The sequence below is a fragment of the Copadichromis virginalis genome, linkage group LG22 (assembly GCF_057382275.1).
Source record: "Copadichromis virginalis isolate Kocher_CV1m ecotype Utaka linkage group LG22, C_Virginalis_male_GT1.1, whole genome shotgun sequence".
Taxonomy (NCBI): Eukaryota; Metazoa; Chordata; class Actinopteri; order Cichliformes; family Cichlidae; genus Copadichromis; species Copadichromis virginalis.
In genome coordinates, this window is record NC_140638.1 from 16,113,099 (window position 1) to 16,174,320 (window position 61,222).

The window sequence follows — 61,222 nt, forward strand, 5'->3', positions numbered from 1 at the left end:
TTCAAAAACTGTGGGCAAAACACAAAACGTGACAAAGTTCAACGCTTTAATAGCTGATTGGTAAACATACCAAAGAGGAAATGGTGGAAAACACACAGAAAATACAGAACAAATCACACATCAAAGCATTTTCTGATCTGATGACAGCCCTTTTCCTTTGGCAGTGCAGTAGCTGAGGTTTGGTTTACAGTTTGTACACAAAAACAACCTGGAATTCGGGGTTTGGGTTAAAACAAAACAAAAAGAGCATGTAGTGAAACGGGAAAAGCGCTGTTTTGGATTAGCATGACTACTTCAGTAAGCATTCACAGACATTGTTATTTTAATCAGAAACACAAATGCTAATGGTAGCAAGCAAAGCCTTTGATTGTATTTGCAGTTTTTACAGTTTTAGGAAAAGATGGTGAAACGGATTGCCGCACACCTTTTCTGTAACATAAACCAGGTTTATGCTTTGCTCAGAAAAGGAATATATTATTATATAATATATTAATGTATATATTTAATAAAGTTTGGGCCCATGCCAACATCACAGGATCCTGCTATTTGTCTTGGGAGACCTGCATACTGCATGCATGAAGTGCCAGGGCCAGCACCTACGACGTCACACCACACGAGCACATGTGAAACCAGTATACAGTATGCTCCAGCACACAATGAGTCAAAGCACCAGCCAATCAAGATCTTAGAACAGTGGTCCGCAACCCCCGGGCCACGGACAGGTACTGATCTGTGATTCGTTTGGTACCGGGCCGCGAGAGTTGAGGCTCGGGTGTGAAATTTATGGTTTTTGGGATTTTTATCAGTTTTTATCTTTATTTATTTATTATTTTTATCATTAACTCAGTTTCCCTGGATCTTTTCCCGTTTTCTGAATAAATCTTTTTTTTTTTTTGGTACCGGTACTGGTTTTATTTTTTTGTATTTATCCGCAACACCTTAAATGCTTAAATGACATAAACCAGTCCGTGGCGCAAAACAGATTGGGGACCGCTGTCTTAGAAATCTCAAATTTGACCAAAAAAAGGTATTTGTAAATGAAAACAAAGCTTGTTATATATTAATTTCTCAAAATGTTTGTTTTAAGTGAAAAAAATACCACCATGGCATCTAGAGCAGGGCAATATGACCAAAAATATTTATCACGATATACATTTGAAAATTTGCGATAACGATATAACTGATGATATAATTGACACTAGACAAAATACTTTACAACTCCTCAACTTTATTAGTGCAAAAAAACCCATCAATGTATTTTCACTTAAACAAGCAGCTGTTTTTATGTGGATTAAAGTTATATAAAAATTTAACAGTGCAAATGCAAATTTCTCGCTGACAGTTTAACCAAAAGGCATTTCCGGTGGAAATCGGCCGACATATCCTCAGCATAACCATGTATAATATCCACAAAACTTAAAAAGAGGTTATACACACACAATACAGTAATATTATGTTGACGCACAGTACGTATCACTCCGCGAGACTCCTGCCTACGATAGCTGTAATGCTCCGACAATCCATCAAGCGGTGCGGGTTCGTAGCTTAGCAAAGTCGTACTGAAACATTTGACAGATTTTTGAGCGCCGTGTACCACATAAAATCGTTTCGAGGTCAGTAAACACAACCAGAATTCATACATAAACAACACGGGATTATAAGCAGGGCTGCACATAAGTGGTCCGCAGGTGCGCATTCGCTGTCAAAATAAAAGACGCGCACCAGATAAGAAGTTGCAATGCGCGTTTCCGTACATATAAAAGGCACTGTTGTTGTCCGCTAGAGTGGGATTTTCACAGCATATTCTGCACCACATCTCTGTGCGTTCATCATTTGTTTGAAGCCAGCTCACATGCTGCAACCACTTTTCCGAGAATACGCACTTCTTTCGCGGTTCGGACTCCTTCTGACATTTCTTTGGAGGTGGAGGAACACCAAAGTAATTGCTTAAAGGAGCTTGCTTCGACATCTTTAAGAGTTCTAAACAAATGTCTGTCCTCCTCCAGAAAATCTTATGTACGCAAACGCGCATTGTACCTTCTTATCTGGTGCGCGTCTTTTTTTTTTTGACAGCGACCACTTATGTGCACCCCTGATTATAAGGGGCATTGTTGATTTTCAGAAAAATCAAAAGATTGATTTTAAGTGTGCCGTATTTTCCAAAAAACACGGTAATAATGACGGCCTGCTAGCATGCTCTACCAAAAATATTGCTTTATTGTGTATCATACGGACGATAGCTAAACCAGCTCCACACCACTGAACTTGCAGCATTTTTACAAACCAATTCTGGTTCATCCAACGATCCGCTTTCGCCCTTCTCATTCTCTGTCACCGCCATGCTTTTTCCGCCATGTGCGTATGAAAACAAAGGCACTGCGCATGCGTGTTTTACCCATATTCTATTGCGATATTTCATTTTCTTACCATTGCCCAACATTATACCGGTATTACCGTGAATGGTATGATATGGCCCAGCCCTAATGGCATGTTTGGGGCTTTCTGCTTGAGTGGAAGACGCATGAACTGCATGGACATGAACAGCATTAAGGTTTTGCATGCAGAAAAATTGTATTCAATCATTTAATTGTATAAAAGACACATTGTATTTGTCATGGTCCTGGGTCATTTTGGCCCAGCGTTTTGTGTTTCCTTGAAGTTCATTTTTGTGCTTTGTGTTTATTCTGATTTTGTATTGGTTTAGGGTTGAACCTGTAGTTTGGTGTGTGTGTGTGTGTGTATTCAGCCCTACCTGTGTCTGTCCTTGGTGCTCTGTTCATGTCCCCGTGTTGTGTTGTAAATCAGTCTGTGTGTTCCTGCTTTACTTTGAAGGCTCATGTTCTGGATTTCCTGTTCTATTCTGAAGGTCTGTGTCTGTTGTCATTGTGTTCAGCTTGTGTCCTCCGGTCCTCATGTGTATTAGGTTCAGCTGTTCTTCCCTCCTGTGTGTGATTACCTGATTACCTTGTGTGTGTGTATATTTAGTGGGTGTCGGTCTGTGTTCATTGTCGGCTCGTCTGCGTTCTATGGTGTTCCTGTCTCTGCGTCTCTCTGCCCCGCACCCCTTTTGTATGGTCTCAGGTTTGTCATTTAGTTCTCCCAGTTTAGGTTTCTTCAGTTGTTTTGTCATGCCTCACTGCCTGTTTCTGCCATTGTCACTTTGTAAATAAACATCACTCGTATCATCAGTCACTGCTGCATTTTGGGTCCTCCCTTTCCTCCACACCACACGGCTCACTCCGCCAGCCGTGACAGTATTTGTTTTCTTGGTGTGCATTTGTGGCATTTCCTTTCTTTTAGGGTTAAATGCACATTAAAGAGCTGGGTGTGCTTAATGGTACCCACCTGGTTGTGCCTACAGTAGCTGCAGTTTTAAACAAGCAGTATATTTACACATATATCAGTGACTAATGCACGGCCACTGTACGTCTCTGCAGAACAATATGGCTAGTCTGTGAATTGTCAGATTGCTAAGCTCAAGAAGCAAAATGTTGGCTCTTTCCTCAAGAATCCTTGCATCGCTTTAAACAAACTGCTTTCCTTGGCTTAATAAAGACTTAAACTGACATGAGTGATGGAAGAGACTGACATGCAATCGAGCTCTCTTAATTGAGTTTGATGCTCCCTGATTATGACTTTAATTCATATAATTAAAAAAAGTTCACATGGTAGTTGTAGTAATTTGTGTTGCTTTACTCTGGTCTTAATTACATTATCGAAGTGAGTGTAAACAAACTGTCTGTGGTCTGGCCTCTTGCGGTGCTCCAGTGTCACAAAATTATTAGAAAATTTCTCCGCCACCTCGCTGAATTAGCGCTCGCAACTCACCGAAACCGATGAGCCAGAAGCGACGCCATCGCTCAGGAGCCACACATCACCGGCTGACGACTGCAATCACTGATGGGAGAAGACGGGCTTGGATTTAACCAGGCTGCCGCCAGGATGTAGTGTCAGTGAGGGATTGGCCATGAAGGAGTGTTGATAGCTAAAACATTTACCGTGAATCCAGCTATAGTCATTTTTCACACGGGCGAGGCATCATTGATCAGGACGATATCTCGCGCAGGGGAAAGTGTAGTTAAAGGCACATGTTTAACAAGCTTCACCGGCATTTTCCAAAAACGGTCACAGAAAGACTTACCATTAATATTCTGAGCAAAGACAGAGCCCCTTTCCATTTCTCAGATCTGTCTTTTGTCAGAGCGCTTTTCTTATAAAACACCTTCCTCGTATCGGACGACGTTATCATGCGAGATTCTGCTCTTTGATGTAGAAATTAGCTCCGCTTTGAGTCCTAATGATTCTTATCTTTTACTATCATCCTGCCCGTGTCCCTTTAAGACAATGCCACTGTGCAATAAGAAGGAAAGCCCAAGCCTCCAATAACACTACCACTAATGGAATTGCAATATGCAAAGCTATGCTAATTTTATGCATACTGTCAACCTACATAGTGGCCGTTCTTCATCCGTTTCAAAAGATGCGACTGCAATTAGACGACAGCTGATTGAAATCATTTGCCTTTTTATGATTCCGTTACTTTTGAGAGCTGACAGTGTGTTGTACAATTCACTGACAGTATGTTTTCACCGCACGCACAGATTAACTGCTAATATTGACCCTGACGCAAACCAACGGGTTGTACATTTCAAACGAGATGCTCGCTATCATGCCGGTTTGCGTGCGGTGTGTCATTTACCGTAGTCCCTGATTACCTGGTGATTTATGCTTTATATAAGGCTCGGGGAGCTTTCAAAGACACACGTGTACCATACCTTTACAGTGACTTAACATGTCTGAGACAGAGGAATTGAAATGATAGTTTAAGGGCTGCAGGGAAAAGAGAAGACTTATCAGTTAAGACTTGCTTTGTATGTAGGATATTTTTTCCCCTTCTCTCCTTGGAAGGCAGGGTGCAGTTGATGAATTCTTAAGCAGATCTTGCTGATAATTGTATTTCATAACTGTCATGCGGAGAGGGACTGTCCGCTGAGAAGCTATTTGTGTCACTGCATCTCTCTCTCGCTCTGTCTCTCCCCCTCTCTCTCTCTGCAGCCTCTTCAATAAAACTCAAATCACGACAGAGATTGTTAAGTCTACCTCCAAGATTATTAAATCCAAATGGAGAATTTATGGGTGACACTTCATAACAATTAATCTGAGATGCTTGATTAATAAAGTTTGCCCACCCCAGCCCCCCCTCTCATTCTCTTCTTCTTCTACTTCTTCTTTCTCGCCCTCCCCATTACTAAAGTTGTCCTGTTTGAGTGGGATGGAGGAGGAGGGGAAGAGACGTACGGGTGGCAGGATGGTTGTCACGGACGACATGAGTGTCATTCTTTTTGATTAATGGAGCATTGTGACCCCGCCCCTAACCCCCCACCACCACCAACACACACACACTCACACACGCCTCTTTCCCGAGCATGCCCACTCTCACCTCTGCTAGGGCCCCCCACACATCCACCTTCAATAACAGGTAAAAATAGATGTGGGCCAAGTTATGCTCTCCCATTTACTCCTTTACTAGACATGATTTGATGGTGAGGGGGGGCAGAGATAGGAAGGACAGAAAGAGACAAAAACTACACAAAGGGCAGGAAGATGGAAAGAAGGATAGAAGTGAAAAGGACAAAAAAATTTAAAAAGATGGACCTGTTTAAAAAAATCTGAGAGAAGGGGTGAAATGGTTAATAAATAAGGGTAAAAAGGAAAAAAGCAACAGAGGAGACAGAAAGACAGGATTTTTTGGAGAATGTCACCTACCTAACCTTGTCACCATGTTAAGTCAGCTGTGATTAATTAGTTGAATGAGACTGAGCAATTAGGTCAGGAGTTTGGGTGTGTATGAGTATGCGTGTGTGTGTGTGTTCATGCATAACTTTTATTTATTTATTTATATCAAGACCATTTTATTGCCAAACGACAGAATCTGGGAACAGAAACACTTTTTCTCCTTTATTTGCCTCCCTGACAGCCTGTTTCCACTGCTCACACGCTCCGCTTGAATCGCAGACACGTTTAAGTAGCGAAAGCCCATGTACAATTTCAGGCACTTTCAAAAACACAACGTAGATGTTTTTGCATTAATCATCTTTGAGATTTGTACGTCTCCACGTGCAGGTTTGCTGAGATTTCAGGTTTTGCTGTAGATTTATTTACAGCTGGTGCTTTGTTTGCGATACATAAAACCGAGGCAAACATCTCGATGCGCGAAGGTTCTGTGACGTATTACGGCTAAACTGTGGCCCTAGATTCGTTTAAACGAATGTGAGGATAAGAAAACCCTGGGACAAATCCTTGAACCAGTAAAGGCTTACAAAAGATCATATTTAACAATGATGGCTATATATTTTCCTTTTTGCAATTAAAGAGTCCCTCTGTGTAATTTAATGCTTCTTTTCAAGTGTCGGCTCCCCTGAGACTTGGCCTGTAGCTATGCCATCGCTCTTGGTGATTATCATTAATGAATGTCGGCGAGGACCATCCCTCAATGTGACTAGGGAGGAAACACAAGCCCTAATTAAAGGTTCCTATTCATAAATATATGCCTCAAACTACACAGATCGACCGGCGCTATGCACACAAGTCATGTTAATGTCAGAAAAGCACCTTTTTAAGAGCATTTTCTCCCTTAATGTACGACACACCAGCTGCGGTGACAGATTTTAGCAGCCGAAAGCCCCGCAGCGAGGGATGTGTGCAATATGAGATTTGCAGATTTAAATTCAAGAGTAAAAGGAAAAGATTAGGACGCCCTAATTTGACACACGAGAGGACCTGATGACAAAAATGCTCGATTTCTATCTATCTATCGTCTTACTGCCCGAGTTAGCATTAAGATGTAGTTCTTGCAGACTGCTTTACGTTTTACCGCACGCGGTTGAAAGGAGCTCATTGTGCTTAGAAGTCAAAATATAAAAAAATTCACAAAACGAAATGTTATACAGGTTTACATGACGTCACTGGAGATGAAAGTAATCCCGACTGCTTGTGTACTCTCGCTGAAAATCATTTTAAATTGCTCTAAATGTGGACTGACGACTGCTCTCGTAAACCCAATTGGTTGCGTTGTCACACCAGTTTCCCAGACAAAGCTACTGGTAATTGTTATGTGAAGAAGATAATGTTAACACTGAGGATAATATTCCACATTCTGTCTGAATGTTCTTTTTTCTCCCCCCTCCCTCACTGACATTCGAAAACTCTTGTCGGAAAAAGAGCTGGGAGAGACAAACATTTGGCTGCTTCTCTTTCCTCCTTAATGGCTGAAAAATGCTAATTGGCGCGCACGTGTCAAGGAAAACAAAAGGCAAGGGAGGAGGAGAGGGAAGGAATGTGCGTGTCAGAGAGGCTGGTATTTTGAAATGTGAAATATGTCACTTTATTCAGCCAAGTTGGGACGGATTTTTAGCAAGGTTGTTTGAGGAAGTGGGAAATCTCGTCGTTTACACCGTTTGCCTGAGTAACGTTTGACCCGTGGTGGTGTGTAGCGTTTAAATAGGGTTTTTTTTTTTTTCTTTTTTTTGGGGGGGGGGCATCCTGATGCTCTGCATTTACTTTGCTCATACTTTGTTTCCGCCACAGCTAATGTAAACAAGCTGAAGCGGCTCAGTTCAGGTTCTGCATGCTGTAAAATAACACCTCGAATCCCTCCGAGACTCCAATCCTTTAATAAACTTGCATCTGTCACCGCTGCACCGCACTTCATCACGTTCTTCGTCCAAACTGACAGAATCAAAAAAAAAAAAGCCCAGGTGGGGATTACAAACCTTTAATTGCATTGTCAAAACTACAGCAACACATTTTTTTAAACTCTTCACTTTAAACAAGTCATGGAAAAAGTAAATCTCTATATCAAAAATATAAAAAAAAAAAAAACCCTCTCCTTCACTCCATACTCACACTTGGCATTTTAATTATGCAGTCTTATCTGATAGATGTGGAGATATATCTCGTGTCAAAGTTAGAGCCTGTTCTTTATTAATTTTTTATTATATATTCTTATATTCGGGCTGTCAATGATTGTCGGGAATCTGATAGGACCCTTCATTGATTGAAGATTATTCAAGATTATGAGGAGAGGTATTATCATAAGCCGTGAGCTTTCAACATTCGAAATCTTAACTTATTTGAACGATTCTAAAAGCAAAGATTACACCCTATTTCAGTCCACTATAAATGCGTTTATGAGTCCAGCAGTGTGCCCTGCAGACAGTAACAACACCCCCAACAGCAAATCTGCAGTGCACTTATCATACTTGTATGCCAGCAGAGCCCAAACCTTTTGACATCAGAGGTCTTTGGCTGCAAAAAGCTTGAACGGTTAGCCACAGGCCAAAAATATGCAACGCCGCATTAATTATTTATAAATATTAAGAGGAAGGCATTAAATTCATGCTTTTTTCCAGCAGGATTTTTTTTTTCCAATAATCTTTGCCATTAGCATGATTACATAAAATAGATCCTTAAACTGAAATGATAAGCATAGATTTTTCAGAATAAAAGCACAAATGAATGCCTAAGGGTAACAGATATGTTTCTAAAATGTGAATAAAGCAATCCTGCAGATTATGTTAGTCTCAAAACCTTTTTAGTATTAATAATTTATCCGCTGATATACATTTATAGTTCTGGTGTGTTAACTATCATTTAGCTTATTATTAAACTAACGGTTGGTGTGGTCCATTGTGTAATTCATCAAATGGGAAAAAATTACAACAATTCCTTCTTGAAGTACTAAAGACATTTACAAAAAAAATTTTTATCTCTCAGATATATAAAAGTTATACTTTTTGTATAAAGTTTTTTTTTTTGTATAAAGTTTCCCATTTAAAACAAAAATCTAACAAACTGTAAACTAAAGTGGCAGAATTAACAGAACGTCACAGTTTGCGTAGCCTCAATACAAACTGACACTGCCCACCCTCCCCAAAGTAAAAGTAAACAAACCGTGTGTGGCCTAAACACATATTTTTATTTATTTATTTTATTTCGATTTTTTTCCCCCAACAATGCTCTCTAAGATGCTGACTACGATGACAAAGATGATAACAAATGGAGCACAAGAGTTGAAATAGTACTGAAGGAAAAGATAAAAGAGGAAGAAACTAAGAGGATAAGTGGAAGACAATGGATGGATGAATGGATGTTTACTGTGTTGTGTGTTTGAGTGCCAAGTACGAGGGTACTGTGCACAAATTTGATCAAAATGTGAAAGAACAAACCTCAAGGCATAAGTGGATTTATTCACTTTTTTAACAACTTTAGATTCTACAAAAATGTATTAGACGGCGTACAAAACTAGGTCTAAATAGTAACAGAGCCCTGCTGTTGAGCTCTCTTATCAATAGTATAAACTGAATTTAAAAATGACCATTACACTGCCTGGAAACAGTAAACAAATACACATATAATTTCCTACTTTTTCCTCAGTGTTCTTTATGTATACGCCAGTCCGGCATATAATTCACAGATTACTTTTGACTGCAGCTAGAGCAACAACACAGTCGTTATTAAAAGTAACAGCATTCGCTCGGCAAAATAATTGCGTTTGGCATTATTTGGTCATCTGAGACTATCGGTGTTTTCAAAGTGCCTCACCTGATTTGACAACCCGCAGGACTTGTTTGCATTGTGATCCGCTAGACTGTATAAACAGCTTTGCTTTGCATCATCATGTCAGACCTAGAAAGAGGAAAAGGAAGGAGACAAAAGGAAGCAAAAACTATAACGTATGTAGATATACACAGAGGCTGCATGGATGTTCTCACAGCTCTGAGAGGCTATCTCCATGCAGAAAACGCGTGACATGTCATCGTGCTGTCAGTGAGCTGTAGTTAAGTGGAGGAAGGTGCTTTGTGTGTACAAGTTGGGGGTGGGAGGCGGGAAACAACTGTTTCTGTGTTTGGCAATTCTCGTTCGCACACATGGACACGAGTGGCTGAATCACAGTTAGAGGATCTACTATAGCGAGCAGTTTGGATCACAATCTCCAAATCGCAAGACACCGACTTTCACTTGTACACCTAACACCCTATATGTTAGGTGAGAGGTTACACGGAGAGGGGCATTTATTAAAACGCGCGTGTGTGTGTTTCAACAGGCTGTTGAAATTCAGCTCCAAGGTCACTAACGTATACGCGTCCTCAAACAAGATGAGGGAATAAGAGAAAAAGATGGGAAAAGAAACAATACTGCAGCGTCTCAGTGCATGTGCAGGGATGTTTTAAGTGCTGAGATGGCTCTCTGCCCTTTTCCCTGAACCACACGTCCCCACCCCGGCCTCAGATCAGCTCTTGCACGGCCGTCTCCTCTCTAAGCCTTTTGCTGCCCCTCCGCAAAATTCTTACAGATGCAAAAGATCAAAAGTTAATGTCAATTAATCTATTAAAAAAAATTTTTAAACAACTATTACATTCTTTCTATTTCATATTTCATCATTATTGACTCAATTCAGATTAGATTTCCGTGACCTCTTTGTAGCATTTTAAAGTTCAGCATATATCTGAAAATGTCAAACTGATCAAACTTTTGTTTTTCATTATACTAGTATTGATGCTTATTACTGGTTTTTAGCAGTGGATTAGTTTGTGGCGGTGGCTATGCAGCCAAACTGGTTCTATATTACTGCATTAATAGCTTCATCACAAAACACAGCAATGCAGCATAAACATATATAAGAATAAGCAAAGGTAAGATGTTTACTAGTTAGTTAATGGCAACAATCAGAATTATTATAATGAGGATAACATATACTACAAAACAATAGATATTAAATCATTACATTTGTTTTCCAGTAAATGTGTGTTCACGTTCAAAAATGTAGGAAATGAAACCTACTAATCAGTCTAAATAAACAGAAATGTGTGTGTGTGTGTGTGTGTGTGTGTGTGTATTTATATTCCACAGCTGTGTTAGCTTTATATGAAAAGCACCATAAGATGGAGAAAAGCAGCTCTCCTGTCTGTCCGCAGACTCTGAGATGGAAATATTAGTGACGTAAGTCTGTTCCATCAATCAGCAGCCAGGCAGGGACAGACAGATGTTGGGGCGGTACTTGGTATTTCTTTTACCATATAATAAGCCACCTCAGACGTGTTCCCTGCGCAGATTAGGAGTTCTGCAGACAGATAGGAGGCTTGCTCCAAAATAAACTCGTCAGTCGAGAAGCAGAAAACTTCTCTGCTGTTCGTGATCCATACTTACTACCCGGTCACTGTGAAAACGCCAAATTACCTGAAGGATAAATTAGGAAACTCACCCGGAATTAGTCAAAGCGGGAGTGGAACGGCTGGGAGATTTGTTTTGGGGTTTTTTTTAAATCCAGTTTCTTCCTTGATCCGGTCCAAACCCTCTGCTTTACAGCCTGAACTGAAGCCGGTGTAGCTGGATGAATAATAAGTCCGACGCCTGGCTGCAGACGGAGCGCACACAGTCTGTGCCAGATTTCATGGCATCCAAGTTATGCTGTGATTATCACCGCACCCTCTATCGGGCTCAGTGTAAAGCAAATTTCAGACTTTTCCTCCTCTCCTTCACCGTGCTCCTCGGCGCTTGCCGCATCAGTCGGCTATACCATGATGCCTCATTAGAAATAACACTAGCCGAGATTGTGTGCTCTTTATAAACACTTTATGGTGGATAATAGTTAGGATGGAGTGTAGGCTATTAATGGTGCCTCTTGCGGATTCAGAGCCCCTCCCCTTCCCTCACCAGAAGCCCCACTTTAAAAAGGTGTAACGAATCGATCTTCAGCCTTCTTTGTCCCCCTAAAGAGGTCACCAAAAATATCCACATTTTTTTGGTTTTGTTTTTGCAAAACTTTGAGACCAAAAACTGACAAAGGAAATGCTGCAGCAGCATCTTATCTAGCTGAAAACTCAAGTGCAAACATTATTTTTTCCTGTTCTCCAAGTAAAACGTTGAAAGAAATTTATATTCTTATACATTATTAGAAAAAAACCCCTCCAGATTCCAAGCAGCTTGTAGTTGAATTATTGTGTGTTTGATGCTTGAAGTTGCAAATCTAACGGTTAGCCTGGCCTGGCAAATATCTTCTTTATTATGTAGGATCAATAACATCTGCCTGGTGCTTCAAAAATAATCAACAAATGTATTTTCTGTAGGTAAAAGATATGCCCCGAGTCCTCATTTCACTTAAAACTTTATTTGGCTGTAAGTTTGTGTAGCAGTGACTGTTACATCAAATATCTCTCTCACACAAACATACACACACACACACACACACACACACACACACACACGCACACACACACACACACACACACACTTTTCTTACTTTTCCAGGCACCTCTCATTTCTATTGTCTGGAAACGAGGTTGCACATCGCCTCCTCGTGTGTCCAGGAACAGGACGCACCTTTCTTGGGGACAGCAGGGCGTTGAAATGAAAGCCGTCCCAGTGAACAATTAACAGCCGCAGATTGACAGGTGGGCTCTGACTGTCAGGGTGACGCTTGTGGAGGGGTGGAGTAAAGGAGAGGCCGGAAAGGCAGCTGGATGTGTCTGTCTATCAGTGGGAGCTGTCGGAACGCACCACGCATCACCAATGTGCGCACATTTCACTGCGGAGAAATATCCGGGGACGCTCCTCCTTGCGCCTTTAAAATAAATAATAACAATAAATAAAAATCAGGGAATAATAACAGCTGAGACCCGGAATCTGCTCGCTTTTTTCCTCTTTCTATCTTTTTTTTTTTCTGTGATGACTTTGTGACAAATTCGTCAAGTGTCCGTGTTGACAGTCGGGCGGTAAGCGTATGTGAGTAGCCTGTTTCTTTATCCAGTGGGTGCTTTCAGGGAGATGGGATGTGAGTTGATTGCTCCGGGGTTTCCACACGCTCACACTTGACTGATTGACATACACCCAGCCCGCCTAACGTGTCACTCTTTCCTCTCCTTTTTTCTCCCCTCCTGATTTCCTCCTGTAGCTGGAGGAGACCGGAGCTGTGGCACCTGGACGAAGGGAGAGATCGCAGTTTTGGACTCATCTTCACCGCGGAGTGTGAGTTAATACGCACGAGCCGGATCTCCGTTTTCTTCACTCTTGTTGTTTACTGGGGGATGAAATTGTCCAGCCAGCGGGGCGAACGTATTTTTGATGGAAACGAGGCGACTGGCTTCAGGCAGCTCTCCCATATAATCCCTGCCCGACAGACTGAGATCCGCACGGAGCTTTCTGCTAGTTTTCAGCACGCCAGCCTGCGATGAGTTCTTCTGGCAGAAGTTAAAGGACGAGCCCCCATTTTTTCCTTTTGATTTTCTTTCTTTTTTCTTTTTTCTTCTCTAAACGATCCGCATCGTTTTCCTCGCCGGACAGCCCGATAATAACAACGATCAAAATAAATCTCAGAAACATTTCTTCAGCATCGTCCCCAGCCGAAGAGCCCAATGAACCGCTGCTGGCTCTGATTTCGTCGCCTTGCGCCGGTTTCCTCTCCAGCTCGTCCGCTATTTTGATCTCTGCATGAAAAGTCCAGCGGAAAGTCTCGCAGCAGCATGCCGAGGAGAAAGCAGCAAGCACCGCGGCGGTCAGCAGGTAAGCCCCGGCTCTGCAACCGAACACTCCCACCCCCCACATCAGAAAGGCTCCAGCACGCACACTTCGCTCCCTCCCCGGGTAGGATACAAAGCCAGGGATCGGCACAGATGTGTGTACCCCGGACAAGTTCACGCAGTAGCTCCAAAGGCCTGATGCAGGACACGATATAAGCGCTCAAAGACCTGACGTCCGTGGCTTATCGGTGAATTGTAGCTCAGAGTGAAGCAAAACAAATGTGAAGTTTAATCTGCGCAGTTTTCAACACTCAACCCAAAATAAAGTTTATTTAAATAACCTAGAGCGTAATCTCCGATCTCTATTGGGAACGGTAGCGTGTCCTTAGTTTAAGCAGCCATTATTCAGTGCCAACTTTTCCCGTTAGAAGCAAATGCGCTGAGCTGCACTTTAGTTTCAAGCTTTAAATCTGATCCTCCACTAGGTTGCCAGCATCCAAGTTCTCCAAACAAAAGCTCATCTTATCTCATTTTTACAGGCTTACGTGCTTGATGCGTTAGTGTCAGAAAAAAAAAACAAGAAAGAAAAGAAAAAGAAAGAAAGAGGGGGGAAAGGGAAAGTAGCGTATTTTCAGCTTGTGTTCCGCTCTGGGATTGCCATCCTTGATTTGATGCTTGATTGATCGCCTGTCATGCGACTGCCTTTGATCTATTCATTCCTGATAAACATCAGTAAATCATTCACCATAGAGACACGCATGCGCCCGGCAGCTGGACTCCCTCAAAGGATAACTTTTTGGCCCCCGCAGAGGAGCAAAGAAAAGACAAATTGAAAGAAAAGTTCTCAAGCGGGATAAATACTTTGCGTTTAATACCCCAAGGGGGAGGGAACAAGGGAGGAGGGGTGCTGGGGCGTAGCAAGATCACAGGGTGAACTCCTATGGTCACTTCAGACCTGACCTCGTGTTCATCCTGCAGAAACAGGAAATGCTGTTTAACTTGAGTGAATCTGATATTAAGCATGGATAGAAAAGTGAGGAGAAGTTGTTCTGGAAGTCATCAGAGGAATCTGATTGATTCAGTGTGGTATAAAAATGCAAGTTTAGTATAATCAAACTAACAATTGCTAATTAACTTTTCCAGTTTTGGCAGGCTGTGTATTAGCTTCCTAAATATGAGATGGAAAACTGTAATCGCACTCTATAAACATAGCTTAATGTGATTTAGAGGAAGGTGTACTGTGAAGTGCCAAAAGTCCTGTTTTCATTTGAGAAAAGGGAAAGATCAGTGAAGTAAATTCCACTTTAACAGCCTGACTTTTGACAGTCCGGCCTACGTGTTGTCATTAAGTTGACCAGACGTGAGCTGCTCTGCGAGAGAGTCGCATGTTTGCCTGATTCCATTTGATGTCCCTGCGAGAGACGGCTGTGATTGACATGCATTTCCAAATGACGGGGGAAAGAGGAGCCTTTGAAGTTCATGCAGTAATGACCAAAGCCGAATAAAACAGCTGTAGAATGTTAAGCAGGCAGTGGAAATGTGAGGTTAAGCAGACTTAATCAAGGTTGTGACGGGAAGACTTTGAACTCGGTGGGGCTGTAATTTCTAATTGACGCGAGGCTTTAGTGATGATAGAGAGAAATGTGTTTGAAGAACAAGCCTGCATGGTGAAAATGAATAGTGGCGGTTTATATACCTCTGCCACAGCTTTGCTAGCGAAAACCCCCCATAGGAGAGCAGAAAACATGGGGGGGGGGGGGTTATGTTTTGTCTTTTCCAGACTCTTCTGGTCATTTGGCTGAGCTCTGAAGTGGCCCCATTCCTGCTCAGCTTTTGAATATTGATTCGATTGTCTGCTTTTTCTGACAGACACATACATCACAGGCAGTAATGGTCAATCCTAACTTGGCAGGCTTTGTCTCGACATTATTTCCAGTACTTGACATATGGTCAATCCAAAAACTTTTAACACCTCCGCTGATGTGCGTGTGCCTGCGTGAGACTGTTTCCTCAGTAAAACGGTGTACACACCTATAAACACAGGCTATTTTTATAATGCATTACCAGATATTTCCACAACCCAGATTTGTCACTTTAGAGTTGCACTGAAACAAAATGTTGCATATGCTCCTCAGAGAGAGAGAGCGGGAGACAGGGTTTCAATAGCTCTTTGTATGCCATTTCAAATGGGCTCTGTTTCATCAGTCACAGTGATGATTTTAGACCCTGTAATGGCGCTGTACCCTATCTAGTTTATGACCAGTGACAATACATCAGTGTTCTTTCATTTGGAACCGCATTACTGCATCTGTTAGTTTTGGCAGTTGAGTTCAGTGCAGAGCAATTTGAGCAGTAGAGACTTTTGCTGCAGTCATTTGTCGTCATTTTCATTCTTTCTTTCTTTCTTTTTCCCTTTTCTTTTTTCCGTCTCCCTTCACCAAAGTGCAGCTATGTACATGCATTCCTCGAGTAATTAATGGAAGCTAAACAATGCAGCGATGTGAAGTAACAATAATCAAGGATGAGAATAAACAAGTGTGGTGAGAGATTGATTTGTAAAAATAAACCACACTAAAAGAGCAACCTGTGTGGTTTTTCTTTTTAAATCTTTATACGAACAGTTTGCTGACTTTGCCCATGCTAGCTTAAGGTAAAACAGCTGCAAAGAGTGCATGTGTTGCCATTGTGCCAGTGTTGCTTTAATTTAAGTGCAATTAAAGTCGGGCCTGAAACCATTACCCAACAATTTAAACGTCACCAGCGAGTTTAGTTGCTTATCAAACAAGAAAAATATCCAACACTGACCGGATCTTGACTCTTGTTTATCACAGGAAATCCAACATCTTTGGGTTTTGCCTCGTTTGGTCGCATTTTCCTTTGTATTTTTGGACATTTTGCAGATTAACCGATGAGTCGAGATGGTTAGCTAAACCATAAAAGGTTTAAAAGCACACAATCAATGCTACAGACTCTGACATTAACTTAAGCTCGTGCCACTCTTTAAAGAAAAGGACCTCTTAGACTGTTTAGTAGCAAGGTTGTCTTCAAAAATGACAGCTCGTTCTATATACTAGACCAAGATAACCAGCGTTTAGTTTAATTAGCAGATAGGCGATACTTTATATAACATTTACAGAGAAGCCATAACTCCAGATTTGCCTCGATGCAGAGGTCACAGGTTTGATTGCTGCTTGAAAATTAATGGTATTGCCGCATGTCTCATCCTGCTTCTAGTTTGCCAACCGCGATATCTTAAATCAAACACTGTCACTCTAAGTAATGAATCTGTCAACCAATCATTCAACACGTGAGCGTGATTACAGTGTGACACCGTGTTAGATGTATTCCTCGGGATTTAAAAAGGTCTAGCTTCAAGAAAAGAAAAAAATAAGGACGAAAGGATCGTCTTGATTACGTACCCCGCACCACGCTCACTTTTACTGGCTGAAGTAAAAGAGAAAGAGGAAGAGGGAGCACACTGTGAAGTGACCAATCCACTGTGAGCTGAGCAGGATGCAGCTCCATAAATGTCTATATACTCACGCGTGCCCTGTTTTCAGTTCCTGTTCGCAGTTAAAAGCCCAAGTTTCGAAAGATTTGATCCTGATCCTGATCCTCATCTCCTCTGACAGCCGAGCGATCAGTTCCTGTGCTGACAGAATTAGTGCAGGTCACGATGAGAGAGAAAGATGCTGCTACGCTGTTAAACATGGCTGCGTGGCCCTTTCAGAAGACAGTAATTGGTTTTCCTTTCTTGCTCTCCTGATAAATTTGTAAGGTAACTGAGTAGGTTTGACTGTGTAGCTAATTAGAAGTTTAGCACTCTAAACATAAATCACTCAGGTTATAATCACAGACTGTGGATGCTGTTCTTTTTTTTTTCTTTCCTTTTTTTAAATATGCATCATTCGACGTGCGCTGTAAACTAACTTCACTGCTACATTTTAATGATTTCTTTGTAGCTTAGCTCTACACGTTTAATTAAAGCACCGTGCAGCATTCAGCTACACCGAAGCCACAACAAGCCAAGATGCACACACATTGCCTAGCCCTGTGAGCGTCTTCACTGACATCAGCGGCTGCCTTCTTCTCTCCTAAATAGATTGCCCTATGCTGCCACTATCTCTGCCTCAAAAGGAGTCTCTTAATTATGACTCGGGGGGTGGGGGGTGGGGCTTCTCTTCTCCTTGACGGCATCGTTAGCTGTGGTCCCTAATTATCCAGGTAGCTGACAGATCAGTGACAGGTCCACCGATTACTGCTGACAAATTCAGCAAGGTGTCAAGTCTGCAAGCTGCCTTGATAAAAATCAACTCGGAATCACCCGCTTCTCATGTGCCCACCTCAGTTGTTCAAGTGTAAACTCAACAACAGCTGAGGTGGCTCCGAGTTTGCCTGGAGCATCACGTGACAATCAAAAACGCGCCGGTGACAAAGAAGCCGTTGCTCTGATCGTGGGTAACTCGACTCAAGTAGCCATGCGGTAGGCGTTAGAGGCCTTTTAATAGTTTAACGTGAATGCGGCTTTCCGCGAGTGTGAGAAGATTTTCTTAATGCTCTGCCTTTCCCTCTGATCTTTCTGCTAACAGCCTTTTGGTTTGTTTGACAGAGCAGGAACAAAGTTCCTAGCCGAGCAGCGTTAATACATTTTGTTGTTGCTACTTGGCATTGTATTCCTCTGCAGGAATTTAGCTCGTGGCGTCTGTCAGCTGAGAAACAAGCACAAAATGATGACGTTAGTTTTATCGGGATGCTTCTGATAATGGATTTAATGACATTTGTCAGGGTTTGAAGCAGTGCTGAGAGGGGGAAAAACATATGTGGAGTGAAAAGTGTGTTTCTTGCTGTGAATGTGTGTGTGAACCAATCTGCATCACTGGGCAAGATGAGGAGTTTGCTCAGCCCTGTGTGTGTGTGTGTGTGTGTGTGTGTGTGTGTGTGTGTGTGTGTGTGTGTGTGTGTGAAATATTCAGATCCTGTGATAATGCAGTGTAGGTAAAGTGTCATTAACAGGTGACATTGACTGAAGGAGTCGCTGGATATATTTGCTATCCCGCACTCTAGTTTCATTTGCATGTGGTGTCAGGAAATCAAAGACACACACTAATACGCACACTCACACAACTCCGCTCTCTGTCCTCATCTTCGTGGAGGTTAAGTGACAAATGAAGATCGATGACTGCTCTTATGGAAAAGAGGGTTGAATTGAAAATATGTGGGAATTAGCCTCGCCAACCGAGTGAAGACGTAAAGGCATTCAGAGCCGCGGGCGCGAGGTAAAACTATCCCCGAGCTTAATGAGGTTCAGAGGAAGCAGGAAAACCTGGGTTCTCGCTCAAGCGCAAACACGAGGAGCCGTGACAAAGAAATAAAAGGAAAACAAGGTCGTCGTTACAAGAATGAAACCCCCTCTGCCTCGCCGAAACACATCCTGCGCTTATTTGTTGTTTCGGCGCCTGTTTTGGATTCGTAAAGATACCTTGGCTACGATTCAAAACAGCTGCAAAACAAAAAGCCACAATTTACAGTGGGGATATAAAACATTAGGAAGAGGAATAATAAGAAGGAATCCGTTCACATGACTGGACCCGAGGGGGTTTTAGGGCACCGGTTGCTAATTATTGTGAAGCATACATATGAAGGAAGCGTTTTCCTGCTAACTGAGAAAAAGGGAAAAAAGCTGAGCGAGTGGACAAGCAGAGATAACGTCTGTGTATATCCTCAGAAGCAACCAGTGAATCCAAAAACAGCTGATGCAAGATGGGAGTCCTGGAGGCACAGATCAAACATATGACTTTCACACAAGAGAATAGGTGTGACTATTAATATTTTTCTTCCTTTGGTCGCTTGGTTTAGGAAATCAAACCTATCCGGATGAATCTAGCCTTTTACCAAGTTAACTCTTGTTTATCAGGGTGTCATTCCCATCCCGTCTATACATGATTGGCTGCTAAATATTACAGTGATGACACTGCCATCTTTCAGTTCAGAGACTTCACAGCCGCTTTTTCAAACCATCGCAAGAAATCTCCAGGCCGTTCATAACCTCTGCTTCACTGTGACAATCAGGATTTATGGACAGAGCTGCAACTTACTTGAATTGCTCTTATTGCCCACTATTTTCTTTCCCCTGTTACTAATTTTCTCTCAGAAAATAGTCAGTATAATTTCAAGATTACATCTTCTGGTACATTTATTCAATCAGCAATGCAGAACATTCAGTGAACTCTCGTGTATCAGAAAGAAAATCCACCACCAGCGACTGAAAACAACTTTTTTATTTTGCATTTGTTTGAAATTAAAATCATTCCCTAATTTATTCATTTGACACAATCGGTTCTTTTATTTGCACATTTACTTTAAGAAACTAGGAGATCCAGTTAGTAAATGTAACTGAGGCCAACTGAAAATAACCACAGCACAGCACTGAAGAACTGGTGGGTTGTCAAACCCCCAGAGAGAGGCCAGCTGCACTTACTTTGTTCTACACAAACACCAAACTCAGTTGTGCTCTGTCACTACCTCCGATAACGCTGATAATTAAAGAAGCAGGCAAAAAGAATTATTAGGCCGAGCGTAGACGACGCAAAATGGATGCGAAACAAAAAAACTGAAAGAAAAATGGCCAGTCGTGACTAAATACAGGACGATGGGAGGTCCAGGGTACACTCAGAGGTCAGTGTGGACTCTGGGGAGCACCTGTCTGCCTCCACTATAGTATACACATTGTGATTTGTGTGCTTTGTGTGTCTGTTTCTCTGTTTCCTCATATTTTCTAGCTCAAAGCAGAACTGCTTTAGCATGAACGCATGTTGCATCAGTGATTGATTGATAATGCTTGCTGGAACACTGGAGTGACGAGGCTTTATAGATCTGATTCGTCTTTTGCATTTTGCTACGGCGATCTTGGAAATTGCTTTGCAACAACGTTTTCCTTTCATCTCTCCTTAATATACTGGAAATTGCCACGATGGCGGTGCCTGTTGCTGTAATTAGGCGATCGCGCGAGAGATAAAACTGGAGATACATGCCCGCAGTGAAAACTATTCTTAGTACTCAGTCAGCTGTGGTAAGAGTGAAAAACTGATGTGATCCAGAGATCTTATAAGAGAATTTGACAATAGCACAGTACAAGATGTTTTGGGGGTGATTCTATGCAGGCAGTTTTATGTCTCTGTAACCACTAAAATGAAAGGTAATCAAAATAACTGTCCCGAAGAGTTTCAATATGGCTGCCAAGTAGGGCTGCACGATTAATCGTTAGAAAATCGCGATCTCGATTCATACTTATGTGCGATCTCATTTCCAAAAGACGACGACGATTGCACCGCATTTTGATCCGGGACGTAATCTGCATGAAAACAAGCGCTCACTCTTCCTGCTTGACAAATGACAAGGGCGGAGCCTTATACCACGTGATACAGAAGCTGTGCCGTGTGATGCTAACATTAGAAGGGAAAAAAACAACGGAGAGCACGTCAGGGATGACGAGAAAGTGACAGGAGAAAATCCGTCCCGGTCAACCACCCAAACATCAATAACGGGAACCTTATACAGCGCTTCCCTATACCCGTCGAACTCCCGCAGGCACAAAGAAATTACGGAGGCTATTACTTATCACCTGACCAAAGATATGGCTCCCATCAACACTGTGCAAAAAGAGGGATTTAGGGAAATGATCAACACCCTAGACAAACGTTACACAGTGCCGTCCTGCAACTATTTTCCTATTGTTGCACTACCTGCTCTATACACGCAGCGTCGAGCAATGGTGGAGACGGAATTTCAAGCAGTTTTCAAGCAGTACAACATTTTGCGGCAACCACAAAACGTGAGACATTTGTTGTTTTTATGTTTATTTATTGTTTTTATGTTCAGTCTCAACTGTTACGAAGTTGATGTGCAGTTAATAAGTGCAATAAATATTTATACTGGAAAAGAAAACCGTGAGAGAATCGTGATCTCAATTCTAAGCCAAAAAATCGTGATTCTCATTTTATGCAAAATCGTGCAGCCCTACTGCCAAGGCTAGCTTCTGTAAGGGCTTTGTCTGAGTCGCAACATTCAATAAAAACAACAGTGTTTAGGTGAGAGAGCGACCACCGGACGGCTGCGCTGTGTGGCCTTGAAGTAGAGTTGCTTCTGTTAAGCAGCCTTGAACATCTGGGTTTAAGAGGGGCGGGTGGGAGAGGGGAAGAAGACAACAGAGGGTCTGAAGAAAAGGTATTAAAAGTGACAGATGAACAAGACTTGGGGAGACGCTCTCCTGCAGCAGCAGCTGTGACTGCTGCCATCGCTCTGACAGGTGTCAATTAAGAATTACTGCAGAGGCCCTGTAGTCATTTTTTTCCTGCCCGGCTGTCCGTCTGTGCGCCTTTTTGAGAAATAGCGCTTTACCCTTGTCACTGCGTTAGCGCTTAGCCACAGTCGCCCCAGAAAATGAATGCATTGGCTGGCACTCTAATCAATACCCAGTGTATTAGCAATTATTTTGCACATTGATTTATGTTGGGGCAGCGACTCCCAATGTGTTGTTATTAGCTGCTGATTATATGTGCCTCCACTATACTGCAAGACATGCACGTCAGCGTTCTCTGCTGCTGTTAGGCAGATGCATTTTAACCTTAGAGGCAAGTACGCGTTTAAGAATAAAATAGACAAACGAATGCTTTTACTCCCTTCACGTATTTCAAGATAATTTAGCAGGTCAGTATAACTGTGCTTGCGTTGCCTTCTTATGGATGGGCAATGAGTATGGTTTTGGTTTATGGCTGATAGAGCGATGACACCATCGGCACTTTGGTTGGTTGCTCATCAGTCTCAATGTCTTTCACTGCATATGAAACAACTTGGGGGCTTGACTCTACAGCTAAAACGGGGAAAAAGAGTCTTTTTGGCAGGGAAGCGACGGAGGTGAAAAGGGACAGGGACAATAAGCAGAAGCTAAACACAGAAAAGACTGAACCTCAGACGGGCATTTACTAACTAAAGAGAGCTCTGGGACATGAGAAGGTTCAAAAGCAACATTCAGTTGGAAATAACAAAATATATCAATTTATTAGCGTAATGCAAGTGGCAGTCCTGCCTTTGCAATAGTTGCATGAAGTTGGCTGCATGGCTTTTCCATCATTCTAGCTCAATTTGGAAAGAAAGCACATGAATAAAACCTTACTGCAAACGTAATTCACTGTTCTTTTCATAAATGACCTTCTCTCTGGTGAAGCTGTTTTTAGTCTAAAAGTATTTCAAGAGTCCTAATATGAGAATGATAGAAAACTGCTTTGTTCTCAGATACCCCAGGGTGTAGTAAAAATACTAAACATATCCTGCTCCGGCACAGTGGGAGCACTTGTGCCTCCTCTCTTTGATATATAACTGTAAAGTAAATACATTGTGGTATTTACAGACATTTGAAGCCAACAAAATAATAATAGTGAGTTATATTTCCATCTTGCTGTTTAACTTTGCCACACAGCAGTGTGCTGCTGTTTCAGAGGGTGCTGTTAGCACCGGCTATATCAGTATGTTTCAAGGTGTTAGCCATTCCAGGAAAGGCAAAGAAAACTCCATGTGAGTCTGTAAAGCAAAAATGCAACCACAGCTGCAAAGCGTAGTGGAATCAGTTCTTCAAAGCGAACAATAAAGGCCGGCAGAAGATTGGTCAGGAGTGGGAGCATAATCAGACCCCCCTGTAAAAATCACTACATCAAATAAACATATGCGCACAAGCTTGTGGTTAGGTTTCTCGTTTCCTCTGTCAGGTAGAGTAAAGCTGGCAAGACCCAGTGCTGTATATCACCAGAAGGCAGGTTACTTGTTTTTATAGCAGTTGATAAACACTGGCCTCAGCATGTCCAAGCGGCAGCCAGTGCAAGTGGACAACAGTCAGGGGGTGGAAATTTCTATCCCCCCAAGGAGAGTTTATGTAACTGATAACGTGGGTTGAGAAGCAATGAATATGATTTTTTTTTTGGACACTAGTTTACTGCAGATAAGCTATCTGGGTAAGGATACAGTTAACAGATGACACTTTGTCCTTGAGAGCGGGCGCTGAGGAAGGTCACGCCGTAGCCTTGTGTGGTGTCACTGCCATCCCTCTTCGCTCCCCTTTACCCCTTCATCTTTATCTCAGCTACTCCCTCCGTCTTTCCGTCTATCTGCTGTGTGGGACTTTTTTTTTGGTTTTTTGGGGGGGAGGGGGGGGGGGTTCCTGGCCCTCTTCTCTCTCTCCCTATAAGCCTTTTCTCATCTTCCTATCTGTCATCAATCTCTATCTTACTGACTCAATTCTCCTCTACCCCGCTCATATTTTCTTTCATCTTCCTCCCTGTCTCTCGCCCTCATCTATCGCTCTCTCTCACCGGATGCTCAAGAGTCAGTGAACTGGTTACAAGAACATGTACTCGACATCTGAAAAGGAGAGTGTAATACTTTCCTCTTTCAGGCCCGCTGGCCTTGTTCTCATATTTCAAGAGGCTGTTTTTTTTATACGTCTTCTTCTCAATATTCTAAGTTCAGCAACATCCTGCAGTCACACTTGTGAGTTACAAAAATCCAAAAGTCACAGGGCAGTGAAGACTTGTGTCATGTTCTTTGAAGTCTAAACACATGACTATCACATATTTTCCAAGAGCAGTTCCTATTAAGCAGACAGTCTTTCCATAAAGCATGTTGTTCAGGGAAGAAGGGGGAAAAAAATCAAAGCGTATTTTGTTGGTTTGGTACGATTCGTTTTTATCTGCTCCTTTCATTTAAAAGGATCCCAGTGACCACAAATTGCTTGGGGTCACCCAAAGTAATCGCTTAACAGTCATCAGCTTCAGCGCAACACTTGACGGGCAGTTGAAAGGGGATATAATGTTTCAGTATCCCGGTCGATTCAACAACACCACATGTTACCTCCAGAAAATTCCTCCCCAGTGCCGCTGTGCTGTCTCAGACGGTGACAGTCGCAGGGGGTATAAGCTGTCCCTCTAAGTCGTCTGTCTCAAAAAGAACAGCGGGAGGCCTCTCGCACAGCCTCCCGTGTCACTGTGTCTCTTTCGTCAGTCACTCCCTCACGCGCCAGACCGACTGTCTGTCTAGCTCACTGGCTGGATGTCCACCCAAGCATCTGTTTCTGATCACCCGTCTCCGCGCGCGAGCCTGCTCGAGCGATGATCCCAGCGTTGACCTGTTTACCTGTCTGCCTCTGGTCCATCTGCCTCTCGTCTCTCTCGTCACGATGGTGCACGATGACAGGACTTGCCGCTATGTCAGAGTAACAAGCCAGAGAACATGTTGACATTGAGCAACGCTTGCGTGGTGCGTCTGCACCGACACTGAACTTTGGCATAAACACAGAAAAATGACCGACGTGCTGTCTGCTGGAGTTGCTTCTGAAACTTATTTATGAAGTACTAACCCGAGGCGCCGAACATGAGGATTATATAATGTTACTTTATTGAATGTTATGGGAAGATGTTTCCATTTTTTTTTTTTTATCAGGTACGCCAGGCTGACTTCCCCTTTACCCCATTTTGTTGTTGTTTTTTAATATATATATATATATATAAATATATATTTTCTTGACTGGGGAATAAATAAATCTCACACCAGGAGTGCATAAATATAAAAACTGTGAAACTTATGAGAAAATAAAAAATAACAGAGACTAACAGAGACAATAAAAAATTTTTTTGCCTCTTAAATTTTTGCATGACTCTGATTTTACTCTTATTTTAATATCATTGCTGTTATTTTTGCTTCCACTGTTACAGGCTGTGTATTCCTTCTGTGAAGCTCTTTCTGGCATTAACCTGTAAATCGTGTTATATAAATAAATATTGCGTGTTTATTTGCTAGTGCGTTTGTTGCAGACACACAGACTGAATTATAAGTGAGGTTAGTTTTGTTCCCAATTTTTTAAAAATAAGTCAAAGTCTTTCTCTCAACCACAAAATGTCCCCTCACACACATGTGGACTAACTCTTCAGAACTTTTAGGCTGGAACGATGTCGCGACTAACTTTTTTTTTTTTTACCCTCGAGTAACACATCTGGTTAGCTGTGTGTGTGTGGCATGCTGGATGTTTTTTCCTCAGTGTTTTGTGGGTTTACTGATGTGTTACAAAGTTACCTGTGAGTACAGAGGGGGGCTAACTTAATGTTTGAACATAACATTTTAGCTAATATCCATAAGCCTGGGTGCAAACTCAAAACTCCTGGATGTCTGCACATTATTCACCTTGTAACTGACTGAAAGTTTTTTATTTGCTGGAATTTGGTAACATAATAAATTTATCTGGGATTTTTCCTGAGTATTTCAAATTTTCATAAAAGCATATTTAGGCTTTTTGGACGTAGTAGCTGCTTACACAAGTGTAATATGTTTGCCACATGGCAATTTAAAGTTTGTTCTTTGCCTTTTAATTGATATCTAAGTTAATTTGATTTAACAGAATCAAATCCTGTCTTCCGTCTTACTGTATGATTTGGCTGCTGCCTGCTGTTTCACCTTTGTGAAGGTCTGTGTAATATAGCTGTCATCTTCCTGAATAATTACAGTATTTTTGGCGCTCGAATCCAAAAGTCCAAGAATGGCCACATTCCCAGTTTTATAGTGTCTGTGAGTGTGAGTCATTTCTAGGTAAATGTGACACACTTTTTTCCTCTCCATCTTCTAAGTCTATCACTCCATTCCTCATATTTTGCACCTTCCATTTTTTTCTGAACTGAGCTGAAAATAGACCGAGCGCTGTAAGAAAATACCGTCGTATTAACTGGGATCAAAGTCCCAACAATAAGACATCTGAGTGGACGGCAGCCATCAGCTTAAATATACTTCACAAACCAGAATACTTGATTGCTGAAAATGTAGCACATTGTAAATCTAATACTAGAAGCTAAATTGAATTTGGGTTGAGAAATGGAAAATTTGGATTCAGTACGCTGCACACTCAGATTTTCAGTATTGATTAATTTGGCCTTTAGTTTCTTTGTCAGTCGGCGCAAAAATGTCCTTTCCAAGTCCAAAAAGGAAAAAGGGATGAATTTTTAAAATCTCTTATCACTGCATAAAAAGCACTAAAACAGCAATGCTGGAGCAAATGTGTACTTCTTTTGGTTGTATGAGTCTGAAATACGTTACTCAAGACTGCAAAGGTGAAATGACCACAGTGCAGTTGGTGTAAAACTTAAACATTAGATGCTTTTTTTTGTGCCAGTCGAGAGAATAGAAACCTCTCTTCTTAGTAGAGTGCGGTACTGTGCGTGTCCGGGATGTTTAATTAAACTTCCTCAAACTAAACAGGATCATGGAGCAGAATGGCCTGAGCTGATTAACATCACGTACATCAAGGTCAGTCAATTACCCCGTTACCTCATTAGACTCTCCCCTCCCCTCAGTATTTATATAGTCAGCCAGCCAGACAGACAGACGTGATTAGCTGGCTGTTGGGGAAACCACTGAATTTCAGTTAAGGAGATTTGTACTTGGATACTGACTCCCTGTTTTTTTTTTTTTTAAAGAGAAAATAGTGCATTTGTGAAACCCATTTTCACTGATCTTCAGTGAGCTCAGACTTTTACTGAGCAACACACCAGTCTCTGCTGATTTCATAAAAACAAAATAAAAAGGTGAAAGTCATGTCGAGGTAGCATGTGTCCATGTCTATTTCGGAGTGAAATCTACTGTTAAAACATCACAGCAGTTGCAGGAGCGCATTTAATTTTATTAATCCTTTATTTATCCAGGTAAAAAATCTCATTGAGATTAAAAATCTCATTTCCAAGAGAGACCTGGCATCATAGCAACAATACATGACGTGACGCTCGTGCTGGTTATCGTATGTCTAAACTTTCACTTTGAGAGGGAAGCCTGTCTTTGGAGAAGTTAGCTTAAAACGATATTTGTATTCATGCTTTAAACTGTGCTTTAAAAAGATAGCATTAGCTTTACAATGCCACACAGTAGACCTACTTTTGAAGCACTTCTGATGGCACAATCCTGAGCGGGTGGAAATGTGCACCCCTCCTCTGGATATTTGGGATCTATTATGTATGGAGGAGCTGAGTGTCTACAAGACCATGGCCAGAGAGCTAGACAGGACAGAGCGAGGCACTATTGTGCATGTGCTTGTGTGTCTGTGTGTGTGTGAGGGGAAAGGGAGGGGGGACAGAAAAAGAAGCAATAGCAGGAGGGGCATAAAGGGGTGAAAAAAAAAGAGGAGAAAAGGAGACTGACAGTAGACAAAAAAGAACCAGAGAGGAAAGAGGGGGGAGGGATATGAGGGAGTGGAAAAAGAGGAGGCAAAGCAACAGAGGAGTGAAAGAGAAATGACTTGAGGGGTTGAGGGATGGAGAGAGGTGAATAAAGCGAGAGAGAAAAGTATCAAGGCAATGAAGAAGAAAAAACAGAGTCGGAGAGACAGTGAAAGCAGTTGGGTAGCGGAGGGGAGAGAAAGAGGGGAGGATGTCACCCATGGCTGCCACTCATCACTCACTGCTTAATGACGCAGTTTTTTTTTCTCTTCTCCTTCTTCTTCTCCTCCCGCTTCTTTTCTGTGGGAGAGAGGGGGAGGACAGAGTTTGGCCCGCACCCTATCAAACAGGGTCATACAGAGTTCACAACCTCCAGGTGGGACCGTCCTCCTCCTCCAGGGAAACGTTTGCGTGCCTGTGTGACCGCCTAGTGCGTAGTTTCGAAGATTATCTCTGGATCCGAAGACATTTCGAGGATAAAATCTAGACGGACGGGGAATTACAGTGAAAGTTAAGGATGCTTTACATTAAAAACCGAGAACTGGAGTGAAATTCCGATTTTTTGCTTGCCCGACAGTCGCAAATGCCTTGTGCAAAGTTTGTCTTCGTGTGTTTATATGTGTGTATATGGGCATGTTTGTTTGCACCAGAAGCCTCTCTTGACTGTCTGCCGCTTCCTGCTGGGACCGGCTTGAGTTTTGATTCAGTTTGTGTGTTGGGCGTGTGTGTGTGTGTATGTGCGCTTAGCTCCACTTGTCCTCTCACTCATTCCCGTTTCTGGGAAGCATCAGCCGTTTAAAACTCAAATGGCAGGATTTTTTTCCCCCTCTCCCCTCGCTCTCCTCCTCACACCAAATTTGGGGAACAGCTGGGGCGGCCATGCCGATGATTTGTCTCCTTCTACCCGTCCTCCTGACAGGTTGAGAGCATGCACACACTATTAGGCGTGCACACACACACATACAATTAAACATGCTTTCAGTATCACAGACAGACAGGCACAAACACACATAAACACACTCGCACAGACACAAAAGTAGACTCAGTATAAGAGGCCGTGTTCTCAGGGTGCTGCCAAAACACTCTGATTTCCTTTAGCCTAGGCGGCCATACATCAGCTTGGGGCCTCCCAGCCCGGATGGCAGGGGCTGACAGAATGACATGTGTCATTTATCAAACGAGGGGCGCCAGACCTCAGGAAAAGAACAGACCGCCTCATGACAAAGCCCCCCCAAGAGCTCTCCTCCACTCGCAACGAGGGGAGTGTGTCATGGGGTAGACACTGACAAATCTACGGAGATAGAACACACATGGATGCATGCTGACACCAACACGCAAGCGGAGGAAACGCACACTGAGAGGCACTTCCAGCTCAGATGCAAACCCACTGATCGCATATTATACTCAAGCTGCTTTGTGGATTTTAAACACATTGTTTGGTCGTGTTTAAAGAACGACAAGACTTTGAAAACACAACTAAAAGGGGGGGGGGGGGGGGGGAATCTATATTTTATAACGTGTTTGGAAGCGAATGTACAAACACACATACCCACACATACACCCACATATATGTTTTCCTCGCAGCCAAAGAAGCCCCAGCCAAAGCTTCTCCTGTTGCCAGCAGCAGACCCGTTCTTCTTAATGAACGCTCATTGGCTGCCGAAAGGAACTCTCTTAGCTGGCAATGCAGCTTCATCTCCTTCCTTTCATATCTGTGCCACCGCATACACACAATAACCCATTTTTTCTCCTTCATTATGTCTCCCTCTCCACTCCTTCCCTTTTCCCTTCCCTCTCTCTCTCTCTATCTGTCCTGATCCCCCCTCCACCTCCTTTTACTCTTTCCATAGCCTGTTCATTTGTCTTCATAAGCCTAATTTATTTTCTCTGCCAGATGCAAGCTGACAGCCATCAGTCACTCTCCCACACATACTGACGCACACACCTGACCTCCTGACACGCAGACAAATACACTATGCGCAAATGCACAGCTCTTTTCTCACTTTTTTTTCATTTGCCCTGTCTCTATTACACACACACACATACAGACACACAAACACAGGCCATATTACCTCACGCTGCTCTGAGGTAAGCTCTGCAGTCACATACCCTCTGTTTTACCCCTGTCCTCCACCCCCTCCAACCCCCAAAACCCTCCCATTAACATTACTGAAGATGGATGCGTCTTCATAGCGGAGATTGATTGCGGATATAGAGTTATGGTGCCATTTATGTGTGTGTGTATGAGTGTGTTAGTGTTAGATGGAGGGCACTTTGGGAGGCGGCGCTGGGAGCTGAAATGCGAGGGAGGCAGGCTTTTCTCTCCTTTCCAGAACCTTCCAGCCGTTCGTTGTCTGTCCGCAGTCTGATATTGTGCTCTGTTGAAGGATTGCTTCCTCTCTTCCTGCTTCTCTCTCTCTCTGACTGTGAAGCCGTTCATAACCATTGTACACACACACATACACACACACACGGGCATGCATGCATACTCGCACAGGCACAATTAGGGTGAGATGGCCACTAATACTAGTCCACTTTGAAAGCCCACTACATAATTTACTGACTTTCTCCAGGGACCCTTTCTCTACCCCTAATGCCCCCCCCCCCCCCCATATCATTTTGTCTTTTGTCGCTTTATTGCTATGGTCATCAGGAAGTGGGGGGGGTCCACACATACACCCTGTAAACTGCTGTGTGCTTCAGCTTTTTCTTTTGTTATATATTTTTTGTTACGCGTCTATGCTATTCATCATGCTTAAGTCCTAAACTAGTGTTGAAATGAAACAGTGGAACTTTGTTTAATGGAGCGCCAGACTTCAGCTAAGAACTCGTCACTCGAGCAGACAGAACGAAGAAAAAAATGTGGCGATGCATAAAGGATAACGGTTTTGATGGTGCACAATTGCTGGAATTTCCCTGGTGACACATGCAGTTAAAAGCACTAAAATGTTTGGGGACATTTGGCTGTCCTGAGCAGCCTCCTGCCCTGAGGGTTTGCCGTCCTAATTAAATTCCCTAAAGTGACTTTAGGGGTTTTTAAAGTTATAATTTCTTTGTCTGTCTGTTCGCATGTTGGGAAGGGATATGTAAGTCTATATGTAGGTCTCTTAGGTCTGGTTCTTACAAAGCCCTCTGCATTATTGTGTTCTGAGCGCGTTGCAGAGACGTAGACAAGGGCAGAAAAGAGCTGATGAAATATTGTGATGCAGGCAGACAAAATAAAATCTGTGTGAGTCGCCTCACTGTCTTATACTAGACTGTTAAAAAGTTTCAAGCTCAGCTCACACAGCACTATAAAAGACAAATTGAGTTATTTTCAATATATTGGTCACAATTAGGGGGGTTTTCTTTCTACTATTTCTGTGTCCAATTTTACTTTATGCATCAAACACAATGAGAATTTTAGATTTTAGAGATGTACAGATTCTGTTTTATCTGAATTGCTATTATTGATTTTTGCTCAACTAGATTTTCTTTCTCAGATATAAACAGCATACACAATCAAAAATCAACTAAATTAATAAACTTTACAAATCGCCCTAAACTACACTAAGGTGCAGGATCTCCTGTTAGGGAAACTGGGAAAAAAAGTGCTCTGCAGCTGGAAAGAGGTACAGACGATTAACTGAAAATTAGTCGCTGTGCGCCACCTTTATCTGACACATTTCACCTTATCAAACCAAAGCAGGTGCAACACATTTATAGAACAAAACCCATGTCAACCAGCATGAATCAGACCAGCTCATAATCGGACATATGAAAGGTTATCACCGGTCCTGGCTGAGAAGTCACTGACCAATCAAGTGGTGCATCTTTAAATGCATTCATTTGGAATTCAAATAATGCTAAAAAGTTCCCAATTAGGAAATTTCATGTGAATTCTCTGTTAAGTCATGTAGTTAAACAAATAAAAAATTGGTGCATGACTTGCTAGGATCTCACTTATAAATTACAAGCTTTAGATTAATTGTGCAAATTCACATACAGCACGTGCGTTCTTTTGCTAACATTTAATTTCTAATCAATTCTAATCTACCGGCCTTAGCTTAGCCCCTTTTCTGCTGTTCACGCACCTTTACATAGATTATACAAAATATGTTTGTTTATCATGTACCCATTATAGCTTTTATGTGTTGATCTTCTTTCTTGAATCCATAACATCCCAACTCAGAACCATCCAAAGAGTAAATGAATGCACTGTTAGACACCCGTCAATGGTACAGATACTTTATATTTCAAATAAACTGCTTGGGCATTTTGTCTCTTTAGCAAGAGTGTCTTGTTTTAATGAAATTGCGAACATTTTAGCAAATAAAATGCAAGGGATGCAGTAAAGTAGCCCAGTACAGAGGCTAGAGTAATTGTGAAATAAGTGCTAGCATGTTAGCAGTGTGCTACCTGTGTAAGGTTAGCTTATTGGCTACATTAAATCACCAACTACCCCTGCAGGTTTGTCACTTCCCTACATATCTTTGAGAACATGTTTTTGTGTTACTGAGCCATTAGTGTGCTTCTTCTCCTTTATTCTCTGCAGAGACTGAAAGATCAGATTCATGGAAGTGTGTGTGCATTTTTTCCTCTGTGTTTCTGTTCCTTCTTCGTGTTTTGTTTCTTAGCAGTGTACAAAGTGGATGGCCTCTGTAAATTGAGGGGAGGGCTGACAGCACAGCGAAGGTTGATTGATGGCATATTGTGCAACCGGACTCAGCTAGACCAAACTGGTTAGGTGGTGACCCTGTTTTGGCCCTGTGCCCTTTTGGTTTCTTTCATTTTTTTTTTAAATTCTAGCTGTTTTTCTCCCTCTCCCTGTGCCTCACTGTCTACCTCTGTCACTTGCACACACACTCAGATATACAGAATACATAAATAAAGACTTCTTCCTGTTGCTTCTTCTCCTCGAGCTCCCCTCATCTTCATTGTTGCACTTAAACTCGCCGTTGCTATCATTCTTTGTCCGCTGTTTCCTTTCTTCCTTCCTCAGCCCACTTTGTTTGTCAGCGCTCTTTCAGGACAGGTTTTGTCCCATGAGTCATATCGTCAGGGTTCATTTTACAGCCCTTATTCATATATTCTCTGTCAAAAAAAAATAACTTTTAAGAAGCACACCGGAGCCAGTGCTGCCTCTGATTTGGTGAAACTTCCCAGTCGCCAACCAGTTCTTGCCCGCAGAAGAGCTCATCAACAACCTTGTTTGACAAATTTAGGAGAGTTAACCTAAACACTGGGCACACTACTTTAAACTGTGTTTCATCCTGTTTTTTTCCTGCAGTGATTTTCTGCCTCTGTTCTCCACACAACCATAGTGATTTATGGTAATTATCCATCTTTGGGGTCATCCATCAACTGGTTGTTGCTAGGCAATGGTAGCAGCTGTTGTTTAGTCGGGGGAAGCTTTGCTGTCAGGGGCAATGCAGGTGAATTCAAAAGACGGCATCTATGAGGAAAAGACGGAGCTCTGTTATTTCACGAGCCTGTTGGTTTTGTGCTTCATTCCTTCGTTTTAGATTTAAACAGAACGCCTCTTTGTCAAAGCAGCGGCCACCCCCGATTAAACAAAAATTGAACACCTGCAGGAGATTAAAGATATTGCGCGTTCCCCAGAGGTGTGCACTGCAACAGAAGATTAAGACAATACAGGTATTTTCATTTTCACGAGGTTACAATTTAAAATGAAGCTTGTTTATGTGAAGAGAATAAAAATGGCAGAGGGGAAAAAAACGGTAGAGGAATTGATAATGTTTTCTCAAAAAGAGTCTGTTTAGCAAACGGCTTCTGTCTGATACAGCCTACATTAAAACGGTTCTTGGCATACGTGGAGTAAATCTCACTCACATCATCTTTAATTAGCATTAGTAATGCTTTATCCGTACTTTGCCTGAAAACAAACCAGATGGTTCGAAATGTGTGTGTAGCACCGGAGCAGTGTTCGATGGTTAGGTGTGTGTAGGGTTTGGAGGGAGGGGGTTGGCAGAAAACTTGAGCACAGAGGGCTTTAATCTGTGGCGGCAATGATCTAATGGCTGTTGTTTCCTCTTAGAACAAGCAGGCACTGACAGTCCGAGGAAAAGGTGATTTATAGACCACAGTCGGTGTCGCGGCACGTCAAAAAACTGGCTCTCGGAAAAGCTGAACAAATAAGGAGCACAAAATGAAAACAAAGACGGGTGTAGAAATTCAAGAAAACTGGCAATGTTGTTCTTCACATTTGTTTCTTTTTTTTTTCTTTTAATCCATCACTGATCTATTATGTCAAATGAGTACAACTCTAGTTAAAAGGCACTGGCTATGATTTAAAAAGGCTTTTAGCATCGTGAGTAACTGCAAACTGTTTGGAAAGGGTTAGGTTCATCATGCAGGGTCAGGCAGCCGTCTTATCAGTCGACTAGTCATGCTGCAGAAGTGGCGACCCCCCCAAAAACATCCATAACTGCAAGAAGAGCGCAGACACCTGCAACAGATGGTCTGGCCCCTGTAGAAGCTGATCTCAACATCACTGTGTTGGTCTCAGATTACATTAAGAGAAACAGAAGACAGAAGCTCGCCTGTATCTACAGAAGCAAAGTGGCAAGTTCTTTGTGATCCTGGGTTCAGCATACCCTGAAAACCAAGCACTGATTTAATTTAGTTATTACCTTTTTTGGGAAAGTTAGTGGCCAAGAAAAATACGCGGGGCATCATTTTTGAAAGCATCCATTCAGGCTTAAATCTTTTGAGACATGTGAAAGCCAAGTCAGAAGTGTTCATTTATTTTTTCAGGACTGTAGCTCATCTGATATTGCTGTGGCTGACAACCACAACAATTGCCGTTTGCCCATACGGCCATCAGCGTGAAGAGCAGACCGGATGGGTTGCTTTGTTTTCCCCAACCAGCAGAGCTGTGGAAGCTGAGAAGGTGGATTTGTACAACACATGAGCTATTAGAAGCCCCTGAGCTATTGTGCCATATGGTGGACTATTCTATGTGGGTTAGGGGAGGGTGGAACCGAGGGGTGCTGTTAGGTAAGCTTTTTACGTGCCTGGCCGAGGAAGCTGTGGGTTATATTACAGCTCGCGCCTGGACCTGGTGTCACGAACTGGCTGTAATGTCAAACATGCCCTTGAGTTTAACCCAGTGAAGTTTCCTTTATCACATGTACAAAGGAGATATAATAATCAGAGAGAAACAGGTTACTACGCAGAAAGTTAATGTAGTGACGATCAACTCGTTTTTGGGTTCCACCTTTTTGTGAAAATTGTATAAAGAAATTTAAGTACGTTGACAGAAACCAAGTTGGGCTGAGAGAGACTTTTGGTCTGTGCGAGTTTACCGCAGCATTGTCCGCAGGCTAGTCCACAGAGAGTGTCAGGTCCTATGAAACCACAGCGGCAGCTACCCCAGACAGAAAAAAAATCTCAGGAATGAACAAGGATGGGAGAGAGCCGAGAGAGAGACAGAGATTGCCTGACATACTAAGCATTACCATAATTGGCTTTTCTACATGATAGGACAGAGGAAATAATAATGTCATTTTATTTACAGCCTTCTCTCTGCTGAAACACGCACACACTCATGCACAACGTACAGGTCAATGACACACACTGATCAGGCCTGTCCAAAGCCATCAGAGGTGAGTGGCAGGGAATGGAGGGGCCGGTGACAAAGCGAAACGGGAGAGAGAAATAAGACTGCCACGCCAGAGCTCCTGTTTTGAAGGGCCGCTAGACGCTGTGAGGGAGCCTCGGCGGCCGCCCTGCTGCGCGTGCAGCACTCCGCCACGTAGGGTAAATCAGGAGGCTGAAAGCTGGCGGAATTGGACATTAGCACTGCAAATGAGAGCCGGGATTGCCCTCTTCTCTGAGACAACATGAATAAATGAAGAAGGTTTAAAGGGAAAGTGTGTGCAGCGTGTGTTGTGTGTATGTACAACTGACTGAGGAGGGAAAGAAGAGCTACGCTGGCTGTGGCAGTGTTGTGTCGCACTCAAGTTACTTAACAGCCGGTTAGGGAGTTAGTTTTATTATAGATTGATAAAAAGATAAAAAGATGTTTTTAAACTATGAGGTTAAGTTAAAGAAGAGTAAAAAGTAAGACTACGTTAAGTGTAATATCAAAATTGTTTAACTTTTAGCATGAAGCTTCTTTAGCCATAGCTGTAATGCTTATGTGTGCACAGTCTTGGGTTTTAGATATATTTGAGTGATGTATCCAAACATGGCAACGGTCACCAAAACTATACTTAAGTGTTTATTCAGCCTTGTTACAACTTTGTGTTTCAAACTTGCATTAAAAAATATGAGGTTTTTCAATTGTGGACCTCACACGAGCGTATTGGCTTTAGGCAGGCATGTAGTTTTGGCAGAGGAGTGCAGGTTTGCATTGTGTGTGTGTGTGTGTTTGTGAGACTGGGGGATGTCCTACTGTGGTGTCACCTGTCTACAGCAGGAAATCCTGGACTTCGGGCACAACAATAGTGACAGGCTCCTCTCCAGACACAGATGGCTTCGCTTTCCCCCCACTAGCCACATTGCATCTCTGCTTGCACCTGACACACTGTGACACTTGTGACACACACAAACACGCGTGCACACATAAAACTGATCAGCCACACCTAGCTTAGGCAAACACGCACACACAATGACAGAAATGGCAGAAGCTGATTTCTCACACCTCTCTCACCTATCTGCTTTGCTGTTAACTTGTTTCGCTGTCATTTTTTTCCCCTGTCAGATATGCACACGCATAAATGCACGTACACATACACACACACACACACCTCTTGTTCGCTGGCCTAAACACATCTTTTTTTTTCTCCTCTCTTTTCAAAACTTCCCCTCTTTTCCCTATCCTCACTGACAGCACAAAGTGGGCTTACGTTTTTGACTGACAACCACAACAGACACTCCCCCCCCCCCTTCCCCTCCCCCCCACCCCCCCGTTTTAATCCCCTCCCTATCCCTCTCTCCCTCCCTCCCTCCCCGTTTCCTCTTTTGTTCTGAGTGACGCTCGAAAGCCGCCATGTCAGCATCTTTTCCATCTCTGATTGCCTTATTAGCCGGCGGTGGCACCCGCAGCTTTACTGACACAGATGGTGAAGGAGCAGGCTTGAGCAAAGGGGGGGGAGAAAAAAAATGGCTGACTTGTGTTTGTTGTTGTTACTTTCCCCTCCCACCTCTTCTCAGGCTTGTTTGTGTGGACACTGACACCTCAGGCTGACACTGACACACTCCTGACACTGATGCCTGTCAAGGCAACATACGGAGGATAGCAGGGAAAGGGAAGAATTTAGTGGTGGTGTGCCTTCTGTGTGTGTGTGTGTGTGTGTGTGTGTGTGTGTGTGTGTGTGTGTGTGTGTACTGCTGTCAGGTTTCTCTCACTTGGTCTGCTGATTTGTCTTTAACTACTTTCACAACTTTGAATGGGTTCACTTTTGCATTTATTTCAATGCAGCAGGCTGCAGCTTGTTAGGGAGAAAAGGAAGAGTTCAAAGAAGTCTGTGCAGCTGCTTTGGGAAAATGTTTAATTCTTCTTTTAGTGATTAAATGAAAAAAATACTTCAGTATATCCTGTGGACAATTAAGAGCACACAGTTGGGAGCAAGAGGAAGAATGTATTTTGATCATGCACTGTTTCTCACACACACACACACACACACACACACACACACACCGGGCAGCTGTAGGACCTCCAGCTTTTCCCAGGCAGCAGTAACTGGCACCTCACAAACATCAGGTATTATGTCCATTCCGATTATGGGATAGAGAGCTACACGCTGTTTGAAGCTGACAGCACATCTGCCTCCTCACTGGAGACTGATTCTGGCATCTCAGACAAGCATCTTACGAGGGATGGATTGGAAAAGGTGCCTTAGCATATTTAACCCTAGATTCTTCCCTGCCTCGGTGTAATGTTCCCCTTTTAATCTACCTCCCTGTTTTTCCTTATTATTTTTTTAGACAAAGACAATAAAAAGTGAATTTTAATTCACATATCACTTTTTTCCCTCCAAGCTGAGTTATGGGCAGTTATTTGGCGGGAGAAGGCAGCCATTTCCATTGATACTATAATTTTTTCTTTCCTCTTTTAAAATGGCACACTTGATGCTGTGAGTACTCAGGGAGCACAGGCAGTAACAACACGGCTTGTCATGTCCACTGGCCATTTCCTAGCATCACGCTGTGAGGACTTCCACAGCCGATGCCAAGTTGACTTCAGCCAACCATGGCTTGGCAAGGCTGATGCAGCTGGCATTTTACTCCACTATCTCTTACTTGTGAATCCATAGTATGTGCGGCATGTTGGAAGAACTGAACAAATTAAAGTCAGGAATAGATCTGTGGTTGCTGAACAGCAACAAAATAGACAATGAAGACTATGTTGCTGTGGGCTTTGTGCTGTTTGGCATCTAAATTAAGTGGATAAGCTGTAATATTTGCACGAATGCTGTAATGTTTTTTAAAAAGAACTTCTAAATGAACATTCACTAAAAAGTCATTTATCTATCTTAGTTTATTTTCCCTGTTTTGTTTTGTTTTAAACTTGAATATGTCAGACTCTCTCCATTCATTGGATTACTGTGGTTTTGTAATTATGGAAATAGATCATTTCCATAATTCATTGTCATTGTAGCAAATAAATGATGGACCAGGTTGTTCCCCTACTCGTGTGACTGCACTGACCTGGAGTATTCCCCTCTCAAACGGAGAGGTTTACTGGAAAAGGATCAAAAATAATTTGTTGTGGACTTTTATAAATAAAAATCAGATCAAAACATTGGAAATATTGGAATTTCTGATTGTTTTTGATTGCATCGTTGCTTGGCTGTTTTTATGCACAGTCGAGATTCTCCGCCTCTTTGCTCAGTTTTTCCCTCACATATTTTCTTTTAACCGTGCTAGACTAACTTTGGTGCACACCCTGTTTTGATTCGCTCTCTAAAATAAGTGATATTGGCTCCTTTCCCCACCCTCTTTAAGCAAGCTTTCTTATTATTGGCTGCCACTCACAAACAGAAGTGTATATATATGTATTTATATAGTGCCAAATCACAAGAGTCACCTCAAGGTTCTATGTTACTATGACTCGGTACTATTACTCAAAATCAACTGTGTGGCTGAGATGACCTTATTAGGGATACACCCCCTTTTTGATGTCATGCAGAGCTAGGAGTATAAAAGCTGTCTGCAGCAGAGCATTTAAAGCCCTCTGAAGCTTCAGCTCTCAGGTGTTACTTCTTATTATATGCACCTCGTCATTGTAAACTTTGTTCATGTTTGGTATGATTAGCCACCATTGTTCCAGTGTGTGTTTATGTAAGACATATAATAAAGAAAAGAACAGAATACTTTAAATCTTAAACTGTGAGGCCTTGCACACTTTTTCCTTTCGTTTGTTATATGATTAGCAAAAGCGTGTCTTTTCCATTGTGGAGTACTACCACAGAATATATATAATCTTCTCTGCCTAATTCAATTTCTTTTCTATGTTTTTGCTTTTTTTAAACTTGGTGGATAAATTTCTTGAGTCATGTCTGCTCCTTGCCCAAGATAGGTTGTAGTGTTCAACAGTTCCATTTGGCAGTGCAGTGAAGAGGACTATCTGTCATTGTCAAGACATGGATGTTTGCCACTTTATTATATCTTTGTCCTCTACAGGGACTATTGACAAAAATCTCTTAAGGATTATTGCATTCACCACCTGCATATAGGGAGGGCCAGAGGTGTATTCTTGTGTTCAAGTGTATTGATTTGCTAAGACATTTGTATCTAATCTCGGTTTTCCTCCTTGCTTTGTTTTCCAGCTTATGGACCTGAAGATGAATTCAAGGGTGGCAAAGCCGATGAAGAGGAACATCTTCTGGATGATGGCCTTTCCCTGGATGGTCAAGATGCAGACTATTTTTTCAATGATGAGGAAGACGCAAGAGATCGTTATAGCTGCCAGAACTCTCCACTCAGCAATGGCACTAACCCAGATGCTGGGTATGCTTCTCCCCTCAGCACTACCAGTGATCAGCTGGTGGACCTTAAGACTACCCCCTCCTTAGGTGATCTGGACAGGGTGGAGGAGAAGCTGGGGGAAGGTAGTGAATCCATCAATGGCCTTTCACTACAGGACAGTCTGGAAAAGATGAAAGCCGTCTATGCAAACCTGATCTCGGATGCCTCTTGGTCCAATGTTGCTCTGGACATGCTTAAAAATAAACAAGGAAACAGTATTTCAGCAAGCAATGGCAGTGGGAGCAATCACAAAGGGAGCAATGGATTCCTGAACAGTCATAGCCTGGGAAATGTCCATGTAAAGAACAGATGTAGCAGTAACAACACTTCAGTAACAACAAATATTACCACCAGCAGTACCATTGCAAGAACAGTGTCGAGTAACGGCAACAGTGGCATCAGTGTAAGCTCTGGCAGTACAGGAGTAGCATATGATTGGCATCAAGCAGCCTTGGCTAAAACTTTGCAGTATAATCCGTATCAACTCCTTCCTGAGCCCAGCCTTTTCAGCACCGTGCAGCTTTATAGGCAAAACAACAAGCTGTATGGCCCAGTGTTTACTGGAGCTAGCAAGTTTAGGTGTAAGGACTGTAGTGCTGCCTATGATACTTTGGTAGGCCTAACTGTACATATGAACGAGACTGGCCACTACCGAGATGACAACAAAGATGCAGAGGATGATCGAAGCAAGAAGTGGTCCAAGCCACGAAAACGTTCCTTGCTGGAGATGGAAGGCAAAGAAGATGCCCAGAAAGTTCTGAAATGCATGTACTGTGGCCACTCTTTTGAATCACTGCAAGACCTTAGTGTTCACATGATCAAAACAAAACACTATCAAAAAGTGCCTCTAAAAGAACCAATGCCAGCCCTCACCTCAAAACTGGTCCCCCCAACCAAAAAAAGAGCGTTTCAAGACTTGATGTCGCCGAGCTCACCAGAGTCCGTCTCATCTGGCATACACCTGGGAGAATCTCCAAAAGACCAAAAACTGGCCAATCCTTATGTCACTCCTAATAATCGATACGGTTACCAAAATGGTGCTAGTTATACTTGGCAGTTTGAGGCACGAAAGGCACAAATTCTCAAATGCATGGAATGTGGCAGTTCGCATGACACCTTGCAACAACTGACAGCCCACATGATGGTCACGGGACACTTTCTTAAAGTCACAAATACAGCATCTAAAAAGGGGAAGCAGCTAGTTTTTGATCCTGTGATTGAAGAGAAAATACAGTCGATTCCCTTGCCTCCCACTACCACACGGCTCCCGCCGCCCAATGGTAAGCCACACCCTGACTCCCCATTGCAGCCCTCCAGCCCTGAGGAGAAACACGAAGAAAAGAAAGATGAAGATACAGAGGACGAGAAAACTGAAGTTAGGGAACCAGAGAGACAAATAAAAGAAGAAAAAGAAGACCTCCCTGAAAAAACAGACAAACCTGAAAGGGCCAGGTCATACCAGTACCTTACAGAAGAAGATTTAGAAGAAACACCTAAAGGTGGGCTGGACATCCTGAAGTCTTTAGAGAACACAGTTTCAAGTGCTATCAGTAAGGCCCAAACAGGTACACCAACCTGGGGTGGATACCCCAGCATTCACGCTGCCTATCAGCTCCATGGATCTCTGAAGCCTTTGCCCTCATGTGCACAGGTTCAACCTTTGTTCAGTAGCACTAGTTTGAAGGTAATGTCCTCTGAGTTAGGCTCTCTGATCCATTCCCCAAATAGCCCCTCTCCACCCCCAAGTCACAAGAGCAATGTGCTGGCCATGGAAGAGCTAGTGGAAAAAGTTACAGGGAAAAGCTTAGTGAAGAATGAGAAAGAGGAAAAACCTGTAGAGAATAAGTGTAGATCTGCAAAGTCACCAGTGCTAAATCCTAAGGACAAACAGGCTTCACCATATCCTGAAAACCTCTCAAAGATACTGAAGGACAGTGAATTGGAGGATCGGAATGAGCTAAAGGGCAAAGAAAGAGAGCAAACAGAGAGTAAAATAAATATAAAAATAAAAACTGAAGCGGATTCGCCCAAAAAGACAGTAAGCAATGGCTGCAGTAACCTGAGCATCATCACTGATCATTCACCAGAACAATCCCTTGTTAACCCTCTTAGTGCTTTGCAGTCCGTCATGAACAACCACTTGGGGAAAGCGGCAAAAGTGTCCACACCCTTTGTAGACCCATTTGCAATGCTTTATAAGATCAACAACTCTGCCCAGATTAAGCAAACAGATCCTATGAGTCACTACCACAATGATGACGACGTCAATGATGATCAGCCCATCGACTTGACAAAATCCAAAAACAGCAATGGAAGCACAGCTAAGGGGACTCTTGCGACACCTAACAGCAATGTAAACAACACCAGGCCGGTCTTCAAAGATTTCTCTCAGACATCATCGCCACCTCTAAGAGAAAATGCTTTGATGGACATTTCAGACATGGTGAAAAATCTGACGGGTCGTTTAACACCAAAGTCTACAACCCCATCTTCCATCTCAGATAAATCCGATATCGATGGCTGTACTTTGGAGGATGGCATGGAAGAGCTATCTCCCATTCAAAGACGGAAAGGCAGACAGTCAAACTGGAATCCCCAACACCTCCTGATTCTTCAGGCCCAGTTTGCCTCCAGTCTTAGAGAAACCCCGGAAGGAAAGTTTGTAATTAGTGACTTAGGACCCCAGGAACGGGTCCACATCTGTAAATTCACTGGTCTCTCAATGACTACTATCTCACATTGGCTGGCCAATGTAAAATACCAGTTAAAGCGGACAGGGGGAACAAAGTTCCTAAAAAACATGGACTCTGGTCAGCCTCTGTTTTTGTGCAGTGACTGTGCTTCCCAATTCAGGACTCCTTCGTCCTATATTCACCATTTGGAGTCCCACCTTGGTTTTACTCTAAAAGACCTTTCGAAGCTCTCCATAGACTTAATAGAGCAGCAGGCCGTCAGCAGAATAGAGGACAAGACTTTTAGTTCACCTGGACTCACAGAAGAGGACACTGCCTCAATATATCAGTGCAAACTTTGCAATCGGACATTTGTGAGCAAACATGCAATCAAATTGCATCTTTGCAAAACACACGGAAAATCACCAGAGGCTCATCTCATCTTCGTGAAAGAGCTGGAAAAGTTCGATAAACAATGAAGTCAAATAAAGCCGATAGCATGATAGATAACTGTTGCACTATGACTCTAAGCTACAATCTGTCGTAACAGATAGTGCCAAAGCTGTATTTTTACAACACATGAAAATCGCAGGAGCTTTAATACCGCACACGGTAATTTTTCAGCTAATAAAACATGGCAGGAGCCTGCACTACAGAGGCTCTAGGCCATACAGTAAACAGTGAATTTTTTGGGTGACAAATTAAAGTAGCAATGGCACTACATAGTCACTGACAGATTGTTGCTTTCCTAATGCACTGCATCTTATCTGAGCCTTTAAAAATGGTCCACCTGTTGTTTTACAACTAAACCATGCTCTTATTTCGATCACTGTTTCAGAATCATTTTCTAAGATAAATATATTTCAACACGACTTGCATATTATTTATGAGACAGTTTGTGCATGTTTTCATGTAAACCAGTGAGTGTATTATGTCTTATGAAAATTTCAGTCATGACAACAAAACTGAAATACCCGTTTAGCAAATTTTGGATACAGCTGTTTATGTAAAGGTATATTGGGAAAGAATAAGAGTGTTTTAAAATGTTAAGGTGATTTCAGCACTTTAAGTGTCAACTGATGAAGAATTGTACGAGTAAAAAGGACAACACATTACTCTTTTTAGTTTTTATGCCCTCGACAAACATTTTGGGGAGCTGATCATAAAATTGTTCGGTTTGCCATCAAATCACAGTAAGTTTTGCAAAATATTTAGGATATTTGTTTATCTAGTAAAATATCATTTCCTGGTTGTTTCAACGTGTACAGTATTTGCTTTTGAAGGCTACCAATTTTATCATTGTGAAGCTACAGTTGTAAAGTTAATGAAGTTTAAAACTTACTGTATAAATAATCAGCAAGTATGTATACATGTATGTCAGCATATCTTGCTCTTTAAAGTTCTGCATTATTTGTACTGTGTGCATTTTTACAATGTTATTTTCTACACAAATGTGAGGGAGGGAGGCTGTATAAAGCTACAGGATCGTGTTGGACCACGACGTCCTTTTTTCAGTAACCAGTAAGTCCCTAGGTGTGGTCTACATAACGTGACAGAACTTACTGGCATCTGTTCTGATGCTTGGAAATGTATATAACATTTAAAAAAAACATTCTTCAGTGACTAATTTCCAGGTTTTGTCATCAACCCAGTTATTCAGAATGGCATTCTTTTATTCTCAGTTGTAAAATAAATTCCATGTCCTGGAATAAGATGCAGTGTTGTCTGAGTGATTTTCAGAAGAGTATAACACAGATAAACATGACTCTACAAACATTTTTTCACTATTTTTGCTGAACTTATACATTGAAGTTCCATCAATTTAATTTTTAAACCTAATATGCTCATCAAAACACATCCGTGTTTGTCCAGGGAATTTCGAGCAGGACAAAATCCAAATAAGACCTTTGTTATCCCATATGGAAAAGAAATAGTAAAAACTTATATGATTTACTCATGAAAGTGGCCACTTTCTCATTACTTTCATATATTGTTTTAGTAAGTATCCAAAACAAACAAGTTTCATTATATAATTTTTCAAGGGATCTTATATGTGTTTTCACTCTTGTATGCTTTTCATACAAATTTCACACAAGACAGATACAAACTTTATAAGATTTATATATATCTTTTCCATATGGGATGGCTTCAAAATAATAGCTCTTTGATGAGAGAGGTTGACAGTTGGCTTTTGTAACAGACTTGCAACCAAAGATAGCCAGGAACAAAATTCTAACCGCGGTGTCTAAAAGTAGTACGACTGGTGTTATGGCTTACATATTCTCACCAACCAATACAAATGCAGCAAAGCAGCTCAAAAACAGCAATTGTTTAAAATCGAAATAGATGAATAGATGGAAATTAAAAAAATATTGGTGATTCCAACAAAAATGAAAATCTAGTTGTGGTGAGTTAGCAAAAGCTAAAGTAAAGTCCAGGGACTGGAAATGGGTCATTTTTAGTATTTAGGCCTGGATCATTTCCTGTTACAAGCTGGAAACAGTGGCGAAAGCTAATAATTATGTTAACAAATAGTTCATCAATGTAAAATGTAGGGAATATTTGTAACAACAGACCTACTCATATACTTAACTAAGCTAAACGTGGACATTTTAAAGATGCTAACCAAGGCTGAAGCTGTACAGAGCTCAGAGCCAGCTGTTTGGAATGAGCCACTGATCAAACCAGTTGTTTTGTTATATAAATATTTTCCATCTGGTTTTTGTTTGTAAGGGTAAAATATGTCACCTATAGTAAAGGCGGGTGTACAGCAACTCATTTTCATTTAATTATTTATACTTCTTTCCAGTTGCACAGAATTGCATTTTCATTTTTTGTCAGTGAAAGAAGCTCAGTGAAATGAACCAAATGAACCAAACTACAGTGTCCTGTAGTCTGGTTCATTTCTTTTATTGAAAAAACTAATAAAAACCCACCATTTTTTTTCACATTGACACTTAAACGTGATCCCCGGGGAATGAAAATGAGAATTGAAAAAAGTGGAATTTATAATAAATCTGTTTTATACATGCACTGTCACACATACAGGAATTATTAACATCTATATGTCTATACGTTTTATTCAGATTGGCTCTCCTGTTAAGGAGGAGATAAGTTAGACATGTCGTAGGGCTGTGTCGCACAGTGTGGCTTACAATAAACTTATAAGACTTCTGAAATCTTGCTCCAGACATCTTAAGCTCTCTACAACAGGTTTCAAGGATGCAGTGTTATCAGTCATGTTGCAGGGTCAATATTTTTTATGCTCAGTTCCTGATTTTTAAAGATGGGGCCAGACTGAATTGGGTAAGCAGTGTAGGTTTTGTCCGCTGCTGATTCAAACTGAAGAAAGTGAGCCACATTTTTTTTTTCCAGTGATACATTTTTTGACAAATCTTCAAAAGTGTGTTTAAGTTAGTTTTTTGTAACCTTTGGGCATTGTTTCGGTTAACTTAGAACTACTATAACAACAAAAAAACAGGTTTCTAACATTCTGTGTCAATAATGACCGAACTTCTCTAACGTAACGTTTCATATTCTTGTTGAGCCCATCCATTACCGTATATACAAGCAGCTGTTCAGAGAATTAAACCAAATGTAAATGAAAATCTTGTTTGTCACTGAAGAAAAATATATTGTTTACCACTTTACACACTGTTGGTCCAAAAAGCCACTGAATAAAAACTTGCATACAAATTTAATACATGCCTTGTTACGATGGTATACTTCATATAGGATTAAATTGATGTAAGGTTTTTCAATTCTAGTCAGTAAATGTCTATGAGCAATTTCAAACAGAATAATCCTTTTCACAAGCAAGTGAACAAAACATTGTCATAGAAAACAGGATTTAACTTAATGGTTTAACACAGAGCCGAGCTTTATAGTTCAGCTAGTGAGACACCTGATAAAAGAGGCCATGACATGTCTTCACTGAAGGTATTTAAGTCGACACGCTCCCACCCTGCGCTGCTCTTGAACACTAGCCCGAGGCATTTCTCCCAAGAAACAATAGCGTTCCAGTGCCTTGCAGCGTGTTCTGTGTGGCAAGGAAACATAAGACGCAGCAGTGATAAATACGGAGCAGAGTCACAAGCAATAAAGTCTCACGTAACAGCAATGTGCTGAAGTACAATTCTCAAAAGATCAGCTAATGTGCGTAGATACGACTGACTCGACAGAAATGTCCAGGAAACTTTATGCACTGAAGTTTCCTCTGGGTTAAAAAAAAAAAAAGTAAATATTTCAAAAAAGAGAAAAAATTACTTGTTAAATATTTCACTGTTACTATTTGACAAATCCTGCAACACAAGAAACAATCCCATGTGTCATTTGTTCAAGCAGCTTATATCAAATAATAGCTTAATGTTTAATTGTAACGTGAACTGTTACCAGTGACAAAGATGTCTTCTGTTTGTAGTGACGACATTTAAAGCAAAAAAGTCTGCATAACAGTGAATTTATGCTTCTGCGTTCAATCTGTGCCATAGTTGCATCATAAACACAAACACTCTGAAATGCTATTACCTGACATGTCCTACCCTTGAAATGTCATTACAGCTTGCACAGGTTTAAATGCTGGCAACAGTGTTGACCACTTGCATAAGCTACATTGTGAACTCTAGATTCAACAGGGAAGTCTAAATTAAGTTTAAGAAGAGGAGGAGGTTGGGGTGGATGGATGAGTCAATCAAACACTGCATTTTTTTTTAAAGGGAGATCACCGTGTCAGAATGATTAGTTATATCTGTATATCTGTACATAATACATTTGATAGTTTACAACAGATGGACCTACAGAGAGCTGATGTGATGCCTGATGAACTTCAATCACAAATATTGTATTATTGAACGCCACAGAATAATTATAATAAATAAAAGCAGATGAATAGGTGTAAAAAAAAGCTGTCTCTTCTTTTATGTAACTCAGAGAATGAAATCCTTTTAAAGCTACATATGCATATATAACTCATTAAGAGATTTGTGAAATGATAGTTACATTGTATAATTATAAATAAAATACACACTATGCTTCCATAATTTTAATCTAAACTTCCTTAGGAGATCAGTAGTAGAGCAACTTGTGAAAACTGTCCTCTCCAGCATCACTCACTCGGTACATTCATTATTATGTTGTCAACATACAGCTCTGACATGTCCTCTCACACAAACCGTCTTTCTCTTGTCACAACTTATACAAAAGCTCCACGTATGACTTTGTCAGGCAGTCAGTGTTCTGTTTGTTCTTGCATGACTCTTGTTTGCTTAAAAAAAAAAAGACACAAAATAAATTGGCTCCGTGTCATCACTATTATCAGACGAACAGAGGCTCACAAGACAGCAGCGCAAATCTGATGTTAAACAAAAGGCTGTTTATGACAACAGGCGTCATGATGCAGGCTGTTATCCATTTATAATAATCGAAACAGAACGCTTCAAGTCGCAGTAAGCTGTTCTGGTACTGAGTAGCAACATCTGTACATCCATGAAGAATTACATGTCAGGGAGCGACGGCGCGGGCGGCCTTTGAATCCTTGTGACACGCATACATGTGTACTCGTGCCGACAGCGAGGGTTTGGCGAATTAACCTCGTCCTCTTCCATCCCCTCTCGGTGCTCCCTGAGCAACCTGTACAGCAGCACCTCGCTTTCAAAATGCACGCTCGCTATAATGAAACATAGGGGTGAAAATCTCTCTGCTACAGCACCGTGGCAAAGCGGACAATGTGCTTTCATTTAAGCAGTTTCTGCTGTGAGGCTACAGTTAGTAAAACCACATGATTTTTTATTTTCTTTAATTTTAGGATTATAAACAGCAGTAGTTTTGTTTTATTTCATATATATATATATATATATATATATATATTCCAGATACAGACGGACAAAATGGTGGTGGCTAACCAACCGGACATAGTGGTGGTAGACAAACAGAAGAAGACGGCCGTAGTGATCGATGTAGCGGTTCCGAATGACAGCAATATCAGGAAGAAGGAACACGAGAAGCTGGAGAAATACCAAGGGCTCAGAGAAGAGCTCGAGAGGATGTGGAGGGTGAAGGTAACGGTGGTCCCCGTGGTAATCGGAGCACTAGGTGCGGTGACTCCCGAGATAGGCGAGTGGCTCCAGCAGATCCCGGAAACAACATCGGAGATCTCTGTCCAGAAGAGCGCAGTCCTGGGAACAGCTAAGATACTGCGCAGGACCCTCAAGCTCCCAGGCCTCTGGCAGAGGACCCGAGCTTGAAGGATAAAACCGCCCGCAGGGGCGTGCTGGGTGTTTATATATATATATATATATATATATTCATTCATTACATATATATATATATTCATTCATTACATATATATATATATTCATTCATTACATATATATATAACAACTTATAATATCTTAATTAAAAGCACACAAAGAGGAGAGAAAATCCATCAAGTTTATTCTGCCTGTGCTCCTAAATGCTGTAATAATTAAAGGAGACCTATACTAGCATGTCCCATTTTTGGATAACATTTGAAGGTGACCGTGTTTAAAGAGTTTTTAATGAGAAGTTGAAACAGTTCATGTAACTTTTTATAATTCATTACTAATATATTTATTAAATACAGAAAACAATTTGGTTACCTTGCAGCTAAGTATGTTTTTTTCTTATAGTTTTTCCTTCTCGTTGGTAAAAATGATAAATATTGGTAATGGATCAATAAGTATTTGATCATTCCTGTCAATCCAGCCCCTAAAAAACTGTACTCATAAATACACACTGAGCCACCCTTTAAATTGCAGAGTGTCCCTTAAAAATATTGTTTGTTAAAGTCGTTTCAGGTGTTGCACTCTATCTTAGTAGCCTAAAAATGTATTACTTACAGCCTAAGCGATGAACCAAACTCAACTTGAAAGTTGTAAGATGTCAATCAAAACCAAACTATTTTTCTCAAGTAACAAATACATACACCTGAGGTGTCAGACTTATTTCTTTCCGCCGCAGCTATCCTGACAGCAGAACAATATAGCACCTTAAATTTTTGTAAAAACATTAAGTCTCGATGCCAAATTTGAAGTGAAGCTGAAGGTTTAAAATCACCAGAGACATCTCATCATGGACAGAGAGTTGAATCTTGATTGCTTGTTGACAAGTTTGTCCCCGCTGAGTTCTGCAGGCAGTCAAAAGCATCTTGTAAAGTGTTGTGTACCTGTCAGGAATGAGCCTTGTTTTGGAAGATACAGACGACATAATTCATCAGGCCGAGCGAGAGGCTCTTGAAGAATGGAGAAGTGACAAAGTCGATTCTTTTGAGAATAATGACGGCTGCCAGCGTTCTGAATGGATGGAGTGTCTTTTAGGATCTATCAAAGCTTTTTTTCCAGTGATGTAAAGCCCACAGGTGTGATGCACCGCACCATCGCTAAAGATATTTATATATAGGTGTGTCACTAAGGGGGAATCCTATCATTTCTCCACTCCATAGTTTAATTTTTGAGCGAGTGCTCCACAGGAACTTTCCAGTTTTTGAGATGTCTTTGTGACCAGAGATAGTGCGCGTCTACCTGCTTTATATTTATTACAGTGTCAGTTCTTTCAGCATATTAAAAATTACTTTATATTATGTAATTAAAGACCTGAGTCTGTGCCAACGTATGTGAATAAAGGGTGAATCTGTGTAAGTGTTTTTCTCAGAGAAATCTTGAGGCAGCAGATTGTGCGCGTGTTTGTGCTGGAATTTAAATATGTGCCATTTAGCACCTCAGAAAAAGTAAATAGGTTACACTCGCGGTGCTGTGGTTGCTCTCACAAATTCCTCATTATTTTGAACTATTCCTGGGTTGGGTTGCCAGGTTTGAATGTCAAATGTCGTATTTATTTCATCTTGAGTTGAGCGGGAAACCACTGTCATGCGGTTGGGTTTAGACCCTTGGACAGTGTGACGAGTCTCATTCACATTCTGTCCAAACCTGACATCATTTGCATGAGAATAAGAGCAAACTCTGCAAACGTGACATGTCCCAGACAAGGGATCACAACTTGGCTGTCATATTAGGCCGGTAAATTCAGGTGACATGGATCCTGTGTCCTCATCTGGGCCAACCTGACAGTGGTTCATGTTCCCTGCTGTCTTTTTCTGAGGAGCTTTGTGAGGGGGGGGTTGCTTTTAATCAGCATGACGAACCCTGCCACCCCCTGCGCGCACGCACACTCAAACACACAAGTGAGAGTGGGCATATGCTGAGGGGCAGTGGGCTGGCCGTTGTGCCATCATTAGTCCAAGCGTACACGGTAAGCTTCTGACACATGTCGAAGGAGCTTCATTCGACCTACAGACGATGCATCCACATTATGCAAAGGCAGCAGTGTCTATATGTGCAGCGCTACTGTCAGAGGCTTGAAGAACTGAGGGAGGAAGTGCAGGAAACTGGGGGAAGAGAGAGGGGAGGCGCAGATCTGGGGAGAGAGAGAAGCCACAAATCAATAAGAGAAGTGCAAGAATCAGCTTCAAGTAATGATTATGAGCTTCAAAGTCATCTTTCTCAGACAAAAAAAGATAATCTTTCATGTTTTGCATGCAAATTAAATATTCTTTTTGCATAAAATTACAAAGCGAAGGATATTTGTGTTTCGGGAATGTTCAAAAACATACATGTAAATGAAAAAGAGGTTCCCTTGCTTTAAGTAAGTAAGATTATGATTTGACTGCATCATCATGTGAGATTTGTTTGAGCATTTTTATCAAAAATAACAGTGTTTTTTTACCTGTGCCCTCTGGCATTTTAATGACTCACTCTGAGCTGGACTGCTTTCAGACACAGTAGGGCGTGTGTCAGCACTGATCACGTTCTGGAGTGCTGGAGTGCTATTGTCACTGACTCAGTGACGCCTGCTCTGCTCAGTCACTGGAAAACCTCGAAGTTGTTGTTATTGGTATATAATTGGGGGAGTTAGTTTGATGTATCTACAATCGTTTTATGTGTCAGAACATAAGAAGAAAAATCATCCAGTCCATGCCAGGTCTTAAAATGATGTAAATATAAGATCAGATAAACAATCTTATATTGGACACGTTATACCATGACACTATTTAATTAACAAAAATTAAGTCAAAATGCAGAAGTAATTTGTGAAACATTAGGATAGTAGCAAGGTCCTGCTATCAAATGCACTTGAAGAGTGTGCATCTCTATAAAAGTAGATTATTTTATCTGTATTATATCTTTTAACACAATGCCAAGGAGAAAAGAACTTCTCAGTGATTGCAGAAAAGCAATTGTTACCCATCTATCTGGGAGTCATTATTTACAAACAATTTAAAGTCCATCATTCATCACTGCAAAAAATTATGGTGGAAAACATTCAGGACAGCTGTCAATTATCCCAGTAGCTGTCGCAGCAAAGTCACCTCAGGGTCAGAATGTCCAATGCTCAGAAAAACTGCAAAAAACCCAAGACATACATCTCAGACTCTACAGGCCTCAGTTAGCATGTCAACTGTTAAAGTTCATGAAAGTACAATTAGAAAGAGACTGAACAAGCAGAGCTTCTTTTGAAAGGTTGTTAAGGGGAAGCCTCTTCTCACTAAAAAGAACATGGCAGCACAGTTTGGGTTTGCAAAGCTTCATCGATACAAACTACAAGACTTCGGGAACAAGGTCCTTTGAACGGATGGGACCAAAGTGGGGATGTTTGGTGATAATGCACACGGCAACGTCTGCAGAAAACCAAACAGTCAACTGTCAAGCATGGTGGTGGAGTGGTGATGATTTGGGCATTTTATGTTGGTTTTTTTCTTGGGTTTTTTTGTTGCCACCCGACCTGGGCACCTTCCCATCATTGAGTCTGGAATCAAATGTGAGGCATTCTTTCTGAGGGCTAAAGCAAAGTCGTGACACACGACAGTGATCCCAAGGACAGCAGCAAATCTACAACAGAAACGCTGAAAAAAAGCGATTTGAGGTTTTCCAGTGACCCAGTCAAAGTCCAGACCTCAACCTGATTGAAAGTCAGATATGCATTAACGAATCCCCACAAACCTGAATGAACCAAAGCAAAGTTGTAAAGAAGAGTTGGTCAACATTTCATTCAAGTCATACAGAAAACTTTAGTTCAAGTTATTGCTGCTAAAGGTGGTGCAAGCTACTGAATTATGGGGTGACCAGAGGATTTTTATTTATCACGTCTTGACACATAAACCTTATAACACTGAGCTGAATATACATATATATTTATTTTTTGTATTTTTCAAATGTTACTGCAGTCTTTTTCTCCTAATAGTCCTTTCTATTTTAAAAGCAACAACTATATTTAGTTTTTTTTCTTCCTATCTTCCTCTTGACTGGGTACAGCTGAGTTGGTGCTTCAAACGCAGCTTTAGCATTTCCTCTGTGTTACAGATGTCAGGCTGCCTTTTATTCCAGCAGACACTGATAATTTGAAAGTCTTAGTTTTGCTGTGTTTTAAAATTATTGGCTGACTTAAAGGTTAACAGTCATCTCATCAGATGAATATGCACTCTGTTCTCAAGACAGACTGCTCCTGTCTGTAGCGACACAGAGGTAAAAGTTTGAAAGAGTCTTGAAGCACAGGGGTCATAATAAATTATCATGTCATCTGTGTTCCTCTCCCCTGTCTTCAAAACGCTGCCCAAAGACTTACAAGTCTTTAGAAGATGTGTTAATAGAATAAGTAACAATCCACTTAATGCCCAAAGTGATATTGAGGCATTTTTGCAAGTCCACAGTTGAGATTCTGCTTTCATTGCCCACGTCAATATCATGATTTAGTACCAGGCCCTGCCAGTCCTTTGTCACTTGGGCACTGCAATCTTTCTCTGTCAGTTGCCAGGGGGAAGGACTGAGATTCAGTTTTTCCAATAAAGCTAAATGCATCGCCAACAGCGCATGGTCCAATAGCTCATGAATATGAATATACATATAAATAGACAAGTTGAGGAGGCGGATGGATGTTGGCCTGTCACTTTTGCCTTGCCTAACATCTCCACCGAGGGTAACTCATGTCCTGGATCCACAACACAACCAACTTCCTGCAAAGTCAAACCAGGCCTCCCCCATTCTCTCTTTTACTCTTTTAAAGGCACTACATATGTTATATCTCTGTTTTTATTTTCTAGCCCCAAATTAAGTTGCTATCACTGGCAAGTGTTTGACATCTCTTTAATTAACAGTTATCCAACAACCATGATCGCAGCAGAAATGAGAGTGACAGGGAACTGAAGGGAGGGGGTGGGCGGTGGAAGAGCGGTGACGAGCGTGGACATTGCACTAAACTGAATTATACGATGAGCTAGTTTGGGGAGCTGAGCACACCCACATAGCTGTTTTAGCAAAGAGGACTGGCTGCATAAGGGCAGATTTAATCTGAGGCCATTATAAGTCAAACGAGAGATCGAATTTGGGATGTCTATCATGTGATATGAACTCTATAAACAGCACTGCTGCAATCTGGGGACACTGTGACTGTAAACATATCAGTGTGGTTTCCATTTTTAAGCGAGTTTGCAGTCTCATGGCTTGCTTTTACCTCGTTTAAATCAAATTAAGTGATTAGCTTAACTGTTGATGTGTTTGACTCTCACACCATTTATTTTTGCTTCTTATTTTTTAGTGGTTTCTATGCAACAATAGCCTCCACAAGATGTAACCATTGTAACATCACCTATTGGTTTGTGGACTAAAGACGTGTGTTTGGCATTTCAGCCGTCACCACCTTGTTTTTTCTATTTTTTGTGAGTGGTTGAATTTGGCCTGGAGAGGGAAGCACTTTAAGTAGTTAGTAGAGGAGGACAATATAAATGCCTCGCTATTTCATTCTACATTTGGTTTAATTCTGCTTTATTTATATAGCACCTAATCACAACAGCAGTCACCTCAAGGCCTTTATAATTTAAGGTAAATGTCCTACAACACTACAGAGAAAACCCCAACAATCAGACAGACCCCTTTGAGCAAGCACTTGGCAACAGTGGGAAGGAAAAACTTTCTTATAACAGGAAGAAACCGGGCTTAGGGAGGGGCAGCCATCTGCTGCGGCCAGTTGGGTGTGAGAGAAGGAAGACAGAACGAAAGACACGCTGTAGAAGAGAGACAGAGATAAATAATATAATCAGATCTGTGGAGTTGTCACAATAGAAAATGAACAGGATGGCAACCTCCTCACAGCTATCACAAATCAGTGGTTGCTCTGCGATTTTATTCAATTACTTGCATTCAGGGACCAGCTACAAGTGGTCGAGGTAACTAACTAGTTGGTTGAGGTTGAGCTTGCCTCGCCCTCAACCTTTTTGTCACCACTAGGTGACCACAAGGTGCTTGCACTGGTCATCTGGCGGGATGTCTCCACACAATCGTGCTCTGATTGACTGTAATCACAATCAGACAGATTGGCGAAGGTTTGCAAATTATTGCAAAAACTTCCAATTATAAATGGAGACAGACAGCCAACACATCACATTCAGAGCACCAATCTTCTACAGTGCGTGTCTTTGCAATAGCGGACTCCTCTCAACTTGTTGTTTTCTGCTTTATTTGGGGAAGCTGTGGCTCAGGTGGTAGAGTAGGTCATCCACCAATCGGAAGGTCAGATACTGAACGGAGGTAAGATACTGAACCCCGAGTTCCTCCCAAAGCATCCATCAGAGTGCAAGCGAGCGAATGTTAGTCAAAGTGTTTATATGTAGAATAAAGTGCTCGCAAAAAAGTGTGTGTGAATGAGGAATGAGGCTTGTAGTTAAAAAGTCCCCTGAGTGGTCAGTTATAGTAGAAAAGTCGTAGTCAATGCCATTTTGCAGCAACTACGTCACTATTTGTGGAGTAATTTCTATGAGGTTCTGGCCGGACTCTGAATGTAAGTATAAATGTGAATTTGTGTGCACGTACACATCAGCACATTTGCAATTTTTTCATCACAAATAATTGCCAAATTACTACAGATTTCATGTAATGATGCATAACATAATACAGTTTTGTGGATCAGATCTCTTTTTTTATTAATACTCCAGAGTTAGCCACATTAACAGAGGACTGTGGAACCTTAAGAGGCATTTGCAGTAAGTGGAAGATCCACATTGCCTTCAACCACTCCTGATCAGAGATGGGCCAATTACTTTTTTCAAGTAAAGAGTAAAGTAAGGGATTACTATTGCAAAAAAGGTAATTAGATTACTGTTACTTTCCCGTAAGCACGCTGCGTTACTGCGTTACTGTGACGTAAGCGAGTGCGACGTTCTTGGCAACAGCTGTGTGCAGATTAACAATGGATAATATATCGAGTGCGGGAGAGCATATGACTGTGCAGCGTTTAATGCCTGGAAGTACCTGACCTTACTTTGAGTTTGATTTCGTAAAAAGTGACAAAAACATTAGCGTCCGCTGTTCACTGCGTGGGAAGAAAACTTCTTTTTACAGCGAAAACCCCCCCCAAAACTTCCGAGCAAGCACAGAGTGCGCTGCCACATAATGGGAAAAATTCACAGAGAAACTTGCAGATTCTTCCACTGACCACGGCACACCTGCACCAGGGTACACCTCCGCCTGCCACACTCCTGCTATACAGGTGAAAATAGGACCGCTGAATCTTTGATTTTATTTATTTTCTGCTGTGTTTCACTTGCATTTATTTGAAAGACTGAGTGTAAACACAAAAAGCTGTTTTATTTTATGTGCTGGAATGTGCAGAAAATAGGTTTAAATGTTAAACAAATTTAGGGGATAAATCATGCTTTAAAAAGTAACTAAGTAACTAATTACTTCTGAAAATAAGTCATCAGTAAAGTAACGGGATTACATTTGGGGGGAAGTAATCAGTAATTAGTTACTGATTACTTTTTTCAAGTAACTTGACCAACACTGCTCCTGATACAGAATATATATATATATATATATATATATATATATATATATATATATAATTATAATTTTAACACATTTAATGATCAGTGCTCAGTTAATACAATAAAAAGTGAATCTTGCACTTTTATCAAAATGAATGCAGGTGTAACTGATACGCTATCTGTATACTTACCTGTGAATAAATCTTTTTATTTTATTTTATTTTAATAATTTGTTGGTATAATAGGACTATTGTGTGTTGTTGCTTCCAGTCAAGTCAGCTGCAGTCATGAGCCGTTCTTTTTTATTTCACTCAGCTTCTCAAACATGACTCCTGCTCAGCCTCATGCACTGTGGAAAATGTTATTTTGCTGAATGAAAATTATTAACCTTAGATTTACCAAAAAGCTTAATTCAAAGCTTTTTGATCTAATACGAGACCCACACTGTTTTGAAACTGATCGATTCTCACTTGAACTTTGCCTTTATGCATAATGCAAACATTATTTCAATTCAGTGTTCAGGAATTACGCTCTGTGTAACACAGACAAACAAATTCTTGTTCTTAAAACGAAACCAAAGTCTTGCTGCATGCAAGATAAAGTCCTGTTACTTTTGTGGGTTTTCATTTTGGAGATTCATCTTGTCTTATCTTCTAACTAAAATATGAAGGTTATTAAAAATTGTATCTGCTGGTGCATAATTTGAAGAGTGCGGTTTCAAGCATTCTTCTTGGGGAAACTACAGTTATTGCTCTTGTCACACCTATCCAAGACACAATGCACGGAGCAGCTCTGCTTTGTTTGTCAAGATACTCACCAAACTCTGCTCTCCAACTCCTGGTTTAACTCCCACACTGTCAGGTATCTGGCTTCCTTCTCCACCGCCGTGGGAGTATTAACGTATGACATCTACAATGGCCCTAACACAACACGCAGAGATTGAGTTCCTCATGCTGCCTGTACGCAACTCTTCTTACCTTCACTCTGAGTTAAGCCAACCCCAGTGCTGGGAAAGAGATGTGACAAAACCAGGGGGAAGGGAAGTGGGAAATAAGGCAGAGCCAAAGCCAATCTGCCACTCAGCGACAGGCGTTTTGACAATCATAGGCTGTCATCACGTTCTGATCAGACCTGTCAGCAAGAAATGCGGCAACAAGACAGCACTGCAGAAGGAACATCCACATGCCCCCCACCACCCCACCTCCTCCCCACAGCCCTCCTTACTGCACACAGATATTCAGAGTTGTGTTATTTATGTACACACACATCATACAGAGACATGCAAACACATCAAATGTGTCAGAAAGTGCTAGGTACCCTAAGAATAAAACAGGTTTGGTTACCGAGCGTAGAGTGAAGTGGCTGCGCTCTGCCAGTGCCGCAGGGATGTCCAGAAAACCCAACGTGATGCCACACTGTGTCTTTCCACAGTGACAGCTGGGGAAGGAAAAGTTTTTTTTGTTGCCTTTTTTTTCCTTCCTCAGCTAGTTAAATAATTTCAGCACTGAACGGCGCACAGGTAAAGTTCTGACAAACACTCGGGCCCTATCCATCTTTTTAGCTGCGTCGTCCTGCTGTAGAAATATTAAAGTGAGAGTAAATTACATTGAAACATTTAAGTCGCTTGTTAAAGTAGTCCGCCTCCTGCCAGCGGCGTAGTGTTTACTGCTAAAAAGCAAGAAATCGGCAGCAGTTTGAAAACAAAATGGAGCTATAACGGAGAAAAATTGAGAGAGTGCCATTAAACAGATCCAATTATTATTCTCTGTCCAAACAGAAGCAGAGAAATGAAATAACATCTGTCATGTCATCTGCCAGTCAGGGAAGCCAGGCTGCCATCTGTGTGAGTGATGGGAAAGGAAAGTGATCTCAAATCGTTTTTCATTTTTCATTTTGAATTATTTAGAGACACAAAGTGAGAGGACAATGTCTCACTTGTTTTAAGGAAATGTGATTTTGGATTTCTGTTCACTGTTGTCCCAGATATATTTTTAAGTTTTAGTCAGAGATCGTTTTATCTAAGATTTCAAATATTTAATACGAATGTAATGTGTTTTTGTTTGTAAAGAATTAAATGTGGACCAAAAGACAATCTAACTGGATTCTTACTTATTTGTTCCTAAACCTCTCTGAAAAATGCAGAACGCAGACTGAAATATGAGCTAACCACAATCATGCTAAGAGGTGTAATAGTGCATATACAGCATGGGAGCTACTCTTGATTATATGTTGTTTCTTAAAGATCAAAAAGGTTTTTTGCCTTTGGGAGGAAAGTTTGCCGCAACTGAGAATGAAGGAAGTGCCTTAAAGATTCGTTTTGAACACAGTCGCTGCCCAGCTGCATTTGGCTGTGAGCCTGCCTAACTTGCCTTTCTTTGCCAGTTTAGCGGCGGGTATCAATTTGCGACGAGTCCGGCATCACATTACAGAGCTTTGTTTAACATCAAGAGAGAGTCTGTCCGAACACCCCATTCATTAGCTGTACATCTGTTACTGCTTATGATCAGCAGAACGCCAACAGCCACTAAAGCTGCAGTACTGAGAGACATCAGAGAGGCTTGACTGGCAGCTGTCAGCTTCACAATGACTGAAAGTAAATGTTAACGCCAGCTTCTTCTACAGTGCAGTGGATTCACTGATGATGATGATGCACTAGATTTAGTGTGTAAATCTTTTACCTTTATAGTTTTATTTATTCATTGATTGAGCCAACAGTCAAATTGATTATGTTGCTAAATTACATGTGTATTCACCTGGATATCAGCTGTTGTTTTTCACTTTTTTTTACTCACACATGACCGTATTTGGACACAAGGGTAGAGCAGATAAGTTAGTTTATCTTATCTCCAAAGTGCATCTATTACTGATGCTACTTCTGACTGGTTAAAAACAGACTCAAAACTAAATGTGGCAGGTCCTGAGACTTGTCAGCCACCCTCCTGGAGACTCTATTCTGCTCCAGAAACCTCTGTGATTGTTTAGGTCACCACCAGTTTTGTGTGGCCGCCTGCAGTTTGTATGGACGACACCAACTTGACCAACTTGTCTGCCGCATTAACCAACTGCTCACCGAGTGATGGTGAAATGTGAAAAAATGCAAACAAGAAACATCGAGTGTTCATCTTCAGCGTTAAAGTTGTGACTTACTCCCACAACAAACACAATTCACATTACACGGCTTTTACATTCTCTGGTTTGTCTCATTTTTCTCAAAGCTATTTGGTCTTTTGTGCAAACTAAAGGCTAAGGCCTTAGCAGAAACACTGAACAGCTGTCTCCTTTAAATACAACAGAATTTTGAACAAGTGAGGACACTGTGTGCTCATAAGCTTGCTGAGTAAGCACTTAGGGTTTGGGTAAATGTGGGAAAAAAACCCCAATAAATATTATAATAGAAAGAACATCCTCCGGTCCCTCTTCTTGAAGATGGGAACCACCACCACGGTCTGCCAATCCAGAGGTCCTGATATCCATGCAACAATGTCCAAGTTTCCTTCGAAATGCTGTTGAAACTCTGCTGACGGTAGGAGCTGAAGATCTTGCGGACTGGGGCCTCTGCCAGACGTTCCACCAGGTGGTGATCAGTTGACAGCTCAGTACCTCTTTTCACCCAACTGTCCAGAAGACGGATCTGATGATACGATTACAACATCGATCATCGTCTTCCACTTATCCAATTCAGGGTCTCATTGGGGTTGAAGCCTACCCCAACAGTCATCGGGTGAGAGGAAGGATACCTGGACAGATCACCAATCTGTTGCTAACACATTGAGACAAACAACCATTTATGCTCACATTCTCACCTGATCTTTGTTGCTAATAAAGTTCAATAACTATGAAGGCTTCAATAATCTTACAGTTTTTGATCTTTTTATAGATTTAAATGTTATTATAGTATCTCTTTTGACCTCTGCCTCTTCTTCCAAGTCTTCATTCAATGAAGGATAAAAGTGAAATTAAATAGAGAGTAAATTTTATGCAGAGGTTAACAGTTTTAAAAGTAAATGAGAACAAATGGAAGCAAATAGGAATAATGAGTTTGCTATTCAAGTTTTCTTTTAATGTAAGTAGATTTGTTTAAGTGTTTGCGTTGGGCTTTTGCATAAAAATCAAAGTGTGACTGAATTTTCTATAAGAAGAACAGGTGCAGAGTGAAGAGTTAATGTGTCTGCTTTAATCCAACAGACACATTCAAGAAGCAAGGGGAAGAATACATGAATGCATGCAGACATTAATATGCTTCTTAAAGGGAAACTTGACCCTCTCATACCTCTTAGCATTACTTAAGAGATATTTGAAAGCTCAGATCTTTAAAAAACTAACTTCTTTTACATTTTCACTTTGCCATTTGAAGGCATCATACGATTGTTCAGTCTCACACATTTTTCTTGCTTGTTTTTTCCTTTAGCTGTGATCGAGCATCGTGATGGAAAAAAATAAAATAAAAAATTCTTCATGTCATCTTCACATAATTAGAAATATCTGCACACAATGGTCAGTTCTCAGAGTCGCACCCTCATTGTTCTCCAGGTAATTATGACAAGAGGGAACCAAAGACAGCAGCGGTGTGGCAGGCGCACGCATAAGAAGGTTCTCTGTGTCATCCTCTGAAGACCCTGCCTGCTGGAAAACCAACAAAAATAACAACCAACAAGACAACACACTCGGCTGATTTGACTCGGTGCTCTCGGTACAACTTTCTGTTCAGAAGCTTTTTCTCTCACTCCTTCTTCTTCTTTTTAAGTTAAACAGCAAAACAAACAAGCACAGCTCCCACAACCTTGAGAGTGACTGTTAGCCTTCATCTCATTGACTTTTATTTTTTCCTCTCTTTTTCATTTCTTTTCCTCCCACTCAGGCATCACTCGAACAGACACCAGCCCGCTGTTTGATGATCCCGCGTTAAGCGCTCGGCAGCTGAGGACGTTGTTTGCGGTGGCTCTCCGTGTCAAGGTGTTTGCAGATATTAAGTGATTGTTACACACAGAC

General features: G+C 41.5%; 1 protein-coding gene across 1 annotated transcript; it reads left to right on the forward strand.

Annotated features, from left to right (window-relative positions):
* The first annotated feature begins 12,465 nt into the window (after window positions 1-12,465).
* LOC146683067 (teashirt homolog 1-like) lies at window positions 12,466-44,119 on the forward strand. Its single transcript, XM_085445875.1, has 3 exons — window positions 12,466-12,783; window positions 12,953-13,560; window positions 39,535-44,119. The coding sequence occupies exons 2-3, from the start codon at window positions 13,521-13,523 to the stop codon at window positions 42,882-42,884; spliced, it is 3,390 nt and encodes a 1,129-aa protein (XP_085302001.1). The 5' UTR covers window positions 12,466-12,783; window positions 12,953-13,520; the 3' UTR covers window positions 42,885-44,119.
* The last annotated feature ends 17,103 nt before the right edge of the window (window positions 44,120-61,222 follow it).

Excerpts from the sequence above, each read along its gene's own strand:
- LOC146683067 (XM_085445875.1), top strand. The coding sequence starts at position 13,521 with ATGCCGAGGAGAAAGCAGCAAGCACCGCGGCGGTCAGCAG. Across the intron at positions 13,561-39,534 it reads AGCACCGCGGCGGTCAGCAG|CTTATGGACCTGAAGATGAA; the intron begins GTAAGCCCCGGC and ends TTTGTTTTCCAG.